Source organism: Lemur catta, chromosome 1 (assembly GCF_020740605.2).
Source record: "Lemur catta isolate mLemCat1 chromosome 1, mLemCat1.pri, whole genome shotgun sequence".
Taxonomy (NCBI): domain Eukaryota; kingdom Metazoa; phylum Chordata; class Mammalia; order Primates; family Lemuridae; genus Lemur; species Lemur catta.
The window spans coordinates 123,419,246-123,490,481 of record NC_059128.1 but is presented as its reverse complement, the minus strand read 5'-3'; the positions used below and the strand labels follow the sequence as shown (position 1 = coordinate 123,490,481).

The following is a 71,236-nucleotide window of genomic DNA, read 5'->3' as shown; positions in this document are numbered from 1 at the left end:
CCTTTCAAAGGAGTTCATTTAAACCAATAGATGTTCTAGAAGAAGGACTAGACCAGACTTGTGTTAGAAATTGGCTAAACAAAATGCTCTGTGAGGTCAAGATCTCACTTTGTCGCCCAGGCTAGAGTGCAGTGTGAGATCATAGCTCACAGCAACCTCAAACTCCTGGGCTCAAGTGATCCTCCTGCCTCAGCCTCCTCAGTAGCTGGGACTACAGACACGCGCCACCTCACTTGGTTAATTTTTCTTTTCTATTTTTAGTAGAGACGGGGTCTCACTCTTACTCAGGCTGGTCCCGAACTCCTGGCCTCAAGCAATCCTTCTGCCTCTACTTCCCAGAGTGGTGGGATTACAGCATGAACCACTGCGCCTGGCTCATCTTTAGTTCTTGAATCCAGTTCTCACTTCTTTGGCTGATAACTCATCTTTCTTCTCACTAGGAAGCCCTTTCTTCTTCCCATCGTATAAGGGTATCTCATCACCTTCAAGTTGTTCAGTTCACGATCACAGGGCTCCTGGCCTCTGTATTCTCAGAGCTTCTGCACAACCCTTGCCAGTATTACAATCCAGCACATCTTCTCTCTAACTTGATGGCAAATTTATTAAAAGCCAGAACCATGTCCTTCATTCATTACAGAATTTTTGAGCTAGAAGTAATCTTAGGATAAGAACTAACATATCATTAGAATAAAATGAATAAAAGATAAATATAGAAATATTATTGAAATGGAAAGACCAACTCAAGGTCACATAAAAATAGTGGCAAATAAAGCAGATGGTTCCATAAAGAATAGGGCCTCAGTATAAGCTCATTTTAAGTGGATTGATTGTCTTATGTAAGCCTTTCTTCTCCCAGTATGACACCAAATGTATAAATCATACCAAAGAGACAATCAAATTATTCCTCTGAAATGGGAAAAATATAAAAACTGAGTTCATAAAGAAACCAAAAGCTTAAAACAAGAAAGGTTATATAACTGGAAGAAAAGAAACTATTGAACAGGATTATACCTACCATTCTAGCATCAGTATTGGGACTTTATTTTCTTGCGGGAGCAGATGAGGGCAAACCAATTTGAAAACTGAAGTACCAATGAGATGAACATGGATTGAGTGACTATGATTCCTCTGCAGTGTGAATAATTGCTGTGTGTATTTGTCGGAGTTCTCCAGAGAAGCAGAACTAACAGGAGGTATGTGGACAGATAGATGGACGGCCAGATGGATACAGATATGATTTATTACAAGGCATTGGCTCATGCCGTTATGGAAGCTGACAAGTCCTAAAATCTGCAGCGTGAGGTGGCAGGCTGGAGACCCAGGACAGCTGATGGTGTGAGTTCTGGTCTGATGGCCCTGCAGGTGTGAGACCCAGAAGAGCCAATGTTTAAGTTTGAAGTTTGAAGGCAGGAAAAACCCAATGCTCCAGTTCAAAGACAGTCAGGGAGGAGGAATTCTCTCTTGCTCAGAGAGGCGTCAATCTTCTTGATCTGTTCTGGTCTTTAACTGAGTGAATGGGGCCCAACCACACCAGGGAGGTCGATCTACTTAATTCATCAACTTAAATGTTAATCTTATTCAGAAACACCCTCGCTCGCAGAAACACCCAGAATAATATTTGACCAAATATCTGGGCACCTTGTAACTCGGTCAAGTTCACATATAAAATTAATGATCACATTATATTTCATACTAAGTTGAATGTATTTACCTGTCCCACCTCATGAATAATAGAAGTTTGCAGAGTCTATAAAATTGCTTTGCCATTTGCATGTTTTCTTTCCTTTAGGTTAAAAGACTGAGTTTCTAATGTATGCCTGACTTGTGCTGGTGCTGATGGACACAAGTGTCATTTCATTCTCACATAAAATCATGGATTGAGTGATTTAAACACAGATTTGATCACTCAGTAAATACGCATTTAAGTTTCTCTATTAAAGTTTTCCTAGCTGTCTCTGTATTCTGGGGTACACAGAGAACTCTGCTGTTTCTATTGAGTAGAGCAGGACACCCACAAATATATTTTCTTACCTTAAAAACTGTAGTCATGTAAAATGTTATTTAAAAATCTTTTATCCAAACACTTGACTTAGTAGATAGATCTGCGTGAACATACGTGTACAGAAACTTTCCTCTGGAAAGTGACTGCTTAGCGTTTGATGGGGGTGGTAGAAAGGGCGTAGGAGAGGGGTGACTTCCAGTTCCTGCTCTGGCTCTAAGCGGTTGTGTGACCTTGCACAAATCATCGCTTCATCTACAATGACTTCTAAAGGTCTCTCCAGTTCCAGAAATTTTTGCTTTTGTAAAACCAGAGATTGTTTCTTCCTCATTCTTATGGCTAACATAAGAGACAAAAAAGACTCCACAAATGGGAACAGGGACACTATGTATACCTGGAAAATCCTGGAAATTTGCACCATTTGGTGCCAAATCAACTGCATGATCTTTTAAACTACACTTTGAATTAGGTTTCATATCATTTGGTTAGAGAATAATATGAATTTTATTTTATTTTTCTGCAGTTTGTGACTTTCATTAATTGTCAATAGTCATAGTTTTCCCATTGCCCAAAATTTTTACGAAGGAATCCTTATTCTAAGGTATTACATTAAGTGAGAGCTTTTCTTAGCGCTACCTGAGAATTAACTCTATTTTTCATCCTACGGGAAGCTGAATTTGACAGCTAATGAGTCTGTTTAGTTCTAAAACTACCATCTGTTCCAAGGCACTTTTTAAGGTTTCTATCATCACCATTATGTGTGAGATATAAATATATATTCATAATGATTCATTTCAAGAAAATAGGTAAAAACACAATTACACTTAGACATAAAATATATAATATTTAAACAAATGTGGTTAATTTAAATTTCTGCAAATTAAGAAATCTGACCTAGCTATGTACCTATTTGATATCTCTAAAAATATTCTTACCTCAACAGAATATAAGCAATGCTGAAGGTTTTAGTACTACACATAGCTTCCAAACAAGTGTCTACTAATTCCAAAAGCTGTTATGCGGCTAGAATGTGTGTAATCTCTTCAAGGGAAGGTCTCAGGGACATGGGTTTCTTTTCTAGTCAGGGGAGTGTCGGTACTGCTGCTGGTACATGTTGGCATTTGAATCTTGGAATGTGATTTAGCTCTACACCTTAACTTACCCAACTTGTTTGTTCAACCCTTTCTCCAATTCTGTGATCCAATTATTAATAAGTCTTCCAAGATGAATTGACCGAGATAGTTCAAACTGGGTTTTGGTCATTTGTAACCAAAAAAATTCCTGATAAAATATCAAAATATAGCTACCCTTGGTTCTACTCCTTTATTCCTTATTCTCTAGCCAATCTGGTAAACTTGTCCATGGTATGAGTTCAGTAGGTGCCAACAATGTCTTATCCCTCCCAGGTGACATAGATGCCTTGTGAGCTCAACCTCAAGAAGTATTTGCCTTCATCTGAGGAAACCCATGGGTGGGCAGCAGTAAGTAGAGATTGGGGTGGAGCAATGGTATGTTCCATTGTTCTCCAGTGAATTTGGTATATGCACACCTGGTGCAACTCTAAAATAGAGCTGCTCTGGTAAGAACAGAGAATTTGTTTTCCTCCTTCCCTAAGCTGAGAACAAGTCTTGGAAGACTCCTGGTGCTCAGGGAGTCAACTGGGCCACAGACATCTCAGACAAGATGACACTGGCTGGGTCATAGGAGGGCAAATAAAGCAAAGTGAGCACTGAGTGCAGGCCTGTGGCTTGATGCTGGGGGATTGCCCCTGTAATTAGATCGAATGGGGCCAAGCAGTGGGGTGAGGCACAGAGCATTCCAGAGCGGGCAGTACATAGCCTGTAGGAAGGCCCCATCCAAGAGGTTGGCTCAGTGGACGGCAGAGCGATGTTATTGCAGCCATCCCACCCAGTGGGGGTGGGTAGATAATACATGAAGCACAAGATTAGGAACTTCAATGTAGGAAGCATGTGATATTTGCATTTGACAGCAGCTTGACCATCGGTTTGTCAACGGAGGAGTGGCATGATCAAAACAAGATGTAAGTCAGATCGTTCCCCATGCTCTGTAAGGAATCTAAGTAAGTAGAGGAAGACCAATGGCAGAGTGCCAAAGGGGAGATTTTTGCTAAAAGTGCAGGAATATATTGGAAGGGATGGATCACACATAGAGGACTCAGCGATGACTTGCTGTTGGAGAAAGAGAAAGTTGACTCAAAGCTATGAGCCTCAGGAACTGAGAAAGTTCTCTCCGTGCAGCTGTTTGAAGGTGGGGAAAAGGGAAGTTGGAGTAGGAGAACCCAACATTGGATCTTTAAGATGAAAGATGCAAGTGATGCTTTGAAACTTGGTAGTTCTTTTAAGATGAGAATTCCAACAAGGGGAAGGAAGTTTCTATTTTTCCCACTCAATGACTGTTTGACCAAACCACTGGGCAGGAAGAGAGTTAATTCTACCTGGCCTTCCTCTTGGAAACTTCTGAACTACTCAACTCAGGTAGCTCATCAAGGAAAGTATTTTGTAGGATTTTCTTCTGCCAAGAGATTTATATAGCTATTCTTTCTCACTCTTGCTCTCTTTGGAGAAGACAGGTTGTTTGAAAAATTAAATAACTGATGAATAATGATGATTGGGAATAATTGTACATGCAAGTGAGACCTGACCTAAGTTCTTTTTATAACTTATCCTCATGATCTGCAGAAGCCATTCTAAGTTTAAGCAAGGGAGATAAATGTGAAGTCCAGCTGTCTGGTTTTCATAAGTACAGAGTTGGGTACGAATGTATCAGATCCATCAGTCATGGGTGTGAGGCACAGTCCCTGACTCCAAGAAATTCTCTTGCCCACTGCCTTCTATTCTTTCAGTAGGAGCAGCCATGTTGTGTGTCATGTGACCCAGCCCCCTCAGCTGATTGGAGCCCAGCCAATGAGCTGACCCAAGGGCAGCCAATCTATGGCCAGTAACCAGGAAGAGGTTTGCAAAGAAATTCTGCCCAAACAGTGATAATGGTGATTAAGTAGACCAATGAGATTCTTTCTCTTGGAAATTTTGCTCCTTAAAACTCAAAGAGTTCATCTGAAACAGTAATATCTCCATCATTTCAGAGTTCAATTCTACCTTTCTTGTCTCTGCTGCCAGTTAGTCAGAAGCTGTTATAATTGCTACTGTTCTTGACCCACTAACAAGGTGCGCCAGCTGGTCTCTAGACCAGCATCTCTGGCAGAGTTACTGCTGTTCACTGGAATAACCCCGCCAGTATTCGAGTGCTGGAGCCTGAGGCCAAGTTTGCGGGACACCCTCCTCCACTCCTCTTGCTCTTTCCTTCTCCGCAACATCAAAGAAAGCTCCCAGCTTCAAGGACACATGAAAGAAGATAACTTTGACATCTGACTGTCCTTTATTAAGAACACCGGTCACCAGCCTTCTCTCCTGAATGTTGCCAACATCAGTCTCAGAATCAGGGCCACCATCTCCCTAAGTGTTGGTAAAGGAGATATGCCTGTCGCAGCTCTGATACATCTATTTATAAAGAGAAACACTCTGTTGTCCTGTGGCCTTTTTGTGAAGTAGTGAAAGGGGGCCTACTGCCATTAGGCAATCACTAGAAGAACAACTTGTTCAAGATCCAGCTCTTTCTAATTATCACAAGTATAATTTAGTGGTCTTGCTATCAGATCAGAGCAGTCATCTTTTTCCTTAAAAGCAGTGAGCCCTGAAATGTCTGCTTTTGTCCAGCCATTCAGCCATTAGTGCAGCTATTTCAACTATCTTCACAGACTTGGTGGGTGAATTGCCTGCTTTGCACTAAATGACAGTTCTCTGATGCTACTACATTTAAAAAAAGAAAAGGAAAAAGCAAGAGAGAGACCCTTTATCCTGCCCCAGAGGGAGTGCAAGGTGCCCTTCTCGATGCAGCTGTTCACCTTCCGGCAGTTCCAGGCAGTCTGTCTGTGCTGTGTGGTCTGATGCTTACCAGGTAAGGTCCCTGCTGAGCAGCTCTGAGACTGCCGGGAAATGGGCTTCACACACACATGGTTTCGTTGACCAGGGGGAGCTACTGAAATTCCTGTCTTTAGTGACTAAATTAGGAAAAGTATGGAATGCAGATCAAAACTACAATGAGGCCGGGTGCGGTGGCTCACACCTGTAATCCTAGCACTCTGGGAGGCCGAGGCGGGCAGATTGTTTGAGCTCAGGAGTTCGAGCCCAGCCTGAGCAAGAGCGAGACCCCCTCTCTACTAAAAATAGAAAAGAAATTATACGGACAGCTAAAAACATATATATATATATATATATATATATATATATATATATATATATATATATAAAAAATTAGCCGGGCATGGTGGTACATGCCTGTAGTCCCAGCTACTCGGGAGGCTGAGGCAGGAGGATTGCTTGAGCCCAGGAGTTTGAGGTTGCTGTGAGCTAGACTGATGCCACGGCACTCACTCTAGCCTGGGCAACAGAGTGAGACTCTGTCTCAAAAAAAAAAAAAAAAAACTACAATGAGATACCACTTCACAGCCATTAGGATGACTGTTTAAAAACAAAACAAAACAAAATAACAAGTGTTGGCAAGCGTATGGAGAGGTTGGAACCTTCATTCTTTGCTGGTAGGAATGTACAGCCCCTATGGAAAACAGTTTGGCAGTTCCCCAAAAAGTTAGACATGGAATGACCGTATGATCCAGCAAATCCACTTTTAGACATGTACCCAAAGGAACTGAGAGTAGTGACTCAAACAGATATTTGTACATCAGTGTTCAGAGCAGAATTATTCACAATAGCCAAAAGGTGGAAAAAATTCAAGTGTCCATGGACAGATGAATGGATCAACAAAACGTGGTATACATGAATGATGGAATATTATTTAGCCTTAAAAAGGAATAAAATTCTGATACGTGCTGCAACCTGAATGAAGTTCAGAAACATTATGCTAAGTGAAATAAACCAGACACAATATGAGAAATATTATTTTACTACTACCTAAAATAGGTACATTTGTAAACAGAAAATAGAATAGATGGTACGAGGGGTTGAAGGGTGGGGGGAATGAGGAGTTATTGTTGAATGTTTACAGAGTTTCTGTTTGGGATGATGAAAAAGTCTGGAAGTGGATAACGGTGCTGGTTGTACAGCAATGTGAGTGTACTTAATGCCATTGAAATGTACACTTAAAAAGATTAAAATGGTAAAAAATAATACCAAGAAAAAGTGTGGAAAGGTAAATTTCATCTGCTCACTTCCTTGGCAAGGGCTTAGGCTCTCATTTCCCCATCTGGCTTCTGGCCCCAGGTCTGTAAACGTGCTATGTGTGCACCAGGAGAGGCTGGCTGCGCTGACTGCAGGAGGCAGGTGTCACTGGGCCATCCAGGCTGACTCACAGCAGAGCTGTTAAAGTACTCTGCTATTCCGAACGTCTTCATATGTTTTTTCCTAAGTTCAATCAAATACGAGGGCTGTCCGGAAAGTATCCAGCCATAGTTAATATAACAGGAACGTATTACATGGCTGGGTACTTTCCGGACAGCCCTCGTATGTGTCCATTTTTTGCCTTTGCTTCTGGGCAAGTGAGTTCTACTGAGGAATGTGCCTTCTCCTCTCCCCTGAGAAACCCTTTTAAAATGAATAAATCCTGGGCTAGAGCAATTCATCCTTCCCAGCTGGTTCTTACCAACGTATAGGGTGCCTTTTGTTTCCTTCTCCCCTTGATGGCTTTGCTCTTACGCTGACTTTCATTCCTGTGAAACTGAGGATAACAGGCCTTCTGTTGGTCCCATCACACCAGAGTTTAATTTAGATCCCCTAATGGCTAGTGACACCATGGTACCCAGCACCATGTGTGTCCTTGCATTGTTGCAGCTGAGCATTGGTGGCCCTTCCCGACTTCGCTGAGCAACTGGGAAAGAGACAGCTGAGCAGCCCTGGGATGCCTCCCCTGCTGGAAAGGGAGCCTGTTTCCATATTGGCTGAGTGTGACCCACAGTCTTGGGGGATTAAGATATTGAAATCCAGCTTCAGCTGTGGCTTCTGCAGTCGGCAAACACCTATACATGGTAACTATTTTGACAAAATAAAAACGTTGATGTTCTACCTCTAGAAACAAATAATTGTCAGATTTCTGTGTAGGTACTAAATGCTCAAAAAGTGCCTGTTTGAACCATCTTTGTAAGTTCGAAGGGAAAACACAAATGCCCCAGGAAGCACTGAGCCAATTCCATTTGTCATCTCGGTCTAGATGATTCAGAACAATGACAATGCTTGGAAACGAGTGTCAGAGTGAGGACAGAGCAGTGGCACGTTGAGAGAACAGCAGGCACAGAGGCATGGAAGCAACTTTGCTTTTTACTCTGATTCTTCTGAGGGACTTCCCGCTTCCTCTCATGGACAGGAGCAAAACAAGAGCAAACCTCCCTAATTTCAAATGTATTTTTTCCTTCTTGCTCCCATCAGATGTTCTAGTGTGCTGCTCCACAGTCTGATGGCGTGATTCTGACAGGTTGGCATCTGCTGCTGTTTGACATTTCTGCTGTGACACTGGCTTCATTTTATGGAAGAATTTTTACCCAGAATGGATGTAGGTTCGTAGGGTGGGTTAAGGGCACAGCTTCAGATTGAAATCTAACAGTCAGGGCAGACCCTGGGTAGCTCTGGCCTACTTAGTAAGTAACAATTACCTAATGTTATCTAATGGTAATCTAAGAATTACCTAATGTCGGTACCTAATGTACTGACATGAATATTAAATCAATTAGGCCATTCCATGGAGCTGGGATAAAGCTGTGTGAAACGGCACCAGACCTATAGGTTGAGTGAGAAGAGCATGTTGTTCCTAAAGAGCCCAACTAAAAACACATTGGAAGCAATGTATAATGGTCTGTCGTGCGCATATATGTGCACATGAGCTTCTTCATGATACAAAGGGGAACTCTAATCCCCTTACTCGCTTCAGAGGTTAGGCCAACCCCAATGCTTTCCATGCTGAAGTCCAAGGCCTTTTTCCTCATGGAAGAATAAGAGAGTTCTTAGAAGTCTATATAGATTTCCAGGTTGTGCAATCAGAATTGAAATAAAATAATTAAGCTCTTTAAAAATGAGTCTGACACAGGGAATGGAAAAGAGGGCTGCTGCTTACATGAGAATGTAGTACTGGGTGGGATGGTGGCTGTGCCATGGGAAACACGTCCTTCATGAGGACTGTAATGTCTTCTACACCCTCTCTGGACTCTCTCTCCATGTGGAGTTTGCGGGAAGCTGCAGATTCTGTGGTCTTTTCTTGGAAATCATTGCCATTAAATGTTTGGGTGTGTGGAGAGCTGTGTACATCAGCGTCACCCCTGCGTGACCCATCAACATGTAAGGGGATGTCATCAGCCTGGGAACACATGGGAGCCAGGCCCAGAGAGCCAGGTGGGCTTTTCTGAGTGCTCAGGCCAGAGAATTTAGCTCAAGGTACACAGAGTGTAGTTGAACTTGAAATCACTGGAACTTCCTGTGAGTTTATAATTTGGTCACATTGCTTTTTTAGCTTGGCCAGTTGCCTGCTTGGCATTGTCCCATTAAACTTAGAAGAAATGGTGAAAGGAAGTGAAGTAATGTCCTAGCCACAGGTACAATGTGTGCCAATATCCAAAGGAAGAGTCACACCAATTTATCATGCTGCTGTATGCCTCAAAGGACACTTGGTTTAGCATCACATGGCTATTTTGTCCATAGCATTTTTATCAAGATTTCCAACACATTTTTTATCCCCTCATCACTGGGCCAAGACTACTCTTCTAAATTCCAAATCTAGCTTGTATGGCCTACTTCACACATAGGTGTCACACATGCATGCACGTCCATGTGCACACACACACACACACACACACACGGAGCCATATGATCAGATTAGCCTCTGTGATGTCACATTTCACATTAAATAAGAATTCTGTCATTAAAGTGTTGTCTCAGTGTTTTGTGCTATCTCGGTTCCCTGGCAGAATGAAGGTAGCTCTAAACATCTGCCTTTCAGGGTAACGGGACTAAACACTCTATGGTATTTCAATCATTTTAAGGGTCTCTAAACCCTTTGTTTTAACCTGAAAATGCACCTGCTATTTGCAATACTCTTCTGGAAGGAATGAAGGAAAGAAAGCAGAAAGGAAGAGACATGCAATCTTGCTGTGCAACTGAAAGACTAAGTGGAATGGTCCTTCCTAAAATTTCTTAATCATCTGTTATCTCTGTAGCATTTTTCCCACAAAAAGAAAATGAATATAGAAAGCCTTTCCTCCCATGGTTCTCACCAAATGAGAGAACCGTGCCCATAAGTTATATTTAGCCCCCAGGAACTGAAGACACCTCCTGTTTGCAGAGCGCCATGCTGTGCCAGGTGCTGTGCTCGCCTCTTATCACTCTCACAGGAACTTTGTGGAGGGCGCGGCAAAGAGCAGCTGGTGTTTGTGGAATGTTGACTCCTAACTGAGTGGCTTCACACAATATCTCATCTAACCCTCATCCCCAGACTGTGGTTTATTATCCTACACAAGGAAACTGAGGCTCAGGGAAAGTAGGTGATTTGCCTAAAGATATTGTAAATGGCAGCACTGAGATCCAGCCCAAATCTGTCTGACTCCAAAGCCTATGTGCTTTTTCCTCCAGGTTATGTTACCTCCTGACAAGCAGGAAAATTGGGGAGCACTTTATTGTGAATATATTCAGCCCCCCAAATGGGGCCACCAATTGCTTTGTAGTTAATGAGATCTCCAGAGCCAGTGAGCAGGTGTTACTAAGAGAACCTGTCCATGCCAGGTTAATGTTAGGACTGGTCACATGCCGTGGTTCTCAAACTTTGGTGCACACTAGAATCAGAGAACTTGTTTTAAAATGCAGATTTCTGGGGCCCCATCTCTGGGTTCTTAGTCAATAACAGCTAGCCACTACTTTTTTTCAAATGATCCATAAATTTACTGATTTGTGCTTTAATAGATTCAGACTATGACACTTCTAGTCTTAACAGCTTATTTTGTGAATGCTGGTTGTCATTGGGTATCTTGCCATTAAGAAACTTACAATCTGGTGTGATGAACGAGATCTTTATGCATATAGATCTTTACGCTGCAGGAAGACATGGACTTACACTGAGATATCAGTAGAAGCAGTGTGTAATAGAGCTTGGAACATAAGGTAGATTGTGTAACCTGGAAGATGGTGATGTTAAATAGATACACATTACTGAATAGCCGTGAGAGTTAGTTATGCACTAAAGATGTTTCATGGACTTTAAATTCTAGGTAAGCACTTCCAATACTAGCCTCTGGTCACCTGACTTTATGAGGAAGAGGAGCATATTTTGTTTTCCTAAAGCAATGATGGTGGCTGTAGAATACCTTTTTCTGTTGTGTTTATATTAGTGTTTCAAATCCACATGTAAGAAATGTACCTGTCTTTTAACTTTTAATATATTCCCTTAAACACAGTTATTAAGACCTTAAAGTTGTATATCACATGGCTGAAAAGTCAGATTTCCCATCCTGCAATTGCTTCAGCATTTGAAGATTTTGTCCTGAGTCTGTCACCATCTCAGGAGGCTCCCCACATTCTAGGGAGCTGTTCATATTACAGTTCATTAGGACAGCCGGGAAAAGTAAACACAACAATAGTAATGATATTAGGATAATCTGTTGGGAGGTAGCAGCAAGGAAATGTACATTTTTAATTACTATTATAATATACAAAATCCATCATGACCCCCTATTTTGATGTGCCTACAGATAAACATGTGGCCCCTGGTAAATAAATAGGTGGGCCCTGACCATGAATAAGGCAACGTTCCTTGGAAAAGATAGTGGTTTTTTTTTTTTTTTTTTTTTATGAATGAAGTCTGTTCCAAGACATATAAAAATGATGGCTCCAGTGGATGTTGTTTAAAGAGGGGGAAAAGAGGGGTGGATTTAATACTACATCTGTGACTAGTTAGTTATGGCAACTTCCAGGTATTTGGTGGTTTCAGCAAAAGTTCTAATACACACATCTAATCAAGAACTATCGGGAAGACTGTAAAAAGATGTAGACAAGCAGTTAATATATGCACTAGTTTGAGAAAACTAAAAAGTGCATGTAGGTCCCTGCTGACTTGAAAATTGCATTCAATTTGTCCTTTCATGAGGAAGTTGCTCTGGGTACCCACGCCAGGCTAGAGGCTCTAGTGCTGCCATGTGCCGACACAGGGCGTCCTGTAGGATCTTACAGCCAACTGGGAAAATCTCACTGAATTATCAGGGCAGGAAGGGAGAAGGCACGTTGCAACATTGCAAAGGCAACATTGCAACAGTTACCCAGGGGCTTAGAGACCCGGACCAGTTTTCCCAGCTAGGTAAGACACTGGGTTTGTACTTTCTTGACTGGTTTTCAACTGTTGCTGATGAAAAGCTGTCACTTGATTTATTTTCTTTTCTCAGACTTACATTTCATGTCTATGAGTGGCCTTCCTACAAAGCACTCTTTGGCCTCTCTTATTTTCATGTTTTGATACGATTTCTTTTAGAAAATTTGATTTTTGTGGGATTAAACAAAACATACAAATAGCATGCTCTCTGCTTGGTACCCACATCATCCAAGTACATGAAAGGCGAACGGACAGGTTTTACGATGGCAGGCTGGGCTTAAGGTAGAACAAGGAAAAAGAAAAAATAAAACCCCAACAGATTTAAAGCAAATTGACAAAGAATTCAAGACAACCTGGATATTTTCTAAAAGTTCTGGCCATTCTGTCTTTTTCCTTTGGTCACCCCGGCCTCAGCTGACCTGCGGGCTCCACCCACACGGCGAGGAATCCCAGCTCAGGATTTCCATGGTGTGAGCCGAAGTGGCTGCTCCTACTTCAGAGATATTTAACAACTCAGTTCCAAAGACGGTTGTGTCGCCTGCCTGTCTGAAGGTGTGGTGCCAGGTTGTGGTAAATAAAGGGACTGGTTTGTGACTGACAATGACACCAGAGAGGCCAATGCTATTGAAAGAAAATACTAAAGTTACTCGCAGTTTCCCCAGAAGCCAGAGTGGCTGCACCCCCCCGTGGGGCCTGGGGCCTGGCATGTCCCTGCACCGGGGGATCCCAGCAAGAGGCAGAAAGCAGAGCGGGGAATGACCTGGCCTCAGCCTCCGTGGGGTTCCACAGGACAGGCAAGGCTGGGCAAGAACAGCTCAGGACCGGCCAGCTGGAGTGACGCCCGTGGGCGCTGGGACAGAGCTGTCCCGAGTTGTCTGGTGCTCTGGGTTGCTGTAGGGCAGGGAAAGTCTTGGCTTGCTGTGTGAGAGCGAGATAAGGAAGTGGTCTGGAGTGTGGGCTCTGGGTCACAGGGAAGGTGTCACCAACTTTGGCCATCTTGTTGTGATTAATGGATGTCAAATAAACAAATACAGAACCTAAGGACACACAGTTAGGACAGGGATGAGCAGTTCCTTTTACCAGGAACTCAGAATCTGGTGGCTGAAGCAAGTGTGCATGCTGATAAAGCCAGCCCAAGGCAAGCCTCGTGCACGTGGTACTGTGCCAGCAGCCTACATGGATGTGATGGGAGCTAGAGGGAGGCAGGCAGGTAACGACACGGAAAGTTTCCTCCTATGAGAGATTTATGTTTTCTTCAACATTCAGTAGAATAGTATAGTCATGTGCTGCAAAAATGATGTTTTGGTCAACCGTGTACCACATATATGATGGTGGCCCCATAAGATTATGATACTGTATTTTAATTTTTTTTTTTTTTTTTGAGACAGAGTCTTGCTCTGTTGCCCAGGCTAAAATGCCGTGGCGTCAGCCTAGCTCACAGCAACCTCAGACTCCTGGGCTCAAGCCATCCTCCTGCCTCAGCCTCCCAAGTAACTGGGACTACAGGCATGCGCCACCATGCCCGGCTAATTTTTTCTATATATTTTTAGTTGTCCAAATCATTTCTTTCTATTTTTTTAGTAGAGACGGGGTCTCACTCTTGCTCAGGCTGGTCTCGAACTCCTGAGCTCAAACGATCCTCCCGCCTTGGCCTCCCAGAGTGCTAGGATTACAGGCGTGAGCCACCGTGCCCAGCCTTATGATACCATTTTTTACTGTACCCTTTCTATGTTTAGAAACACAAGTACTTACCATTGTGTTCCAACTGCCTGCAGCATTCGGTACAGTACCACGCTGTGTAGGTTTGTAGCCTGGGAGCAGTAGGCTGTGCCGTATGGCCTAGGTGTGCACTGAGCCAGACCACTGAGGTTTGTGCCGTAAGCACTCTCTGTGACGTTTTCAGAAGGACGAAATCCCCTCACAATGCATTTCTCAGAGCATATCCCCATGGCTAAGTGACACATGACTGTACTTCAAAATCATACAACCCTGTTAATAAATGCCACTCTTATGTATGTGGAAGGACATAAGTCAGTGCCTGGCACATAGTGAAAATTAAATGAAAGGCTGTTCTCACCTCTCCTTCCCACCTTAATGCCATTTTTGTGTCATTAGCCATCGCTAATTTAATCAAAGCCTGATGCATCATTCTCTCCCCCAAATGGAGGCATTCTTTCGGCAATTAATTTATGTAACCAACTTGGTTCATAGTTGTTCACATCTTTCCCATGTGAAAAATAAAAAGTCACATAGACTTAAAAAAATACTTGGGTGAATTTTGATTGATGATTCTTGAACAGCTGGTGTGTGATGGCGGGAGGGGCAGCCCGGGGGGGCCCCGCTCTGGTGTTGGCCACATCTCTGCTTGAAGCCACATGGCATGTCCCTGCACTGGGGGATCCCAGCAAGCCACTGCCATTCTCTGGAAAGCACTGCCACTCGAGGGCTTTCCTGATGAATCTGGCAAAGGATTTTATGGACTGCAGGCAGGGGAAACTCGGAATGTTCTGTCTACCACTAGTAAACAGCTATAGTGAGGGTGACAGAGAAGCTGTTTTCTATTAATGTGCAGTTTTATGTGGGGAAAAAGCTGACACAAACATAGCAATTAAAAACGATTTTTCTCATGCAATGACCATGCAGATTTAATCTCTTTAGAGTGAAGATTTATGATTTTTTAAAAAGTTTGTTATCCTTTTCTTAGTCCCCAGGGTTGTCAGTCAACAGTTAGCAAACACCTAATGCACCTGCTTCATGGAGGACGCTGCTGAGTGACTCTTCCCTGCCATGCACTGATGCGTTTGCAGTGGGAACTACATGCCATCCATTCTGTTCTACTCTGGATAATGATTCCTATTTCTGTTCTCCATCTCTGCTTCTCAAACGTTACTATGCGCAAGAATCATTTGGGAATTTACGTAAAGTACAAATTACAGGATCTCACCTGCAAAACTTAGAAATTCCGATTGTGTCCATGGGTGACGAGGTCCAGGCGTCCGGCCTTTAGTCAACCCCACCCCAGTTGATGCTGAAGTAGGTGGTCCATGGAGCAGACACTGAGAAACAGACTTCTAGTTCATGGTTAAAAATAATTGTGTAGTATAGCCTGAGAATTCATACAGAGCATGTCAATCTCTAAAGATAAGTTTTATTAGTACTTGTTGACATAAAACTCTTTTAGTGTTTTTTTCCCAATTTGACATTTATTTATTTTTTATTGATACATATTATATATACATATTTTGGGGGTACATGTGATAATTTGATATATTCATATAATCAAATCAGGGTAACAGAGATATCCACTACCTTAAATATTTATCTTTTCTTTAAACTAGGAACCTTTGAATTATTCTCTTCTAGCTATTTTTAAATATACAATTGATTAATGTTAACTATAGTCGCCCTACTAATCTATCAAACACCAGGTCCCGTTTTTTCCAAATATACTTCTGTGCCCATTAAATCAACCTCTCTCTAGCCTCCCTCACCCCCTTTCCTGGTCTCTGGTGACCACATCTGCTCTCTGTCTTCATGAGATCCTTCCTAGTTTCTTCTTCTTCTTTTTTTTAAAAATTGAGATAGGATCTCACTCAGTCACCCTGGGTAGAGTGTAGAGGCATCATCGGAGCTCACCACAACCTCAGAGTCATGGGCTCCTGCCTCAGCCTCCCCAGCAACTGGAAATACAGGCATGTGCCACCACACCTGGCTAATTTTTCTATTTTTTGTGGAGACAGGGGTCTCACTCTTGCTTGGCTGGTCTTGGACTCCTGATCTCAATCGATCCTCCTGCCTCAGCCTCCCAAAGTGCTAGGATTGCAGGTGTGAGCCACAAAGCCCGGCCCCTTTCTAGCTTTTGTAAAACCATCACTGTCTGACTTTCTAAAACAAGCCAACAAGAGAGACTTCAAGGTTGTATCAAGAACATTAATTTTATTTTTTGACAATGGGTTCCAAGTTGCAGTTAGGAGGAATAAATTCTTGTGTTCTATTGCACAGTAGGTGACTATGGTTAACAATATGGAATCGTATACTTCAAAATTGCTAGAAGAGAGGATTTTAAAGATTCTTACAAAGAAATGATAAACGTTTGAGGTGATGGGTGCATTCGTCCATTTTCTGTAGCTTTTTACAGAGTACCTGAAACTGGGTAATTTATAAAGAGAATAAATTTATTTCTTACGGTTATGGAGTCTGAGGAGTTCAAGGTCAAGGGGCTGCATCTGGTGAGAGCTTTCTCACTGGCTGCTACACTGCAGTCAGTCCCGAAGTGGCTCAGGGTGTCACGTGGCCTGGGGGCTGAGCATGCTAGCTTGTCTCTCTTCCCCTCCTCATAAAGCCAGGGTTCCCCTCCCAGGATAACCCATTAATCCATTAACCCATTAATCCATTAATCCACCAATTAATCCATTAATCCGGGAATGGATTAATCTGTTCCTGAGAGCAGAGCTTTCATGATCTAATCACTTCTTTTAAAGGCACTGTTTCTCAAAACTGCCACATTGGGGACTAAGTTTCAACATGAGTTTTGGAGGGGACCAATATTCGAACTGTAGCAGATGGATATGCCAACTATGGTGACTTGATTATTGCACCATGTATACGTGTAGCAAGCATCACACTGCACCCCATGAATTTGTACAATTATGTGTCAATTTAAAAACATTAATTTCTTTTTTAAAAAAAGAGCATTAATCTTTTTAAAAAATGAGAACTGGTAGTGCTTTTACAGACTAAGAAAAAAAATCAAAGATCTAAATCAGCTAAAGAAAACCTTATAGTTATTAGAGAAGGGCCCTAATGCAGGGAGGGAAGAGGGTCATTCTAGGTCCCTGAAAAGGTAGGAAGTTAAAGAAACAAGGTCTTTGCATTTTTTTTTCCTTAAGCAGGCCATTAAGCATTCTTTCTCTGGTCATCGCACATCTGCCCGATGACTCAATAATCCAAGTTCCTTCCTGTGCCTGTGAAATCCCTTTTCCAGGACTCAGAGGAAGGCGAGGACATCGGGCATCCGGGGCTGGATCCCCGCACATGTTCCCAGGGCTGTGCTGGACTTTCAGCAGCATCGAGCTAAAAGTTGTTTTCAATCATATTTTATATTTTCCATCATATAAACGACAGGTACTTTTTCCTGTGTTTACGTCTCCCAGGATCAGGCAGGTGGGATAAAGGGACACAGTTGCCGGAGAGTGGGAGGGGGTGCGGCTAGGGGAGAGGAGGTTGGCTTCTGTCGCCTCTCGCCCAGGTGGAAGGCGGCCCACTGGATTCGCCTTTTATCTTCATGTGTCTTCTTACGGTTGTAACCAGACGTTCACCTGCTCATACTCACCCATCGTTTCTACCTTCCCCACCTTCCTCTTCGTGCTTCCCTTCCTGGATCTTCAGGAAAACCTCCCCCTACCTCCTTGCCCTCCTCTCTGCCCGCCTCCCCACCCCCTTCTGGCATTTTTGCCTTCTGCTGTTTCATTTGAAACAGCTTCAGTCATGGCTGGGAAGCGTCAGAGCAAGACTAGTATTGACCAGCTCTGAGGGAAGACAGAAACCAAACATTTGGAAATGAGGTGGACGTGATCGAGACAAAACCATCAAGAACCATATAAGTCTTTAAAATTGTGAAGTTACCATCTTTAGAATCTTCCGTGTTTCAATCTCATTACTTACCCTGGTTGAATCTGCCTTCGCCAACCTTCCTACTAAAATACAATTTCTTATTAAATTTTATTTGGTTTTGTTTAGCTTAGTTCCTAGCATTGCATCAATGTCATCTTCTATTGCAACTCTACAGAATTTTAGGTACATTATAGAACTTCTCTGGGGTAGACCCAGAAACCCAATAAGGTGAGATCGATCTATGGGAAAACAGGACCTAATCTCAATGCACTGGCTGATAAATGACCTCGGGAACATGTGGCTCCACTGTCTGCACAGTGCGTGGGGCACTATATGTGCCCCACAACAACAGAAAGTTATTTCTTTGAGTTGGCAAATTGAGGAGAAACAGGAATTTTATATGTCATTGAAGCAATCCATCTTTGAAAGATGCTTTTATGACAAGAAGTAATATCACCACTGTTAGTAACTGTGACTCCCCAGAAAAGCCTTCTGCATTTCATTTTCCTTTTTAGTCTTTTTTTGTCACCCTATTTCCCCAGCCTAAGATGATGTCCTTTGTGTCTCTGCCTAGCCACAACCCATCTGTCCTTTGCAGGGTGCTCTCTATAACGTCTTCCCTGGTGGCTCCAGCCCCAACACCACCAGTAGCACAAGTATTAGTGGCAGTCACTACTGTTTCCTGCATTCACACTCTGCACCTGAACCACGCCGAGTGCTGAATGGGCATTATCTCATTTAATTCTCATGACTTTCCTATGAAGTGAGCACCACATTATCCCCATTTTCTTAGAGGGCAAATTGAGGCTAACAGAAGTAAAACAACACATCTAGAAAATGGCAGAAGCAGCCAAGATGGGGACCCAAGCTATAGGGCTCTTTGAGCCCCTGATGATGCTGTCTGCTCCCATCTCCCCAGCCAGCTTCCTTGGATACACTGTTGCTAACGCACAGTGCAACACTTGATTATATTATTATTTCTTTTATGCAGTCGTGTGTTTGGCTGTATTGCTCTATTAGATTACATGTTCCTACTGACCATGAGAAGCATATAGTCCAATAGAGTGAAAATACCACCTTGCTGTGGTGGTTCAGAACAAGGGTTTTGGGCCAGATTCTGCCACTTGCTGTGTTGCTCCCTCAGACCCAGTTTCCTCATCTGTAAACTGGTGCCCACCTCATTGGATTGTGGTGAGGATGAAAAGAAATAATGTAGCCAGGTGTGGTGGCTCATGCCTGTAATCCTAGCACTTTGGAAGGCTGAGTGGGGGACTGCTTGAGCTCAGGAGTTCGAGACCAGCCTGAGCAAGAGTGAGACACCATCTCTACAAAAAACCAGCATGGTGGTATGCGCCTGTAGTCCCAGCTACTTGGGAGGCTGAGGCAGAAGGATCGCTGGAGCCTAGGAGTTCAAGGTTGTTGTGAGCCATGATGAGGACACTGCCCTGTAGCCCGGGCAACAAAGCAAGACCCTGACCTCCCTCCCCCCCCAAAAAAAAACCCCAAGAAAAACAAACAAACAAACAAACAAAAAGAAATAATCTGTATGTAGGGCTCAGATATGGTGAAAGTACAAAAAACTTTAGTTAGTATTGGTGTTTTGACAGCAAGCATAGTCCTAAAATCATGGTGCTACTAAATGGTTTTCTGAGACTCATTTTGCAAGGACACCAGTCTGCTATGCCATCCATTTTTGCCTTGCTGGACTTGATGTAGCTAACAATCCCTGCCTTTCTCCAGCTTGTCAGCAAAGTTTAACATTCTGTGTTTTCTGTCTGCTTTCCAAAATACAAAACCTTTTGCCCCTGAGCAGACCTGGGCAGTAGCATAATCTTTCTGCCCGCGCAGCTGCAAGAGAAATGTGCAGTAAGTGTGAGGTGAGCAAGTGCTCCTCCCGGTCTGCACTCCCCGCTGCCCTTCTCCACCCCACCCTGCAGGCAAATCCTGCCTGACTTCTGTCTCCTGCTCTGCCACAAGAGAGGACAGACCAGCTGATTTGAGGGACGCTTCCAAAACTCTTGCTAAGACTCTAAGACTTTTTTCTTTTGTTAAGAGAAAGAGTCTCACTCTGTCACCAAGGCGGGAGTGCAGTGGTGTCATCCTAGCTCACTGCTGTCTCGGACCCTTGGGCTCAAGCAAACCTCTCGCCTAAGCCTCACCCCTACCCCCTTAGCCTAAAAAGACATCTAAAACTTTTTCTTAAAAGACGTAAATTCCAAACACTAAGCTGTTGTCACCATGAACTGTTCTATGCTCTTCATGCCGTCAGTGTGTGGTTGTTTGTGCCTGTGTGTAGAAGTATGTTGTGTTCATATGTGTCTACGTTTTACCTGTGCCTTTGTGCGCATGTATCTATGGGTGTTTGTGTGGGTCTGTGTGTGACTGTGCATGGGTGTTTCTGTGGATCTATGTTTGACTGTGCATGAGTGTTTGTGTGCATCTGTGTGTGACTGTGCATGGGTGTTTGTGTGGGTCTGTGTGTGACTGTGCATGGGTGTTTGTGTGGGTCTGTGTGTGACTGTGCATGGGTGTTTGTGTGGGTCTGTGTGTGACTGTCAATGGGTGTTTGTATGGGTCTCTGTGACTGTTCATGTGTGTTTGTGTGGGTCTGTGTGGCTGTGCATGGGTGTTTGTGTGGGTCTCTGTGTAGCTGTACATGGGTGTTTGTGTGGGTCTGTGTGACTGAACATGGGTGTTTGTGTGGGTTTGTGTGTGACCGTACATCGGTGTTTGTGTGGGTCTGTGTGTGACTGTGCATGGGTGTTTGTGTGGGTCTGTGTGTGACTGTGCATGAATGTTTGTGTGGGTCTGTGTGTGACTGTGCATGAGTGTTTGTGTGGGTCTGTGTGACTGTGCATGGGTGTTTGTGTGGGTCTGTGTGTGACTGTGAATGGGTGTTTGTATGGGTCTGTGTGACTGAACATGGGTGTTTGTGTGGGTCTGTGTGTGACTGTGCATGGGTGTTTGTGTGGGTCTGTGTGTGACTGTGCATGGGTGTTTGTGTGGGTCTGTGTGTGACTGTGAATGGGTGTTTGTGTGGGTCTGTGTGACTGTTCACGAGTGTTTGTGTGGGTCTGTGTGTGACTGTGCATGGGTGTCTGTGTGGGTCTGTGTGTGGCTGTGCATGGGTGTTTGTGTGGGTCTCTGTGTAGCTGTACATGGGTGTTTGTATGGGTCTGTGTGACTGAACATGGGTGTTTGTGTGGGTCTGTGTGTGACTGTGCATGGGTGTTTGTGTGGGTCTGTGTGAGACTGTGAATGGGTGTTTGTGTGGGTCTCTGTGACTGTTCATGTGTGTTTGTGTGGGTCTGTGTGTGGCTGTGCATGGGTGTTTGTGTGGGTCTCTGTGTAGCTGTACATGGGTGTTTGTGTGGGTCTGTGTGACTGAACATGGGTGTTTGTGTGGGTCTGTGTGTGACTGTGCATGGGTGTTTGTGTGGGTCTGTGTGTGACTGTGCATGGGTGTTTGTGTGGGTCTGTGTGTGACTGTGCATGGGTGTTTGTGTGGGTCTGTGTGTGACTGTGAATGGGTGTTTGTGTGGGTCACTGTGACTGTTCATGTGTGTTTGTGTGGGTCTGTGTGTGGCTGTGCATGGGTGTTTGTGTGGGTCTCTGTGTAGCTGTGCATGGGTGTTTGTGTGGGTCTGTATGTGACTGTGCATGGGTGTTTGTGTGGGTCTGTGTGTGGCTGTGCATGGGTGTTTGTGTGGGTCAGTGTGTGACTGTGCATGGGTGTTTGTGTGGGTCTGTGTGACTGTACATGGGTGTTTGTGTGGGTCTGTGTGACTGTACATGGGTGTTTGTGTGGGTCTGTGTGTGACTGTGCATGGGTGTTTGTGTGGGTCTGTGTGACTTTGCATGGGTGTTTGTGTGGGTCTGTGTGTGGCTGTGCATGGGTGTTTGTGTGGGTCTGTGTGTGGCTGTGCATGGGTGTTTGTGTGGGTCTGTGAGTGACAGTGCATGGGTGTTTGTGTGGGTCTGTGTGTGATTGTGCATGGGTGTTTGTGTGGGTCTGTGTGACTGTACATGGGTGTTTGTGTGGGTCTGTATGTGACTGTGCATGGGTGTTTGTGTGGGTGTGTGTGTGGCTGTGCATGGGTGTTTGTGTGGGTCTGTGTGTGACAGTGCATGGGTGTTTGTGTGGGTCTGTGTGTGACTGTGCATGGGTGTTTGTGTGGGTCTGTGTGCCTGTACATGGGTGTTTGTGTGGGTCTGTGTGTGACTGTGCATGGGTGTCTGTGTGGGTCTGTGTGTGGCTGTGCATGGGTGTTTGTGTGGGTCTCTGTGTAGCTGTACATGGGTGTTTGTATGGGTCTGTGTGACTGAACATGGGTGTTTGTGTGGGTCTGTGTGTGACTGTGCATGGGTGTTTGTGTGGGTCTGTGTGACTGTGAATGGGTGTTTCTGTGGGTCTCTGTGACTGTTCATGTGTGTTTGTGTGGGTCTGTGTGTGGCAGTGAATGGGTGTTTGTGTGGGTCTCTGTGTAGCTGTACATGGGTGTTTGTGTGGGTCTTTGTGACTGAACATGGGTGTTTGTGTGGGTCTGTGTGTGACTGTGCATGGGTGTTTGTGTGGGTCTGTGTGTGACTGTGAATGGGTGTTTGTGTGGGTCTGTGTGTGGCTGTGCATGGGTGTTTGTGTGGGTCTGTGTGTGACTGTGAATGGGTTGTGTGGGTCTCTGTGACTGTTCATGTGTGTTTGTGTGGGTCTGTGTGTGGCTGTGCATGGGTGTTTGTGTGGGTCTCTGTGTAGCTGTACATGGGTGTTTGTGTGGGTCTGTATGTGACTGTGCATGGGTGTTTGTGTGGGTCTGTGTGTGGCTGTGCATGGGTGTTTGTGTGGGTCTGTGTGTGGCTGTACATGGGTGTTTGTGTGGGTCTGTGTGTGGCTGTGTATGGGTGTTTGTGTGGGTCTGTGTGTGGCTGTGCATGGGTGTTTGTGTGGGTCTGTGTGTGGCTGTGCATGGGTGTTTGTGTTGGTCTGTGTGTGGCTGTACATGGGTGTTTGTGTGGGTCTGTGTGTGACTGTATACAAATATGTTTGTGTTTTGTGTATGTCTGTGCATGTGTGTGTGTGCACAGTAGCATAGGGTTGATGGCTGGCCCAAACTCAAGTGGCAGGAAATCAGAGGGAGGTGTAGCCAGTGCACCTGTGCCTTCTGCGCGACACACCAGGGGGACCCCAGGGACTCTTGCATGGGACTCCGCCTGGGCGCCGCACTGCCCTGCGTTTAGGAGCTTGGAGCTCGGAGGCATCCTGGGCGGGGCGAGGGCGGGTGCGAGGCCGGGCCGTGGGTGGGGAGGGCCTTGGCAGGGCGAGGCTAGGCGAGGCCAGGGCGGAGCGAGCCCGGCGGTGGGCGGAGCGAGGCCGGGCAGGGCGGGGCGGGCCCAGTAGCGGGCGGGGCGATGCTGGGGGAGGGGCGGGGCGAGGCCGGGCTGTGGGCCGGGAGAGCCCGGGCAGGGCGAGGCTAGGCGAGGCCGGGGCGGAGCGAGCCCGGCGGTGGGCGGAGCGAAGCCGGGCGGGGGCGGGGCGGGACCGGCGTGGGGCGGGGCGGGCGGCGGCACTCCGGGCATGCTCGGCCGCGGCGGCTGCCGGTCGGGCGCGTCGCGCTGGTGCCTGGCCGGCCGAAGCGGCGGCTGCGGCGGCGCGGGCAGCACGAGGGAGCCGCTCGGTGAGTCCCGGCGTGTCGCGTTCCTGACTCCCACCGTCCATCGGGCCCGCTCCCACGGCGCTTCGCGGGGCTTGGCCGTCGCCTCCGGCGTTCGTCCCCAACTTCCCCGGCCGGGACGGGGCTCCGGTCGGAGACCTCCTGGCGTCAGGGGGCGTCCGCCGCTCGCCCGGGACCCCGCGTCGTGCCAGCCCGGCAGCCGGCCGTGGCGGGCGGGGGGCGCGCCTGCGGGGCTGGGTGGGGCGTCCCCACCTCCTAGGTACCCGGAGCGCGGGGCTCCCGGGGCGGGCTCCGCGGGCCGCGGCTGGCGTTGGCACTCGGCGCGGGGAGGGCTCGGAGGGCGGGGGTCGTCCGCTCCCCTCTCCGCATCGCGCGCCACGGCCGGGGTCCGCCGACCCCTCCCTCGCCCGCGCGCCCGACTTCGGGGCCCGCTGCACCCGGGAGCGGACAGCCGCCGCTCGGGTCACCGCGGTCCCGGTTTCCGCAGCGGCCCCGGCGGTCGGGACCTGCCTGGCGCGCGCTCGGGTGTCCGCCTGCCCTCGCACGCCACCCGCGCGGCCAGGCTGGGATTAGGGCGCTAATCGCGGTGGGGGGCGGGAGCCCGCGGGTGCCGTAAATCCCGCTACTCAGCTCGTCTGGGGATCTGGAGCCCGCCGGGGTCTCCGCGGCCCCCCAGTCGCAGTCCCTGCGCCCCAGTGCCAGGGTTTGCCCGGCGCCCTGGCCGGGGCGGGAGCAGCACCGGCGGCGGAAAGTGCCCTCCCGCTCCCTGCACTGGCGGAGCCGAGCGCCGGGGATCCTCGGGGGCTTGAAAAGAAGCGGTGATTTCGCTACTGAAGGAAAAAATAAAAACGGGAACTTGAGGCCGGCACAGCCTGGGCATGCCCTGGTGTTGGTCATCCGCGCTGTCTAGGAGCAAGGAGGACTTAACGGGATTCGTTTAGGCATATCACCCCCTCCCCCCAAAACACGCACCCCTCCCGCACCCCTACAGCCCCGCAGCTCGGCCCGCGTCCCTCCCAAGTCTGGCTGCCTGGCCTCGTCTCGGAGAGAGGGGTGGGGCGGTGTGGACCACACAACTCCCGGGGTTTCCTGTCGGTGACAGTTTAATGTGATGTTTCTCCCACAGCGTCATGTTTTCCTACTCTGGCTTTTTGTCTTTTCAGATTTTCGAAAAATACACATCCCGGGGATTGGGGGTGAGGGTCAGAAGATGGGCGGATTCTTGGGAGGGGCGTGGGAGGTGGCACGGGCAGCCAGAAGCACCGTGACACAAAGGCAGCCTGGGCAGTGTACCCTGCGCGCTCACACTCTGTGCAGGTAAAACTGGAGTGCTGTGAGTAGCGTTAGAATTTTCAAATGACTGGATTGAGACCATACAGGGAGGCAAGAACGCATACAGGATTTTTTTTGAAATCATACAGATACTCAATTTCATGGGACTTGTGTTGGTTTTCATGTGAAATTGGGAGTTTGGTAAATTCTTTTGGTTTTCCATAACTTTCTTAATTATTTCCATGACGTGATTATTTACCTTGATATTAGGTGTCTAATTCTTAGTCACCAGTTGAACAAGCTTCCTGAAGGTCTCTAAGTGTCACCATGGCAGGCAGCATGTAGCAAACTGTTTTACTCTGGCCCGAGTGGGCGAGCAAATATTTGGCAAACAGAGGCCTTTAATCTGCCGGGCTCTCCTGCAAAACCGTAGCCTTTGCTGCAGAGACTGGAAGGTCAGGCCCTTGGCAGGCCCCAGAGATTTAGGGGGATTGGGTTGGTGGAGGAAGCGTGTTTCAGGAAAAAAGAAGTTTGTCTTTCCACCCCCTAGGACATAACTTAATAGCTGAGTGTCCAGATGCTCTGGAGAGTTTGACAAGCTCATCGGAGTTATCTGTAATCATATCTCATGTGAGTGGTCACGGATTCCAGAAGTCTATGATGTATTATTTAGTAACTATAAAATATAACTGGGGATCGGAAGTACACAGGGAAAATAAATAAGGACCAATTTTTCAGTTAAGAAAAAAAAAGGAAATTTGAAAAGATTTTTGAAGCCTAATTTTTAAAATACAATTTAGAGAAAAAATCCTAGAAATACTAAGAGTAGAGAAAGCCCAGGAGTCTGCTCCCCCCCACTCCAGTTTCTCATTTTCCTTCCTGGGAGAGCCATCTAGTTTAGGAGGACAGTAAATACCAGTCATCCATCCTTAGAGTCGAGAGTTTCTTTTTTAATGAGCTTGGCGAAATTCCACGCTAATTAATCTAGAGAGAGAGTTTAGAACACAGAATGTTGGAATGAAACAATTGTTCTATTGTGGTTTTTATTTTGATAAGCAAAGATTATATCCCTGAAATCCTCTGGGCCTATTGCTGAGCCCATTACTGCAGTTTGTTTGGGTTTTCAACAGATGTTGTTTTCACCTTTTGGATGAGAAGGGTTATCTCCCTCGTTAAAGCCTTGCTCTTGTGCTGTGTTTGAAGAGCCTGCTGACTGCAGGAATGCGAGGTCCAGTCACTTGCTAAGGCCAGCAGCCCAGGGAGCAGGAGGCCAGTCTTCCAGCACTTTGATATATCCTTTAAACCCTAAATGGTGATTAGGAAAATACAGGAACCCCTCTGCCAGATACTAAAACTTCAGTTATCTTGATTTGAATTTACCTTTACTTTCTAGAGCTAAATGTATTTTTCCACAACTTTCTTTGGATAGGATTGGGGACAGCCTGTCCAAACTGGCAACTGTATTATCAGACCACTAACTATCCTTATGGCTTGCTGCTTGTTGGTTATCTCTTTATAGTTCACTTAGAAAGCTCGTTTCTTCTATATGTAAATGAAACAATTTAGATACTGTTTTAAAGATGAAAAGACAAAAAAAATGAAAAAGAAAGAAAGCAACTGTATATATAGGACAAATAGTTGGAGAAACAGAAACCAAAGTGTTTCTTCTGGTTATCTCTTGGCACAGTGGGGTTACTGGAAACTTTTCGTTTTCACTTAAGCACTGAATTTTGCAATGTTTACTCTTGAGATAACTTTATGTGACTTTTGTGATTAGAAAATAAATTAAAATGTAAAGATTATGTGAAATAATTTAAATTTGAATGTTTTATAAAGCCTTGGATCTTTTATTCTAAAGATATTTAAAAACAAAAGCAAAACTGTTATGTTATAAGCTTAATAGAATATTTTAGGAATCTTTACATGTAAATTGATAATGGAATAAAATTCTTACCTAGGACGATTATAAGTTTTACAGTTATTTTTGCGTATAGCCAAAAATTTCAGAATATTAACAAAAACCAACTCATTCAATTTCAGGCCTTCCTTAGTGGCTTCTGATCTTTCAGAAATGTGGGTGAGGTACTTAGGGTTTCATAATGCAGTGAAGTAGCGAAAGTGATGATTGTGTAACACAGAATTTAGAGGTAAAGAAGACAGGAGAAAGAGTATGCATGTGTGTGTGTTCACACTAGCAGTGGGGAGAAAGACAAAGAGGATTTAAAAGAGATAATAATTATGAAAAAAATTAAATGCATAATACCGGGCACTTTTTTCCCCTTCTCTTTGTTTCTCTCTTTCCATCAATGCCTTAACACCAACCCAGCCCCGCGAGATTAATGTTCCAAGATCCTTTTGATCTTAGACTCAAGTTTTCCATCTCATTTTTTTTTTTTTGTCACCTTAAGGAAACCTAAGGTTGTCCTCCTAAAGTGATTACTTAACAGCTTAAATATGCTTTTTATGTCTTACAAGATTTTAACAACTTGGGGGCGCTGGCAGAGTTGGCCATCACACTATGTGGTATGGTAGCAACAGGCTGTGAGAACTTGCTGTCCCAGGACTTCAACTGGAACTGTTGACTTATTTAATCATTAAGGCTGGAAAGGGAAACGGCAGTCCTATTGTTCATAATGAAATACACAATTCTACCGTTAAAAAAAAAGCTGTAGAAAGCATTACAAGTCCACGTATCATTAGCAACATGCTCGGTTCTGCTTTGCTTTCTGTCTTGGCTGTTTCCCTCTCATTTAAAGAAAGCGCTTTGTTGTATATTATTCGTAACATTAGACATGAAAGTTGTCAGTTGAAGAAATATTTACACTGAACTGCCAACAATTTGAGGCACCAATTACATCCTAAGTGTGGAATGTCAGTGAATACAACTGAGAAGTTTGAGGGTTTTTAGAGGAGTGGCAATGTCTAGTGAAGACCTTGAGAATGCTACTTGTTATCTAGTATCTGGTTTCCTCAGCAGAACCTGCGATTACACGTACCACACACTAGAGCTTTGTGTAATTTAATATTCATTTGTTCTTTTCTTCAATGCTGCTTTTATTGTCACTGAATCTTACAAGTGTGTAACATATTTTCAAAGATACATTTTCCTAATCCTATCTAAGCAACTCTGTTTTTGAAAGTTTTTTTTCTGATGACAAAAAACGTTGCTATATATAACTTAAGTTATAATTTAATATATTGATATATTAAGTTATGAATGATGATGACTGATGATGAAATATTGTTATATTAACAACTTCATATAATAATGTATATATTATATGTGTTAAGTTATATATATTTAATATTAAATATAGTTAAGTATTAATATATGAAATTGGCAATATTTGACTGTATTTTACCTGCAAAATAACTTCATATGGTTGGACCTAATGCATTTCATGATAGAATATCATAAAATACAGTAAAGTATAAATGAGGAAATTTTTTTAAAAATCCAGAGCCCAGTACCATTCTTGATGTTTCAATACGTTTCCTTTCTGTGTTTTCCATGTGCATATATATATAAATGAAACTGGTATCGCACTGAAGCTAGGGTTCTGTGTCCTGCCTTTATTGTTTAGCATGGTATCATGAGCATTTCCCTGTGCCATTGTATACCTGAAAACATAATTTCATATATGGGTATACATATTATAGTCCACCATGTGGATGACCAGAAATTTTTAAATCATCCCTTAAATGGACATTTAGTCTAACTTTTTATTATCATAATTAAAAATTAGAAAAGTATCCTTATATGGAACTTTGTGTGTATCTCTGATTATTTCATTAGGATGGATCCTAAGAAGAGAGATTATAAATCCATAGAGTTTCAGACATTTACACATTTTATTGCATATTAATCACTCTTAAGAAAGGAAGTATCTATTTATACACAGCCCCCTCCCATTCATACACCCAGAGATAGGAAGGTCCTTATAGCTCATCACACTCTCACCAGCAACAAACATTGCTTGAAGAAACTTCAATAATCTAATAAATGAATAGTGGCATTTGGGGTTAATTTGCATTTCTTTGATTACAGGTGAGGATGACCTTTTTTCCCCCATATTTTTAATCAAGTATTTACCTCTTTCCTTTATTTTCAGTTTGTGTTCCAGGCAAACTTTAAAAAGGAAAAAAGTTCTGGTTGATTTAATGAGTTTGTTAATATTTCATTTCCTTTTGCTGTCTTGGGAAACCTTATAACTACAAATATGAGACTAAGAAATGTTTTTATTTTTATAAATGGAAAGAGAGGAGAAAAATAGTGCCTGAGAAATAACATTCGTTTGCTAGTCTCCATCCCTAGTGATGAGAATATCCAGAATTGAAATAATAGCACCTAAACCTATACTTAATACCTAATACCACCTGAACTGTAACATCCGCAAGCACGGTGTCATGGGGTCTCATCTGTCTCCATGTGCTTCAGCGCAGAGCCCAGTATTGCCTGGCACGTCCAGTGTGGAACAAGTGCCTTGATGAGCTTAAGTTGGAATAAGTGCGCAACACCTGCGCTCTGGGATGGAGAGTTGCTAGACGTTTCCCTCCAGGCTTCATTCCTCTCTGCTCTTTCCTCTTCTCAGTGTGTGGCCATTTATCTCTGCTCGGGTGGGTGGCCTCTGTGTGGGTGCCAATGAGGCCAAGGTCAGAGGTTTTATCTTCATATGACCTATTTAGCTTTGTTCTGTGTCATGGCCACAAGCTATACTCTTTTTCCCATGGCCAGATGACTCAAATGCGTGCTGCCCATCCCAGGGAAGAATAGGCAGAAGGCATGAGGCCGATTTCTAGAGCTAGAAGGACCCTAGCCTCATTTACTGTAGCCGAAGAAGACCCAGACCCAGAGGGCTCCTCCTCTTCTCCTGCACAGTGTCCCAGGCTCCACTGAACATGCCGATATGTACAAGCAACGTGGAGAAACAGGCACTCATCCCAACAGTGAGGGGGAGCTCCATGCTTTGATGCTGATGGATTGTTCACAGCGTTCTAATTTCATGATCCCTGCTACTTGACTATAAATGATACAGCCAGTATTTAAAGAACTTAAAAATTTGCCCCACAATAAGGTTGCTCTCAGTGGTCTCATTCAGATTCTTTAGAAGGGACAAATAATTAATCTTTGGGGAAAATCCATTTGATGATGATTTTGGGGAAAGAAAATTCTGTGGGAATAGGTTGGTTAAATAAAATCAAATTGGCTGTCATCTTCTCGAACTTAGAATTATTTCCAATTTCTGTACTTCTGTTAGTGGAGTGATCGCTGTCCTAGTCACCAAGGCTAAAATCCATTGTACTTTTCCCATGAAAATTACTCTTATTACTCCTTTTCCCCTCTGCCAGCACCCTGCATGTTACAATGGGAGGGACTTGTCACTGCTTGTCCCCATCTGTTCTTGCTCTAACCACTGCAGTCTTCCGCTTTCCTGCCAGATCTCCCTTGCCCAGACCCATTTGTGGTTTGCCATGGTCTACTCCAATAAAGTCCAAATTATATTAATGTTGCAGATAAGAGTGGCTATTTCTGTATAGATCATTTTCTTCTTTTAGAACTGATTTTTTTTTATGAAGTTGCTCTTCTCCCATTTATCATAGATGTCGTTTGTCTGCTGTTTAGTTTCATACAGCAGGTTTAATGATAGCTCCGTGTTCCTTAAGAAGAGCCTGAAATCCAACGTGATGGAGGAAGTCTGTGAGGGTCACAAAGCAATTGAATGGGGTTTTCACAAACGAATCATGTTACTGAGTATTTAACAATTAAAACTAGTGTTGCCCACCAGACATTGCAGTTAAGTAAGGCATCAACCTGTGTGTGTGTGTGTGTGTGTGTGTGTGTGTGTGTGTGTATGTGTAAAGAGTCATCTGGAAGAGCCATCCCAATCCTAGAGAATATAGGAAATTTTTTTCCTTTTAAATATATACTTTTAAGGCCACCATGTCTTCTATCTTTTCTTATTTATGCGTTATTTGGTACATCAGGAAACTTTTGTTGATATCAAGGAAGGGAATATAGACGTGTGAACCTAAAATAGTAGCATGGACCTTGGAGCCAGACAGACCTGGTTCAGACCTTGGGTCTCTGCTTGCAAGCTGTGTAACCCTGGACTCTCAGTCTCAGTTTTCTTGTCTGTAAAATAGAGGTATTCCCCTGTGCATCAGGGAGTTTACTGGCAGTATAAAATGAAATGTACAGTGTGCCAGACACCAACTGCAATACAGTATGTGGCACATTGTGAATGTTCGTGGATGGTTGACGATCTTCCACGTATGCCATGATTCTGAGCTGACAGTGCAGGTTTTCCTTTGTGATTTCCATACAAACTCATAGCTGTATTGGACAAATCCACCTCACGCCAGCAAGAAAGTGACCCACATATATGTTTTGCAAGGATTATTTCTGGTCTGCCACTCTGACAAATGGATTGCGGCACGGCCCGCTGTGTATTGGAGGCTGGCCTGTGCCTCAGTGCATTGGATGGCCGGTGGGAGTGCATGTGCAGTTTGCTTTTCTTTTAAAGAGACTGACAAAGTAGGAGAGAGAAACTGAGTGTCACAAGACCCAAACCCTAACTTTAACTGTAGTTCTGAGTTAATGTGTGACATTGAACCAATGAGCCTTGGTCGAGGCTACTGTGATTCAGTTGCTAAGTCATTTCTTTACGCCTGGGACTGTCAGTAGACAGTCTATTTTAAATGCCAACTCCCCCTCATACACACACATGTGGTTTATCTAGTGAAGTCCCAATCATTCTTTAAAATCTAGCTCACGTGCCCATTTCTCTCATTTCTGCATTCATTCAGCAAGAATTTATTGAGCACATACTATGTGTTAGATGGTGGGGATGTAGCATTGAGCAAAACAAAGACCCTGCCCTCGCGTTGACTCTGTGTTCCTGTAGCCCTGTGTTTGTAGCAGGATCGCTTTCCTCTGCAGTCACTGGGCCGGTGACTTGCTCAGTTGAATCAGAGAGCAAACGCTAGCTTCTCCGGCCCTTCCTTTTCAGCTTAAGTGAATGACCCAAGTCGTACAGCTCCCTGAAAGACATATGGTGGGAATGTCAGGAGTGGTGGAGTTGCTGTGGAGATTTTTCTATTAGTATAGGAGCTGCCAGAACTTGTCGGCCTTCCAGAAAATGTAGGGACATCATGGAAGGCTACAGAGCTCCCAAGTTTGAGACTCTCCGTGCTGACACTGAGACGTTCCTGCTACTGTAGTCCAGCAGGTGATGAAGAGAGAGGCCGCACATGGCAGACGCACGTGTGGTGCCCCGAGTGAGAATTCCCAGTGACAGGAAGTACACACACCTTCCTGTCACCTGCGCACGGGCCAGCAGGCGTTCCTGGGCCATTGTTCGTGGAGGCTGCAGCAGCTGAGCGGAGCTGGAGCTGGCCAGTCTTGCAGGGCTGGGTTTGCGTGCGGCTCACACAGGCCACCGTCAGAACCAGCCCCGCGGGGGCAGTGGCGGGTCCACGTAACCACGGCTGTCTTATGCCCGGTCAATAGTAGGAAGACTCAGGGAGAAGATTCTCTTGTGGGGAAACCAACATGGCAGCTCTACTTGATCTTCTCCTGCGTGGGTTTCTGTCCGTTTGATTCTGCTTTGTTGGCACTCTCACCTTTGGGTGGTTTACGCTGAGGAAGTTGCTGGTGTGGGTGACAGTCCCCAGGCAGGATTAGGGCGTGGCCACCCTCAGCTGAGAAATGCAAAACTTTTGTCCAAGATTCACTGGGAAGAAATTGCACTGATAAAAGTTCCGTGAAGAAAGGACTCTCGGGCTGTGTGGTGGGCTGGACGTGTGTAAGCCTAAAGAACCTCAGATCTATTTCTGGCTACTAGTCCACTGCTGCGGGGTGGCTGGCCTTGCAGTGGCATCTAGATCGTTGCCGCCGCGGTGTGTCCCGGCTGCGTGCTGATTAAAGGGCTGGCTCTGCTTTGCCAGAGCAGAGGTATGTCTGCGAGATGAAAGCAAGGAGTATAATAAGATTAAGTTGCATATTGGTGGTTTCTCTTTTTAGAAACACAAAGCAGCAGTTGCAGCTTGCACGTCTGTGTTTATTTGGTCCTCACTCCTTCTGCCTGCTGTTTTTAGGTGAGTGGGACAGTGTTAATCACTTTGCTGTGTAAACACTGTTCCAGACCTTTCTGCGAGAGGCAGTCGTCAGAGGGTGCAGTCTTCAGAGCTGCCTCCACGTCCTGCAGGGCCAGGGCTGCGTCCGCCCTCAGTGGGAATGAAACGGAGAACTGCAGGCAGAGCCCTGAGCAGGGAGGTGCAGCCTCCACTGCCCTGGTCTGCCTGGGTCGGGGGATGGGGAGGGGAGGTGTCAGGCTGCGCTCCGGGGGAACTAGGCACAAACAGACCTCTCTGTTGTCCCCGCAGTGCTGGGTGCCGCCACCACGATGGTTCCAGCGGTTGAACTTTGACGAAGCCAGGGCACCATGTACAGTGTAGAAGACCTCCTGATCTCTCATGGATACAAACCGTCAAGAGACCCCCCGACACCGCGTGAGGATGACCCTGAGGGACGCCAGCCAGCGAGGACAAGGACGTGTGCTGGCCACGGCCTGTTGAATGGGCATGAGGATGGCCCTGCAGCCTCCGCACACTGTCAGACGTCTGCGGGGAAAGGACGCGTGAGTGACGTGGAAAGCCGCCGCAGCGTGCCGCGAGGCCACGGGGAGCCCCCGGGAGCTTCTGCTTCTAGAAACTCTGAGGCCAGGTAAGCTTCACTGGTGACCTACCCATTTCTTTTGCCGTGGGAGTTTGGCAGTGGGTTACGTGTAAGTAAACTTTTCAGCTCTTCTGTGTGACTGGGGCAGGGAGGGAGAAGGGGAGTCATAGACAAGAACATTCCTTCCTACTGAGCGTCTGGGTGCTCCAGCAGCTAGCGTGGGGCCAGCCGCGGTGGCCCTCAGCACGTGGCGGTGCATGCACAGATCTGCGTGCTCAGTGCTGCGTGTCCACTCTGCTTCTTGTTCCTGTCTAACCTCCTCGTCTGGCCTCAGACAGGAATCGTTGAGGACTTTGCAAAAGCTCGTTCACATCCTGGCTCATCTGGCTTTCTTATTAATACATTTCAGTATTTTGTCAGTTACAGAGAGTTGAGGAGGGGTCTGTGTCCCCCTCCCTTTGTGAGGACAGAAACCTTTCTCCTCGTGTGTTCGTGTCATCCCACTGGCGTCTGACCCCTCTTTCCCTTGCACACACCGGACCTAACGCGGGTGTCCCTTCTGAACACAGCTGCGTCTGCGGGGTACCTCATGGCAGAACGAGGGTGGTTGGCCGGGGGAACAGGCTGGTGGACAAGGGGACTTCTGGCAGCTTGACGCAGAGCCAGCCTGGGAGAGGAGCCCTGGGACCCTCCTCCAAGCACCTTCAACCTGGAGTGAACCTTGGTCATCACTTCGTGACACTGTGTGTGTCTCTGATGCTTTGCTGGGGCCGGGCACAGACCGGGGAAGGAGAGCGCGGAGGAGGCAGAGCGTGACACGCAACTGCACGTCACCAGCCAGAAAGGGACAGCGCGCCCGGGGAGCAAGGGCCTCTCTCTAGGAGAAACAAGCAAAGGAAAAGGTGGCGACTGGGTCTGATGGGGACGAACTGGGCTTCCGTGGTGAGAGGTCGACTTTCACGGAAAGGATCCTCCCTGTCTGATGACAGCTTTCAGGCAGAGATGGCAGGGGCTTTGTTTTTATCGTTGGTGTATCTAACCCCTTGCTGGCTGGGCAAAAAGCAAAGGTGCGGCAAGAACAGGCTTCTGCTGCCAGGTGAGAGCCCGTCTCTGGGGGCTGCGGAAGGGTACCCAGGGAGCCAGGCAGGAGAGACGCCAGAGTGGAAGAGGACTGGACACTGTTCTTTAACCTTGCGCTTCAGCTCACGCCTGTGTCCCAACTGTCCTGGCTTAACTCTCTTGTCAGCCACATTCCGTGGAAAACGTGGCCGCCATGGCTCATGCGGGAGGCCGCTTGCAGGCGAGCTGGCTGAGGGTGAGGACGGCTGCCATGGTGATGCTCAGCCTCAGGCTCCATGTTGTCTCCCGGCTGTTTCCAGCTTTGTGCTGAGCGTGTCTGTACCTTCCAGCATGGTTTCTAGGGTTCTGAGCTTGTGCCTTGTCTCCTGTTTCCTAAAGGGCTTGTGGCAGTACTGGGCACACAGTGGTTATTTAAAGTACGCAGATGAGCTGGATTGTCACCCCGGCCCCCCGTCGTAACAGCTGTTGAAAGGCAGAGGCTCAGTTCCTAACAAGACAGAGACAGGGCCAGGGAGCCCTGCGAATGTGCAGTGTGGGTTACGTGGGGTCTCTCCGACTGGAGGGGCCAGGCCAGGGTTGAGTGCCACAGTGGGAGGCACAGGGACCCTCTGTAGAGTTCTGTGTGGGCAGCGCGGCTCTCAACCTCATCCACGACCTGTGCAGGACTCTCTGGCCCGTCCTATGGTAACAGGTTCCTGAGAAGCCTGAGGGCCCAGGGCCCTGCCTCTGGGTGGGTGGGCACAGTCAGCTCTGCAGGCAGCCACCTTTCTGTCACCAGTGCAGTGCTCAAGTAAGTGGCTTTGTGTAGCTCTAGGATGTTTTCATACACGGCAGAGTTCTCAACACATCTGGCCTCTTCTCCATGTTTCTGAGATTGGCGATGAACTTAGGAGGTGCACAGTTGGATTGGATGTTGGCTCGCAGGGAAGAAGGAACAAACGCATGCACCTCTGAAAACTCCGTGCCAGGGCCTCAGGCCCCAGAGACCAGCTGCAAGGCCTCCTGGGTTGAAATGAAAAGATATTTCATTCTTTAGCGGCCACGAGAGAACTGAAGATAGGAGGCGAACAGAGGTAGGCACGGAGCATTATTTTTACCCCTTAGAAAAACAGGTGCTTTGGGAGGAAATAAATAGGCACCAATAGTTAACAGCTTAAAAGGTTTTTGTAGGAAGAGAAACCAGTGATACTGTGGCTAGTGTGGGCTGATTCCAGATGAACGAATGGTGCTCTGCCAGACCCTAGCCCTTGGTCACTGGAAGGTGCAGCTATGGCCTTGCAGCCTGTCCCGTCTCTCAGCATGACCTCTGCCAGGCTGGCTGCGGGTCCAGGGCACACCGGGCCACCCAGCTGCAGGTTGGGGTGACTTGGGAGAGTCCCGAAGGCTCCTCTCCTGCAGCCCCTCGGGCGGGTTGAGTGGTGCCCTGGGGCGAGTCTCCACATGCTGGCTATCCTCTGTGTCTGCCCTCTGTGTCCCGCCCACTTTCTGGGCAAGGCAGGGATCAGGGTGGCTGGGAAGGCCAGCGGGCTTTGTTTTATCTGGCAGGATGGTGGAGACGCGGGCGTGTCGGCAGTGTTGTCATTTATAGCCGAGGAACCAACGTCGTCGTAGTTCATTTCGCGCTGCCGTGACAGGACGGCACAGCCTGAGTGACTCACGGGGAGCAGAGATGTGCTGGCTTGCAGTCTGGAGGCTGAGACAGTGTCAAGGGGGTGGCGTCTCGCGAGGCCTCCTGGCTGCGTCGTCCCTCGGTGCAAGGCGAGAGGGCGAGAGAGCAAAGAGGCCTGAGCTCGCCTTATCTGGGGCGCCCACCCCACCTTGCGGGGCCCCCGTGGCCTGATCTCCTCGGAAAGGTCCCACCTCTCAAAACTATTGCGACGGCATTTCCATTTCCACGTGAGTTTTGGAGGCGGCAAACATTCAAACCATAGCAAAGACGAAGGCTGGAGAACGTCAGTCAGTGTGGCAGTGGAGGGAACCCAGCCCGGTCACAGGTCCCATCAGGCCGCCGTGCCTGGTGGCTGCCGCCCCACAGCAGTGCTGGGCCTACCTGGCCCCGCCGCGTGTGGAGGCCTGTTCGGGGCTGAAAGGGGGGCTCACGTCCGTGTGCCGCTTTCACGGTGCCCTGCGCTGGTGGTCTCCTCCCACTCCCTTGGCCTCCACCCTGCCCCGGCACACGTGGCCGTGTGACAGCTCTCGCAGCACGGCTCCGCCCCTTCCTGTCTGGGGAGCGATGTAAGGAGCGCCCCTGGCCTACCCGCTGAGCTCACGCACACAGAACCGCTTTTCTGTGCCACTGCTGAGATTTGCACAGACGGGAGGTGGTGTGAGCCGTGACCTGGGGTTTGGCCGGAACATCAAGACTCTCCAGTGAGAATGTCGGGACTGATTTTTTCCTGCTTAACAAGCAGCATCAATTGAAAACAGAGTTTCTTATTTAAAGAGTGGTTATATCTAATACAACTTTTCCTTAAAAAAGGAACCCAGATATGGAGCTTTGACTAGATCTCCAAACATGCTGGACTCTTGCTTCCTCACTTGCTGAGGAGGCTGTGCTTCAAGCTCCCAGGACGGTTAGAGCGAGCAGCCCTGAGCCTGTGGGACGGGAAGAGAGTGGCCATTCTGCTGTGAAGAGAGGGAGGAACGTGGAACCTGCTAACAGTCGAGTGGTGGAGAAGAACCGAGTCAATTCTTGTTTGTACACAGTTCATCCAAACTCATACGTAGAGAGGAGTTATTTTGGAAAGCTCCGTGTTAATGTGTCCGACCATCCTCCTTATGACCGGGAAGCTGCGAGCGTTGAACATACAGAGGATGACTCTGGACCCAGGTCCTGGACTCACCGCCCAGGGCCTTCCCTGGCCCTGTTGCCTGCGTCGTCAACCCCAGCTCTTCAGTGGGCACCCCACCTCCTGTGTGCCGGCCACATAGGCCACCGTGTGCTCCCCGCTCTCTAAGCCGTGCCTGGAGATGCCCACCACTCTCCTCACCCCATGTCAAACTGCAGAGCCCTCCCTGTCGGTTCAACTTTTTCGGGTTCCTTCTATGGAAATTACTCTCTGCTATGCATTCTTCCAGCACTTTCTCCTAGCCTCCAGGATTGTCAGCTACGATAATTTCACTTGTCTCTGACATGGCTAAATACTATTAAAGAATTTTGTATTTAGTAAACACTCCTATTTTTTTTTAAACCAGTTTACTGGATGAACCTAGCACTTACCAAGGCAGGTGGGTGTTTCTGGACATCGGGCCAAAGTGGGATGGGAGGGAGAAGGTGGTGCCAGTGACCGGGTGAGGCTGGTTTGGGAAGGCTCCTCGCTGGGCAGGCGACAGACTGGTGTCGGTGGCTTCCACCCTGGCATGCGAACTTGTGGGGAATGACCAGGGAGCAGGGAGGAGAGAGTAACAGTCGTAGACTCGGAAAACTTCCCGCGGCTGAACAGTTCCTAGGGTATAATTCCTCTCCTTTGGGTTCCAGAAAGTGGAACATGCCTGATGGAAGCGCGGGGGTCGCTGTAAGGGGGGACCAGGCGCATGGGCCAGCCGCAGGCATCAAGTGCAGAAAGACACGCTGGCCTCGTCAGGTGTGGCAATGACAAGGCTGGCGGGTGGCGTCTCCCTGGGTGGCGGGAGAGAATGACCAGGCATGGAAGCCTGAGTGTCACCCGGGGCAGGGGCTGTGCTGAGGACAGTCTCCAGGCCAGGGGGCTGACCACGCACCCCAAAGCATGATCTCTTCTCTCTTCACAGACCTTTCACTAAGTAACTCCCAAAACTTGACATTTCCCCCCTTTTAAGTCATTTGCTCCGCAGAGAGGTCATCTAGATGCACAACTACTCTGTGGTCTCAGTGGACAGACTGTGACTATGGAACTGGCTGCAGGCTTTGTGTGACGGCTACTCTCAGGGAGCAGAGGAACCCCACAGGCACGTCCAGAGCTTGCTAAACACACACACATGTACGCACACACACACATGCAAACACACACACGCACGCACACACTCAGAGGAAGCAGGCAAAGGGGAAATGCTGTGTGTTATCTGCCCGTGGAGGAAACTGCATGCTTAAAATGCAAGTAACCAAATAACACTTAGCTACCATTAAAATATGTAAAAGGCTGTTATCGGGCACTCAGGGCTTCCTTAATGTGTTTCCTTGGCAATGTTACAATCAGAGGAAGCTGTGAAATAACTGAATGTAGCAGAGGCTTGACTCTGAAAGTCGCACTGTCGTCAGCCCTTCTCCACTCAGCCCCGGGAATTCTGGTAGGGTTTTTCGTGAGTGAGCCACTAGGATAACTTGTCCTTGCCTCTTGTCATCGCTGGCAGTCATAACTAATGAGAGACTTAGCAACCTAGAGAGTCTCTGATGTGGTGGTCTGGGGCCCTCGTCTTGGGAGGTTTGTGTTTGGTCAGTAAACATCCATTCTGGAGAGTGCTACCGGCTAGGGTAAACAGTCGGTCTTCAGGGGCTTTTTAAGCTTCTCTCAAATCATGTCCTACTTATTATAAATGGTTTTCCAAAAAAGGAGTGCTTCAAGCTTAACATCTGTTTCTATGTATCTCTTTCTCTTTACAAAATTAAAAATCCACAAACATGATTTCTCTTTTAACTGCTTGTTTCATATCCCAAGCACTAGGCATTGTTGTTTGGACCTCTGCACAGGGACAGGTTTCTTGAGCAGGCTCTCGGGCACATGAGGGCCAGACCTGCTTCCCCCGCTGTCTAGCACAGACACTTCCAAGGCACTTTGTCCTTGTTTGTGAGCAGGGTGCCCTTCCAGAAGGGCCCCGATGCTGGGCCTCTCTCCTGCACGTGCTCCGCCTGGCTTTCCCATCACCAGTTTTCCCAGCAAGAAGCAGGTTGGATCCTTGGAATGTGAGATTTCCGGAGTGTGGTGATGAGGAAGTGCTTCTGGAGCTCTGGGAAGATGTCAGCAGCGGCACAGACTAGGACGTCATTGGTTTGGCAGCCACGTCGTCACTGAGAGGAGGGTTGTTGGCGTGGAGTTTCTCCTTCAGCCCGAGGATGGATGCGTTAGGGAGCTAGGAGGCGCCCAAGGGAGGGTGGATGGCAAGAACATGAAACTGAGTTGCAGAAAGACCCACGTGGGTCCTCCTGTCCAGTCGCTTTGCCTCAAAGACGACCGTCCCTCTGAGTTCTTGACGAAGAGCTAAGAGTCTGGGCGAGGGTCCCGCTGATGGGCTGCCACGCTCCAGCTGTGGGACCTCAGGGCCTTCGGGCGGCTTCCCTAGGGTGTGGTCGTGAGGGACGGGGCTGCGGGCCCTGGGCGCACTCGTCCCTCGGCCGCTGTCCCCTGCTCACGACCCTGAGCATGGTGTCCAAAGAGCCCCGCGTGCGAGGCATGGACAGCGCGCCATGAATGCTGGATGAATGAATGAATGAACGAATGAAAGTGAGTGTGGTGACGGGGAGTGGAAGGGACAAGAGCAGCCGGGGGGCTGTTTTCTCGTGTCTGCGGTGGGGCTCTGGGGGCTGCACGAGTGGAGATGGTTTAACTTGATGAACGTCTGATTCATCCTTATTAGAGAGAAAATGTGAAAATACCGAAACAATCTCCTTTCCTACTGTGCGTAAGTGACAGAAGACAGACGAGAGCTCACTGCTCCTGCTCTGTTTTAAGAAACTGAATACTGCTTTGCTCTACATTGTTGTGAAAACGGGTATAGCTTCCTCCTCGGAGACCAGCCGTCCCGGAGGGGCAGAGTCTTGTCCTGACGGAGCCGTCGCGCGTTTCCTGCTATTGTCAGGGCCTATTGATTACGACTTAGAAAAAGACAACACAGATCTAACGTTAGCACCACGTTAAGACAGAGACGCAGCTCCTGTCCTCTCTTCCCCTTGTGCGACCCGAGCCCCTCCCGGGGGTGCAAGGAGATAGGGTTTCGAGGTTCCCCAGTGCTCCCTGGCCCTGCCTGAGAAGACACCCTGCTGGCAGGCTTCCCGCAGGCTCGGGGAGGTCCCTGCGTCCTGATGGGATGTGGGCTGATTGCTGTGTGCAGGGCCAGGGGTCTGTCCGCGGGGTCCTGGTGTGGATAGGAGTGTCAGCACGTGTCTGGGGGCTTCTGCTGTGTAAGGGGACTCCAGGGTGTCTTCTTGCCTTTCGATTCCAAGTCGTTGGTGTGTCCTTGCCATTTTAATCTGTAAAATAGTGGGCTCATTGAAACAGCTGACCTGAGCAGAAGTGGGGGTTTGTGGCACAGCTTTCTTCTCTCAGAAGTGCAGTTGTAGAGAGGATGTTGTTCAGAGGTGCGTGGCTCACCATGAGGGGTTCCAGCACTCTGCATGGAGGACAGCTCAGAGCTCAGGCCAGCGCCCACCTGGGTGGCCCCCGCCACGCCCGCCTGCCTGTTCTCTGTGGCATCATTTTCCCTCTCCCTCCACGGGGACCTTTTACCCCCTGCCTGCGTTTGTGTTCCCTCCCCATGGCCTACTTCTCTCTCCTTTTCCTTCTCTGAGCGCAGGTTTGTCAGTGGTCCGCATGAACGAGACTTAACTTCGGAAGTACCCCTTCCATGAGTGGCTTTCTCAGTCCCTGATTTGGTTACATACATTAAAAAGATATACTGCTAGAATTGTCACCACAGTCTCTGGGATGGCTCCATCTTCATATCAGCACCAGCTGCAAACTCATTCATGAAAAGGAAGCAAGAACCCCAAACCCCAGTCCTTGAGGCAGGGCCTCTGGAGCCCTCGTGAGTCTCTCCCTCACCTTGCACATGCAAAAGGTCTTTACTAAACCTGCAAAATCATAAGTCTGAGTTAAAGTCCTCGCCCAAAGGTGATTCCAGAAAACTACTGGCAACCACAGAAGAGCGATTTGGGTCCATTTTTAGCCATCAGCATTTTAGAAGTACTGTGGGCCTGTGGCATAGCCAGTTGGCACCGCAGCAGGGATGGCTTCCAAAATGATTTCTTTTTTCTCATTCTGAGCTCATCTTTGTGGAAGCCAGACCTAAGCCCAAGAAGTCAGAGCCTGTGTGGCCGAGGAAGTGTGACCTCCAGGGCTTTCAGCCAGGTTTGTCAGAAGGCCCTTTTCCAAGGTGTGTCCGACTTAGTCACCACTGGATGGGCTGATGACTCGGGTGCCTCTGAGTTGTTTCCCTGTACCCCTCATTCGTATGTCTAAATGTAGCACCATTTGTGAGTCCAAAAATTTATTATGCTTCCTCTCGCAGACCCATTATTATTTTTGTGTATTTTTAAAGAAGTAACAAAAAGGAACCTCCTGGAATAGTCTGCCAGGTACTTTATTTCAGCTGCATCTGTGCTGTTTCTCCTCTACAGTCATTCTCAGGGACGTGGCAGCAGGCAGGCCTAACAGGACATGAGCAGTCTGACCAGGCGTTGGTGGATTTTCTAGCTAGAGTTCTGCCAGTGCAACCTGCAGTTCGTGTTCCAACTGGACTTTGCTGAATAGTGAGATTCCTCCATTATGTTTTCAGAGCAGCGTTATCTTTTCTGACTGATCTTTAATTTATGCTAACCTCTACACTGCAGTCTTAATCTTCTCCTGACCCCTTAGTTCCTCTTTCCAAAATTAGCCAATTTGTTGCCCTGTGTCAGAGGGTAATTTGCAGTACACCAAGGCATGCTGAAAAGTGAAATTGCAGACTTCTAGGCCAGATGAGCATTAAGAGCAAATTCTGTAGGGGAGGATGTCTGACCTTGTCACAGCATATCAGGCACCTAACACTGGGGCAGGTGAGTGTGAACTAGAGAGATGCCTTCTGCCAACCTAGAGAGAAAGTTTCTCCTCGTTCTTTTTTTTTCATATGGACAACACACAATCATAGCTCACTGCAGCTTCAAACTCTTGGGCTCAAGCGATCCTCCTGCCTCAGTCTCCCAAGTAGCTGGGACTACAGGCTATAGCCACCACGACTGGCTAATTTTTAAATTTTTGGTAGAGCTGGAGGCTTGTTATGTTGCCTAGGCTGGTCTCAAACTCCTGACCTCAAGCGATCCTCCTGCCTTAGCCTCCCAAAGTGCCAGGATCACAGGTGTGAGGTTCTCCTGGTTCTTTAAGTGATCGCTGCAACCTTCATGCTCAGCTTGTCCATCTGGCTGCCAAGGCCTGACCCCTCTGGAAGAGGTATGGCTTTTGAGGGAATGGGCTGGGCAAAGTGCCACAACATCCAGAACATGACACCAGAGTTGAAGGTGACCCACAGCAGTGGGCACCTGCCAGACTGCAGACCTGGGAACCCGGGAGGAATCACATAACCGGGACATGGCTTTGGGGGGTTTCCATGCCCCCTACCCTGACTGTCACAGTCAAGTGCAACTGACTGGACTTTTAGGCCTGCCCACGGAGGTCCAGGTTCAGGATTTTGTTCATGGAGGAGGGAAGGGGTAACTGCAGCGTCTGCTTCACTTCCCGTGGAACCCTGGCTCAGCCAGGCACACAAGAAGCCTCTACTCATTTTTGTTTTGATTAAACCACACGTCTATGCTGCATCCCTGGGCCTTGGGCCAGCGCTGGGCTGCAGCTGCCCAGATGGTAGCAAGTCAGCACAGCTCGTGAGGACCTCAGAGTCCACTGAGAAGATAATTAGAGCATGTGGGACACTGGTTAAAGTCACCTCAAATATTGCCATTCTAAGTACACTTCTACTTAGTTTTAAAAGAAGGGCATCATTTTTCTACTGTGCTTGAGAATGAGTGATGTGAGCTAACAGGAAGTTCTCCTAACTTTTCTTGTATGTGCAGTGAATAGGTTTGCTAATTTTCCATTAGACATGTTCATATTTTGAATATTTTCCAAGTGGTTTTTATCAATAATTTCATTGGCCTCATCTGTCCTTTCTGTGATGAGACATGGGGTTGTTAGCAGGTGTCACTTCCGTCCCGTCTCTGTCCTGTTAGTTCAGGAATCCTGCGTGGAGACCCCGCTCATGCTGGGAACTTGCTGATGCGGTTTGTGTGGCTGTCTCGTGCCATGTGGGTTCCTTGTCCTTTTTCCCAGCCTGTGTTAATGTGTTCAGCATGTTCTCGTAAGAAGTCCCATTGTTAACTTTTTAAAAAATGTAAATTATTAGTTTGATTTTTCTAAAAAGAAAAATTTGATCTTGTCTTATTTCCTTGAAGGTATTAAAAACATGCTGTTGGCGTTGGAGCGGTGCGAGGTTCCGCTCATTTCAGCTAGGAGCGGGCATCCCACGGCGCAACCAGGAGAGAATCTGCACTCGGCGACGTGTCTGAAGGACAAAGTTGCCAGAACTATCCCATGTGTCCTACTGGTGCCTGCCAGAGCCCGGCTTCGCTGGGTACAAAATAGATGTTTATTAATTAAACATTTTTATAGTTTTCTATGTCACGTGGACTATTATCTTAAAATAGATTATTCAGAATTTCCCAGATGACTTGTTATTTTCATTACATTGGAATTTTGATGGATTGTGCAAATAGAAGAAAGTTTAACCAAGAACACTTAGCCATTTCGGCCAGTGATGTATGTCGGTCGTGACCAAGCTAAAGTGGTAACGTAACATTTTGGGTGGAGAAGAAAACTGACCACGTTCCTGCTGTAGAAGGTGGCAGCCTGTTTGTGTTCTTGTCCTATTTGTGTCATTTTTTATCTGTCTGATTCTGCTGACACCATGTTCGTGCACAAGTAGTACTTTAGGGTTACAGCCACCTCTCTGCACTCTGGAAACCGAGCATCAGCCAAGAAAATGGACCAGAGCCACAAAGTGCAGTCTTGTCCTTGCAGTTGGGTATTTCAGAGGGATGCTCACAGGACTGTAAGGAATGAGGATGATGGTGTAGCAAGCCCACGTCCGCAGGGGCTCTGTGACAATCGGGGCATCTTATCAAGTTGTGGTTTTTAAGTCTCACCCTTGGACCTTCTAGGGTCTGAGAGCCTGCAGCCAGTGGGTGCTGAAGACTTTCAGTGGTGTATCTTCTACAGTGCTTCTCAGGGTGCTGAAAGGCAGTCACACAGGTGCCCCCAACGGAAGGGACAGTGGCTTCTGGAGCTGCTAGGCCGGCTCACCTAAGGGGGCACTTGCTGGTGGGGGGAGGCAGCCTGCAAGGAGGCCTGCGGCAGCTTCCAAAATGACTTAACCATGTAGAAACTGACCCAGGAAGTGCCCTGCTCAGCATTCAAAACATAAATGTTCACAAGGTGATTGTAGTGACAACAAAAGCAACAAAGAAACGGTGACCTCCTACCACACCCAGTGCTAAGGCAGCTTGCGCCACGCCACGTGTGAGTAGCAAACTCAGAAGCATTTAGGCCGCTCAGTGGCAAATGCTTTGCCTCAAATTGATTTTGAGTATTTTCTGCCTTTTCAGCCTATAACAAGCTTTTCTGTAAGTGGCTGCTTGATAAATTATCAAGGGATGGGCATGGACACGGGATTGGAGGAGCTGTCCTCACCTTTTAAGGCAAAGAAGTAATTCCAAAATAAGAATAAGAATATAGATTTTTGCCAGGGCTCCTACAGAACGGCAGCGTCTGCCTGTGTGCTGGGACTGGTTCTCCGGCGCCTTTGCACACGGTTGCTGCGCAGCACTGGTGGCCTTGGGGCACCTCTCTGTTTCTGACGTTCCACTCTGCTGTGCCCCAGCTGAAAAGCAGGCTGCGCTGGAGGAGTCATCTGAAACCACCAAATATGGTTTGGTGACATCGAAGTGCATGAGAAAGAAAAACTGACCTCCCTAGCAATCAAGGAAATGAAAATTAAAATAATGACAAGTTATGGAAAGAAAATAAGCAAGACCAGCTCTCCCCTGCACTGCGGGGGACTGTGTATTGGGATGGTTTAGCTTGGGTCAGGGTGACCATACCTATGACACGACACCCCACAGTGTGCCCGCCTCATTTCTGAGGATGTGTTCTAAATAATCTGAGACCTGCATTAGGTGTTTGAGAACAGAATCCACACTGGTGTCCAACATCTGGATGATGCTTAAGTTAATCATATACGTATAGAATACTATTCATCCCTTAAAATCAAGCACTTGAGGAATTTTTCTAAAGAAGTAAAATGCAGGGTTAACTGAGTGGGCTTTATGTTCACACTTCTTGGAATGGAATTCTTTCCCAACTCCTTACAGACTATATGACTTGGGAAAATTGTTTAACCTGTCCATGCCTCAGTTTCCTTACCTGTAAAAGGGGGAAATAATGGTGGTTGTAAAGATTAAATGAAGTGATTTATTTGGCGTGCTTAGCACAATGCACGACATAGCTTACGTGCCCAATAAATGTTAGTGTTAAGCAAGTTACTTAACTTCTATGCCTCAGTTTCCCCCACTGAAAATGGGGATGATGGCAGTTCCGACCTCAGAAGGATGTGGCAGAGCTTAAATGAGTTAATGTGCAGAAAGCAATTACGGACCTCGTACCCTGGAATCACTGTGTAAGTGTGAGCTGTTTGTGGTCTAAGTGTCGGGACGCCTAGCAGACCACTGAGACTGCTGCGGCTATTTGAAAATCCACGTCCTCCCACACGCATAGACTAGAAGATGTATGTCAGAGGCACCAGCTGTGAGTAGAAAGGCTACAGCGACTTTGGTTTTGTACTTTCCTGTATTCTTCCAACACTCATTGTCAACAATGAATACGTATTCCTTTAATAATTTAAAACACAGACAGCAATTTTAGACTTGAAACAAACTTCTGCTTGGCCCATGGTTAATCACAACAGTTGAGTCCTCTGAGCTTCTTTTCAGTAATGGTTGTTCTCTGTTCTAGTGCTAGTCTCTGGTCATTTGTAGGGAGTAGCTTAATATTTCTGCGCAGTGTAACAGCGTTATTCAGATACCTTCCCTGGTTCCATCAGAATCGCGATTCTAAACTCTAGGCTTGTGCTGGCATCATTTGGGGAGGTTTTGAATATACCGGTGTCGTCTCCTCTCTAGACCTGTTAAGTGCACATATGCGGGCTGGGCCCTGGGTGTCTGGGGAAGTTCTGACATGCAGCCAGGTGGCGCACAGCTGCCAGTGTTGGACGCCACCCTCTCCTGCCTCACAGAGAGTTTCGCTCCAGTAACAGAACCCCCCCCCCTTCCTCCTGTCAGTCTCACAGCCCTAGCGGTGTTCCCAAATCTCCCAAGGACAAGGGTCCTTGGAGATGCTTGTTAAAAATGCAGATGCCTGGGGTCTTGCCCACACCCACAAGATCTGAACTTCTAGGGGCAGAGGCTCGGTTGTGTGTATATTTCACAAGCCCACTGGGTGATTCTCACCAGCAGAGAAGGGTGGGGACCCTGCCAGGACTGTGGTTCTCAGCCTTGGCTGCACATTGGGACTATCTGGGGAGACCTGGAGAAATCTGATGCGTAGTTGCTGCCACCCATTATGTCCCCCACTTCCAAAATTCTGATGTAGTGCATCTAGGATACCACCTGGGCTCTGGAATGTTTAGCGTCCTTCTGGTTTCTAGTGTGCAGTCACGGTTGACAGCAGCCAACAGTGATGGTTCTCAAAGTGAGGTCCCAGGACCAGCAGCATCAGGGGTCACCTGCGAACTTGTTAGACACACAGGTTATGAGCCCTATCCAGACCTACCTGGTGAGAACCCGGGGATGGACCCCAGAAATCCGCATCTCAGCAACCGTCTCAGTGATCCCGATGCTCGTTTAAACGTTAAGAACCACTGCTCTCGGGCAGGTGCCCAGACACCCCCAGAGACTGCTCGGTAGGTTTGGGTGGAGCAGGAAGGTGCTCCCCGTGGTCCGGCCCACACTGCTGCGTGTTTGCCCCTGATTGCTTGGGCATTCTGAAGTTGTGAGGGCCTTGCCGTCTCTGCAGCACACCCAGCATCCCCGTGTTCTTGTGGGAAGCCCGCCGAGGGCAAAGCACACAGCTATCCTCCAGCCACAGCGAATAGGACGTGTTTTCTTTAAGGTTGGCAAGTCCTGGGGTTGGGAACCAGTTCTTCAAAGGTGCTGACCCGAGTTTGATTTCGAACACCAGAGAGAAGAACATGTTTCTTCTGTGCCTGACGTCCATGCTTCTTTGTTTTGTAGGTTTTATAATCAACCCACCTCGGCGTGGTGCTCCCAGCCCCAGGCTGGCAGCAGCCAGGCCTGCCGGAGAAGAGGAGGACGCGAAGTCAGTAGCGTGCTGGGCCCGCGGGACCGAGAGGACCTGGAGCTCAGAGGGATGGCCCAAGCCCACAGCCTGCCTGGCCACATGAGGGAGGGACCCTGGGAAGTCGGAGGAAGGACAGAGAATGTGATGAAGAAGGCAGTTTGGGAAGAAGAGCTGAGAGTGCCAGCTCCTGCCAAGTGGCAGGACATCAGCCAGGGGATCGGGGAGCAGCCCAGGAAGGTGGGGAGGCAGATGTCTGACGGCAGTGCGGAGAGATTATTCCATGACCTGTACCCGCTGGTTCAAGGGGAGCATGTGCTGAGCTCCCAGAACAAGAGGAAATCCCAGTCATTGCCTAGAGTCCTTTCCCCCGAGAGCCTGAGCTGCACGGACATTCCCCTTCCGCTAAGCGACGGACGTTTACCTAAAATGCCACTGTATCCTCCAAATGGTGTGCCGACTCTGGAACCCGCAAAGCACCCGGAGAAGGGCGGTGCCTCAGTGCCTTTGCCCCGGCCTAAGTTTGGGAGACCCCTCAAGCCCCCGTCTTATGGCTCACACCAGCCGCGCTGGGGAGGCGTGGAAAGCAGCGACCCACAGGACGGCCGGCGGACCGACCCGCACGTGTCCAGGCACGAGCTCTGTGCATGCGACCCCGGCTTGGAGCCGCCAGTGTACGTGCCTCCGCCATCGTACAGGTCGCCCCCGCTGAACATCCCAAACCCCTACTTGGAAGACACAGCGCCCGGACCTCCGGCTGAGAAGGCCGGGGCTGGCGGGCAGCTTCCTCCCGGCCCCCGGGGCCCTGGGAGCGAGTACGGCGCGAGCCCCCGCTCTCCGCGAGGGCCCCCTGCACACCCGCGACCTGCCACTGCCTACGGCAGCTCCGTTCAGTACATCCCCTTCGACGACCCGCGGATACGACACATCAGACTGGCGCAACCGCAGGGTTTCTGCGAAGGAGCGAAGCTTGATGGTAAGTCACGTGACTCCAGTCCTGTCACTCCCCAAGAGCCACCTCGTGGGAAGATGCAGCCCCATGGTGCCATGCTGGACCCACAGAGCCTGACACCCCTGTCAGGGGATGAGAGCAGCCCTGGTGCCAGGCCCTGGTGGCTGTGGGGCCAGCTCCCCAGGGACGGAGAGCACAGCGGCTTCCCCGACCGAAGAGACACCTGTGTCGTGAGAGGACAGCGGCCGGACGTGGGGGGTAGCCAGCGCAGACACACGGAGGGCCAGGTTTCCTCCCCAAACTCGCAGGGCGACGGTGCCTGCGAAGCGCAAGCCAAGCTCAAAAAATTCGAAACGGGGATTCAGACCAAGAAAAGTTCGAAGAGGAAAACAAGCGAGACTATATTTTGTTTGGTTTCCATCCCGGTCAAGTCCGAGGCCCACCTGCCTGAGACGGACACGAACAACAATGACCTGAAAGCGGGCGCGGGCGCAGAGCGCGGGCCCCACCGCCGCGCGGCACTGCGGGAGCAGAGCGTGCTGAGCGCGTCCGCCACCGACCTGGAGCTGCAGGCTCTCACGCGCAGCATGGGCGGGAGGACGGAGTTCCAGAAGCAGGATCTGGGGGGGCCAGAAGACGACAAAGACACAATTGACCTCAGAGTCCTTCACCTCGCACCACACAGAGCACTCAAGTGCGCTGGCTCTTGGCCAGGGCACCAGTACCGGGACCAGCAAACGCAGACCAGTTTCCCCGAAGACCCGGAGAGCACTCGGCTCCCCCCGGGCGCACAGCTGGGAGGGTGGAGCGACACTGTGGCCACTGCAGAACGCTCAGGCCCTGCGGCCTCCCGAGCGTGGACGCACGCGGCGCTGGCTTCTGGTGACCACAGACAGAGGCCAGATGCTAAAAACCTGAAAGGTCAAAGGTCCCTCAGCCCCTCCGGCAGCGTTTCAGGGACGTCCTCGTCTACACATCAGGCGCCTGGGCCAAGGGCGGGCTGGAGTCAGCCCCGCGTGGATGGCCGCGGACCCCGGGCCAGCCCCGAGCCGCCGCGGGAGGTGGTGAAAGGGGAGCCCACGGGCCCGTGCAACAGCAAACAGCTGTTTGGGCAGTTTCTCCTGAAACCGGTTAGTCGTCGCCCCTGGGATTTGATAAGTCAGTTGGAAAGTTTTAACAAGGAGCTTCAGGAGGGGGCAGAAAGCAGCGGCAGCAGCGCCGGTGAGGACAGCGAGGCAGAACCGCGGTGGGAGGACGGCGCCGACGCCAGACCCGGGGATCCGGGCTTCCCTGAACACAGCCCGGGGAGGAGCGCTGAGCAGCAGCAGGACGTGCAGGTGCTGGAGGGCCCTGTGTGCAGGGCGGGAAAAGGCGAGCATAAGCCTGAGAGCTGGAGCGAGGAGTCTGGGCCTGGCCGCCCGCCACCCCTGGGCCCCTTGCAGGTGGAGGGTGGCAGAGCGGACTCTCCCTGGTCGGCAGACAGCAGCTGGAGCACAGAGGAGACACGCCAGAAGGTTGGCAGTGCAGTGAGTGAGCCAGTGGTCAGCCCAGCACCTGTGCAGGGCATGATGTCTTCCAGACCAAGTGGCACAAAGCCAGTGTCCACATCCTATCCGGCTGAGCTGAGGGAGCCCCAGGAAAGTCAGGGACTCCCTGGCGCTTCCATTTCTGTGACACCCAGCTCAGCAGGCCCTCCCGGGGTCCATGGTGGGAGAGACAGGGGCACGGGGCTCCCTCTCTCCCTGACCAGCAAGAACCGCGGGCTCTCGGCACCCGACCTGCGGTCCGTGGGGCTCTCCGTGGGACCAGGGCAGAGCACCAGCGAGGTAGAGGGGTCTTTGGGGAAAGCCGTAGAAATCTCCCCGGGCGAGTCCCTGCAAGCAAGGGCTGCGAGGATCCTGGGCATCGAGGTGGCTGTGGAGTCCCTCCTGCGGGGCACCAGGCGAGCGGGGCAGAGCCAGCCTCCTGAGCCTGACGCAAGTGCCTGCGGCTCAGAGTCCCCCAGGGATGAGCCATCCTCCAGCTCAGCCACGTCCGATGGCCCCACGGTGCCTGCCGATGCCTTTTATGGCAGGAGGAAGTGCGGCTGGACCAAGAGCCCCCTCTTTGTGGGGGAAAGGGACAGTGCCAGGCAGGCTCCCCTGGTGTCCGAGCACTCAGGTGTGGACGGGGGCATCGCCAGCGACGCCTCCAGCCCTGAGCCTCACCTCAGCCCCTTGGAGTCCAGCTCCTTCGACCAACAGGATGTGGGGGCAAAACCCCCCTTCAGGTCCACTTTGTTCCATTTTGTAGAAAGGACCCCAAGTGTGGCGGGCTCAGAAAAGAGGCTCCGAAGCCCCTCCAAAGTGATTGAGAGTTTACAAGAGAAACTGGCTTCCCCGCCTAGGAGAGCAGCCCCCGACCGTCTGATGAGAATGAAGGAGGTGAGCTCAGTGTCTCGGATGAGATTCCTGAGCTTCCGGAGCGCCGACTCCATGGAGGAGCCCGAGGAACTGAAGTCTGCCAGGGGCCAGCCCGGGCCACCCGGAGGCTTTGTGTCCCTCAGCGGTGGGGACCGGGCGTGGAGAGTGGGCCCCTCACTCTCCGTCTGTAAGGAGGGCATCTCTTCGGGAGCAAGTGAGCATCTGGCAGCACCAGAGGACGAGTGCGCTGATCAAGACTTCTGGTGCCCAGGTGAGGAGTGCGGCCAGAGGGCAGGGGCTCCCTGGGCGTTTGGAGTCCTTAGGTCATAAAACATACCAGGGTGGTGGAAAATGTAAATCTGCATGTTCAGAAAAGATCAAGTTTGACCCTGTGAATTATTTTATCAAAAGATTATTCCTTTTCAGAGAGTTACCTCAGAAGCTCTCCTTAAGAATCAAGATCTTGTAGTATATTTTAAATGATTATATTTCTATAGAAATTGTCCATGCAATTATGTAAAATTATCTACATAAACAACATTTTGGGCCTCTTCATGTAAAGAAGTAAGTCAATGAAGTATTCCAGCGTTGGTGCAGGCTCCTGGGTAAATCTCGCTGGAGACCGTAGAATTTCCACCCTGTCCTCTCCTCCTAGAATGACAGGCGTTCACTCGAGTAGCCCGCACTGCTCTTTATTAACCTAATAAAAATGACATCCCGGGTTGATTCTACGAACTGTCCCATTATGCTCTGTCTTGCATTTGCACCTTCCAAAATTCTTTGCCTTCCCATTTTTTTTTGTTTTCACCACCACACCATTCACGAGACTTTAAAAGCTTTACTAGATAAAATTAACAATTTGGACTTTCTCAACACCCCACCCCCAGATAATCCACCCACCAGCTATGTTTCTTAAAGTCTGCTAAGTTTTGACTTAATCCGAGACAAGGCCTTCTGCAGGTCTTTGGGCCCCTCCGCCTCCGCCTTACGCTGGTGTGTTTTTGGAGGCTTCTCTGATTCATGAAACCACAGGGCCGTTTCCCATCATGGTAGCAGTGGTTTTCCCCAAACAAGGTTTCACCATCTCAGCTCTGACATGGAGACCCAGAGAATTCTTGGGATCTCTGTTTCAGACACTCCTCAGAGACTGGGAATCAATCCTGTATCCTAGAAATGATGAGAAGAAGAGTTGAGATAAATATCGAAAGGTCTACTTTGTGAAGCCCAGCTGGAGGGGCCTCTGTCACTCAGTCCGGAGTCCTTTCCACAGTTAGGGGAAAACTGCGCCCCACCAGTGTTGGGGGCCACCCCCTCCCTCCTCCCATGCTGCCTCCAACAGGCGGCTCCTCTCCTCCCACTCCTTTTCATGTTCTGTCTTGAAATCCAAGACTTTAGAAATACATGGAAACAAACAGTTGTTTCCACTGGAAGAATCCAGAAATTTTTATTAAAAAATTCTACTTGTGTACTCCTCAGATTTTTCCAGAGACGCAGTGTGATTCTTAGGGCCGTTGGCCAGTGTTGCCGTGTTCCTCACGCAGAACCCGTGATGGCAGCACTGCACTCGCCGGGCTCTGGGGGATCCTCTGATCAGCAGGGGCCATCTTGGCTGAGGAAGTGAGCACCCCACACACGGAGCCTTTGCCCTTATGGTAGGAAGTGTCGCCTGGCCCATTGTTTGAGCTATTGGGGTTTTTTTTTTGTTTTTTTTTTTATAGGCTCTAGCCTCCTCCCACCCCCCAAAAATATGCCCACTCCGTTTTAAGGACTAGCCGAAACTTGGCATAGGCTTCTAAAGTGAGTTTCCTCATCTGTAAAATCAAGATGACTTTATCAATCCTACCTCTTTCTAAGAATTGTAAAGATTTTAAAATAAGACAAATCCTGTTATAATAAAAACACCAGTTTGTAAACAGTAAATATTTCTGTGTCTCAGTTCATGGGCACCTATTTTCGAGAGTGTTTGGTGCCATGACGTTTCTAGCTCAGTGATGCCCTCAATTTTTAGCCTGCCCATTTGGCATGTGAGTGAAGTCCGGGCGGTATCTGAAAACCCCCAATGATGCACATTCTAACTTTACCCAGCCATTAGACACATCTCCCTTGTGACCTTTTTATTTATTTTTAAATGTAGTTACCAACAACTAAAAATTTTGATTATTTTTCCCCCTTTCCATCTGATGCATTTGTTAATATACAATAAAATGGCCCCAAATCTGCAGGCAGAGAGCTGCAGGTGCCGACAGCCACCCCGGGTGTTCTCAAGCACAGCCACGCATGGCTTGATGGCGGGATGTGCTCTGGTGACCGTGTCGCTATGTGATTCGCTACTGTCTGAGCATCGCAGAGGGTGTTTACACACGCATAGACGGTGGAACCTGCTGCACACATGGCTGCATGCAGCCCGTGCACCCGTACGGCACGTCACGTGCTGGTGCGGCAGGCAGTGTTTGGGTACCTCAGCACATCCAAACGTGGAAAAGGCACAGTAAAAATACGGTACAAAAGATAAAAAGTGGTACATCTGTGTAGGACACTGGCCACGGAAGGGGCTGACAGGACTGGAAGTTGCTCTGGGCAAGTCAGTGGTGCATGGACGTGAGGGTCTAGGACATCCCTTTATACCGCCGTAGACTTTCTGAATGCTGCACACTGAGGCCATGCTAAGTTCACACCGTCGTTGTGCCAGTGTCACGGCGGCTGCGATGTCACTGGGTGATGGGAGTTTTCAGCTCCGTTGGAAGCTCACGGGCCCAGCATAGTGGTGTGGTCTGTCACTGACTGAAACGTTGTCATGCGGCCTGTGACTCACTGAAGAGCAGGGCACCACTGGGGACAGCGTCTTACCTTGGCTTTGCTCAGGTGGCCCCGTGAGCCTTTCATGGGATGGTCATGGGGCCTTGTATGAACAGAGGTCGTGGGATTGAGGTAGCGGAACTTCTGACATGTGTCCACTTTTCCACACACCCTTACTTCGCAAGCTAGAGTAAAGCCTGTGGCCGTGTCACCAGTGAGCTCTGGGGCTTTGTTTTCCTTCTGATGAACTTTACCGCTTTACATACAAGACTCCTCACCCCCTACTCCTGTCCCCGAGGCCCCAGGGTGCTGCAGCCACTTCGTCGCTCCTGAAGTCACAGCCCACTTCAACCACACTCTGTTCTGGAACTGTAAAACCATGACCATCTCTGGTCCCCTGCACCCCACACCCTTCTAGAACCTTGTTCTCTGTGTTGTGTTGTACCAATGATATCACGAAGTACCTTTGTTTCAGATTAAAGGCAGTCACTTCAGCTGACAACTTTTCTGTGGTCTTTTGTGGCTGTAACTAAGGAATCAGCTCAAAACGAGTTCAGGTCACAGAATCCCATCTCTGCTGGATGGCTCACATCCCAATTCGACAGGCAGTCACGGGCCCTGGTGGACACGGAGCCTCCTGGTTCCACCAGCCTCTGCTGCAAAGCCTTAATGTGCAATGGCAAAGAACAAGGAGGGAGGTCAGCCGAGGCCCCAGGGGGATCTGGGAAGGCGTAATCATCCCCCACGGGCCAGACACTAGCTCCTCTCCAGGGACAGCGGCTTTCCAGGGTGTTAGTACATGGAATGTCCCCAGGGCCAGGCCTTCGAGGGCTGTCACCCGCTGAAACGGAGCCCACGGGACGCAGGCCTGTAAGTGCTCTGGGGAAGCACTGTGCCACCCCGTGTGGCAGTCCCATGTCACATCTGGCCACTGAGCACCTGCAGTGCAGCTCACTGAGTTGCGCCGCACATGTAAAATACACACCGATTCCAAAGCCTTAGTACGAAAAAGGAATCCAAAACATCTGAATAGTTTTCATATTGATTACATGTTGATAATATTTTGGATATATTCGGTGAAGTAAACATTAAAGTGAATTTCACCTGTTTCCTTTTATTTGTTTTAACGTGGCTACTGGAAAATTTAAAATAATGTCATGGGGCTCACATTGTATTTTTATTGGACCTAGATGTCCAGGAGCTGAAGAAAGAGCTGGTTCTGCAGAATTCTGCCCGGGGCTTGCTGGGCCTGGGCCTGGGCCCTGCTTCAACCGTGGGGTTGCAGGTGGCGAGTTCGTTCTGCGGAGGTGTCTCTGGGGCACCTGACACCGAGGGGAACTGCTCAGTCCCCCGTGTCTGTGTCACTTCAGGCTCAGTAGATGCTCAGTCTCTCCCAGGCCTCCCACGAGCCGAAGTGTGACCTTTACACATTCTCGTCCATTAGTGACCTCGAGTCTCATTCTCAGTGGAGAAAAAGACATCACTGCTCACAGGAGGGTCCTCTGGGAACGGGCACATGGGGAGGCTGATTGGGCACCCCCATGCGGGGCTCAGTGGGCACTGCCTGGTGTCGTTCCCGGTGGGTGGTCCCTGCGAGGTGTTAGAAGGCGCTAACGTGCGTGGACTCTGCTGCCTTCTGGCCAGACCAACCGTGGGGGCAGCTAACGGAGTTTGCGCAGGAGCTGACTCGCTTCCTGAACGCAGACACCCCCAACCCGGGCTGCGTGTCCCACTCAGAGTGCCCTACATGCTGTCCCGGTCGCTGCAGCTGTGGTGCCCATTGTATCCCAAAGACATCCGAGCATGTTGAAAAGGAACGAGGAGGACATGGTGAGAGATTCTGCTGCTGGAAAAGTTGGAGTCTCTGTGGCCTTAAAGCACAACTGTCTGATGGATTTCAGAAAAGATGGTTTTGCAATTGTTTGTCTATCAAATTGTATCGTCCTTCCAGATTTTTTGGTAACGAATCACTTTTTTGCACTGTGCTGAGACTTTTTTTTTTCTCTTTTCCCCTAACTTTATAGTGGTATGTTTGACAAATAAAAGTTATATCTAAGGCCAGGCGCGGTGGCTCACACCTGTAATCCTAGCACTCTGGCAGGCCGAAGTGGGTGGATTGCTCGAGGTCAGGAGTTCGAGACCAGCCTGAGCAAGAGCGAGACCCCGTCTCTACTAAAAATGGAAAGAAATTATCTGGCCAACTAAAATATATATATAGAAAAAATTAGCCAGGCATGGTGGTGCATGCCTGTAGTCCCAGCTACTCGGGAGGCTGAGGCAGGAGGATCACTTAAGCCCAGGAGTCTGAGGTTGCTGTGAGCTAGGCTGACGCCACGGCACTCACTCTAGCCAGGGCAACAAAGTGAGACTCTGTCTCAAAAAAAAAAAAAAAAAAAAGTTATATCTATTTCAGAACACGATGTTTTGAGATATGTACACATTGTGACGTGAGTACCACAATCGAGCTAGTTAATACATGACCATTATTCTGAGTGTCTGGTGAGTGCTCTTGAGCCCTAGTCTCCTGGCACGTTCCAGGTATAGGGCACAGCATTGTGAATGGTGGTCCCCACCCTGCGCGTCGAGTCCCCAGTACTGTTTCATCTTACAGCTCCAGGTTTCTACCGGAATCTCCCCTTTCCCCCCCCTCAGCCCCTGTAGACCACCTTCCTACTCTCTGTTACTACAAATTCAACTTTGTTCTTTTTTTAGATTCCACTTATTAGTGACATCACGCAGTGTTTGTCTTTCTATGTCTGGCTCATGTCACTTACTGAAACGTCCTCAAGGTGCATCCATGTTGTTGTCAATGGCAGAGTTTTCTCTTGTTAAAGGCTGGATGATACTTCATTGTGTGTGTGTGTATGTGTCTCTGTCCACACGTGCATTCAGGAACACGAGGGCCAGGCTGTTCCCGTGTCTGGGTTGTTGTGAGTGATGCTGCGGTGAACACAGGGTGCAGCTCTCTCTTCCATACCGAGTTCCTTTCCTTTAGACACACACTCTGTCGTGGGATTGCTGGATCACAATGTAGTTCTATTTTTAATTTTTTGAGAAAATGGCAATTTAGGGTTACTGCTGCTTTGTATGGTGTCCCGTTTTGGAAACCCAGGTCATCTGGGCACAGATTGGAGTTTCTCCAGTGTAGGCAGTAGAATGTATCAGTGTGGTGGCCCAGACTCATACATGCCTGTGTGTGAAGGTTCTAGAAGCCTTGTGCTGACAGGTGAGCACCAGTGGCTATGGGAGACAGGAAGTGTCTCTCTGCCAGCCAGGCAGTTGGGATGTCAGCATCCCACACCTTCAGAGGACAGTGTTTGATCACAGAGATGCACATTCTAAAACAAGCTTTCATTAGCGTTGTCATTTGCCAAAAAAAAAAAAAGAAAAGAAAGAAAAGAAAATTAAAAAAAAGAAAGACAAGAATTCCTCCTTAGCACCAGCCAAGCATAGCTGCCAGTTTGGAAACATCGTGCTCAGAGAGAGTTGCCTTCCATGGTGACCTGCCAGGGGCCACGAAGATATCAGGCCGCCTGCGCTGCCCATCCGTGTTTGGGTTCTGACCACACGTGTGCTTGAGAACAGCCTTTGACAACAGTTTCTTACCCCTCAGTGAAAACAAGGTTGTGGAAATATCTAAAAATTAATATACTTTTCTATACTTATGGATTTTATTTCCTAAACAAATTTATGGTCTGAGGATTAAACAGAAAACAGACCAGTTGAAAAAACCACTAATTTCTCTTCTGTTTTTTCTTTTTTTTTTTTTTTTTTCACAGATTCGTATGACCCCAGCAGAGTGGAGAGGGTATGATGAGATGCGGTGACACGTGGGCCACTCTGGCTGTTAGCTGAGCATTCTCGGTTTGGTCTGCCAGCCCAGCCTGCCCAAGTGGCAGCCGAAAGCTGCCGGTGTCTGGCAGCCCCACACCCTTCCCCACTGCCACCAGGACACTCGCCGTCCACACGGAAGTGCTCTGCGGAGATGGAGCAAGAGCGCGTTGAAACCATCTGCTCTGACAGCATGAAGACTCAACGCCTGTAGTTAGAAAAGAGTTTCTAACTAGAAAAGAGTTTCACAGAGACTCTCCTTAAGGATGGATCTGGCCACGCTGGCAAGTGGTTTGGTGTCACCTGGTTCTGTGTGGGAACCCAAACGTGGAAGATGGAGCGAATGAGTCTGAAAGGACCGTGAATGTCACAAGTCCCTCCCGTGCGTCTCCATGGCCTGCGGCCTGTGCTCACGTTAAGGGGCGTGGGACATGGGCTGCTGCCCGTTGTTCCACACTGTCAGTTCGGGGGACATGTGAAGAAATGCATGTGACCCATTTCTAATCAGTTTGGCCTTCTGCTGCTGGAAGTAACTTTACTTCTAAGTAACCTGCCATCAGAGAATGAAAGCAATATCTTTTAAGTTCCTAAAAAGATTTAAAGCTATACTGTAATATCCTAAGAGTATTATTTATCTGGTGGTGAAATACTTCGATCACTGCGAACATGCCATGGCCTGCTTTGCACTCAGTAGTGTCTATTTTATTTTCTGTATGGGTATTTAGAAATCCTTTGTATGAAAAAAAATGCTGGTTTAAAATAGACCATTTTAACAAAGTAACTATATTTCTTTTTACAAAAATGCTATTTTTCTATGATGTAAACAATTGTTAGGTGGCAGATTTTTAAGGAAGTATTATTTTATTTAAGAGTCTGTGTCCCTTCGTGGAGAGGAGCCCGGAGAGGGTTCGCTTTTGCTGTGGAGCGGAGGCCCCTTGCCCGAACACGAGGCTGTTGCTTCTGTCTTCGCAAATGTCAACACAGACATATCACAGGGTTAATAAAATACACTTTTCACAAAGATTTTTGTAAAAATGTAGCTATAAGATTATATTTGAAAATAACCCTCTCAAAACCAGCCAACATCTTTACGACAATTTTTGCTGCCATATCAACTAGAATGACCAAAAAGCATAGTTTTATCTTTGTGTGCATAGTTTTATCTGCCCCAAGACCAGACTTTGCTCCCCTCCCCCACTGCCCCTTTAAAGAAATATGTATTTTTATCTAGAATGATCCTGAATTAGTCTCTGCATATTTTTTAAAAGTGCTTGGGGACTATATATACATATACATATATATGTATATGCCATTACAGAAGTATTCCGAGGCCTATGTATTCTGTTTATATTACATTAACCTGCACAAAGTGTGTGCATTTTTTATGCATTTGTTGCTTCTTTCTAAGTAAGGTTTTTGTGTTAGTTCACATTCCCTAAATGGTTTCCCGCCTTCTCCCTCCCTCCCCTTCTCTCTTCCTGCTTTCCCTCTTTCCTTCCTTCTCCCACCGCCCTTTTTCCTTCTCTCTCTTTATTTATTTTCTTTTTGAGAAACCACCTTATCTATTTTCAAACATTTCAGATTCCTAACATGTGAGCTCTTGGTGATTTGTCCTTGGCCTTCACGGGCTGTTCTCATCTGTACTATGTGATTTTATTTCCTAAGAGCTTTGCGTGTTTGGACCGTAACAAAAAAAGCAGACTCTAAGTAGCCCCAAAAAACCTTTTCAACCCCACTTATCAGCAGTCTTGGTTTTTACCTATGGCTCACAGTCACCTGCCTCCAGAACTCGGCTCTATGAAGTCGCAGCAGCCATGAGCAGGGCCGGTCTCTTCCCAGGCAGTGCAGAGTAGGGAGGAGGTCGATCACCCCATTCTAGCTGGTGACCCACCCAGTCTCCTGGTCATACTGAGGGAGGGCTGAGCCACCGGGAGACCTTCGTGGGGTCCTATTTCTCTCTTCAAATGCAAATGCACGCAGGTACATGTATATACACATACATACATGTACACATATACACATACATGTGTGTATACACATACGTATACATTGACACTGTCCTGATTTCCTCTCAGATTGTGTTGATACCATCTAGAGACTTTCTTGTAAACAAAAGGATTAAATTTTAGCTTATTCCCCAAGAGAAGGAAAAGGATCCTCAAGAAAAAAAATGTTTATACCCTTATATATCTCAAACCAACCAACATAGGATGCTCTTCCATTTTGTTTTGTTCTAAATTGTTATATCATATCTTTTTGAAACTATTCTAAATTTAGTCAAAATTATCAATGTTTATATTTCAACCTTAATTTTTCTGCATTCAAGCCTGTGTGTAAATCTTTTTTTGGTGAAAAAGGTCACTTTAAAAATTTAAATAACTTAAAAACTTGAATTTTAAACTTATATTCTGAGACAAATAATGGCCTCTAATCAAAAATAGCTTTCCCAGAGGTTTTGAACATAGTACTAACTATTCTTTTATTATTTCTATTTCTCATGCATATATAGCTCCATTATTATTTGTGGCTGGAAAAAAAAAGGTTTTTATATTTTGTATTTGTTCCTGTTTTTTTCTCAAACACATGATTTACTATTGGTGTTTAATAATTTGGAGGTTATAAAATTAAAGGTTCTAATTGTGACCATTTGGACTAAAAATTATATGAAGAATTATATACGAAATGTATTGGTATTTCTCGATTTGCAAAACAGGGGGAAATGATGATAAATTGCCTTTCTTTGAAGAAAATTTCTGAATGACTGAAAACCAATACCCGTGTTACGATTTTCAGCCTCTCACGGCTCTGCAAACCGAGGCAAACTCCTCGCTAAGATGCAGCCAGCCCCTGCTTGGGCCTTTAGATTATTTCCATGTTCATAACCACGTGGATTTCTTTTGCAAAAGCCCCTAAAACATGAATCTGCTCTTCAGGGTCCTGGTTTCCTTATTAGAACTGTAGGTTGAGGTTTTGATTCATGTGGAAATTCTAAGAACTTTTTTGGTTCCATTTTGCTGCTGGTGAAGGGGTGTCATTAATGGAAGCTCAGATGACTCTGAGACCAGCCCCCGGCCACTTTTGTGTCACCAGAACGACCTGCTCTGGCTGCCTCTGGGCTCAGGGCTTCTGAAAGAAAAACGATGACACTGCTGTGTTGAAACAACCACTTCCCAGCCCTGGGCGGAAGGGACTGGCGCAGGACAACATCAGCCCGTCATTCCATCCTGTCAGCCCCCCACAGAGTATGTTTGTGTGTTTGGCTGTTTTTCATTGTTGTTTGTTTAAAATGATTAAATAATACACAATCAAGTGTCAGGGTAGCATCTCTTGCAAAGTGACCGGTGCACAGAGCTCCGTCTCTCTGCGAGTGTTTGAGCTTAGAGAGGCACTTCCCATCTCCCGAGTTCTCGCAAGCAGGTAACGTTTGTGTTGGGGGGCGTCGTGCAGCCAAGATGCGTCTGTGCCGGGGAGACGAATCTTGAGAGACGGGGTGTGGGCTGGAATGTGTTTCTGAAGCCGAAGCTGTTGTAGGCCTGCGGGACTTTTGTATTTTCTTTTTGTTTTGTTATCTTTACTGCAGATTGTCTACATCTGTTTGTGGGAGGAGAGTTGCTACCCAAAACAGGATTTAAGAGCCACGTTCCAGTGGCCTTTAGGAGTCTGCATGGTGGGAGGTCCTTTTCTAGGAGCGTGCATTGGTCACTTTGGGACCCACTAAGCTAAGAAGGGGGGGATGATAATATAACATTAAAGGAAGATTGGCCTCCAGCCTGCATATTTTGTTGGCAAGAAACAAAAAGGGAGCGGTTACGTCTATAAATTCAGCTTGAGGCCTCTTAAAAAGGTCGGTGCGGTCTAGCAATCTGCCTGTTCAAACCGTCCCTGTGTTCCTCAGGGGTGTCGGGAGGCGGCCGAGTGCCTGCAGATTCCTGGCTTTGACCTTCAAGAGCCCCTGTCACGTTCATGTTCACTAACGCAGCAGAGGACAGGGAGGGGCTTGTTCTGTGGCCTTGGCTCACGGACTGAAACTCAGACCCAAAGGCAGCCTGGTGACCAGCCGCTCGTCCCCATGACAGTGGCTGGGGAGGAACCTCGCCCCCCCCCCCGGGCCCCAGACACAAGCCAGCCCCAGCCAGGCTTGCAGCGGCACCCCCTCCTCCTCCTCCCTGCACCCCTGCCCCACAGCAGGGCGAGGTCTGTGACGTTCACTGTCACAGAGCAGGAAGGAGACAAAGGCAAGTTCAAGTTGGGAGGCACGAGGCAGAACACAGAAATGAAAACCCTCTGTCCTAGCCGGGGAGAAAAGCAGTACCCTCTGGATTGTAAAAATCAATGAAGTTCTCTCCACCCAGGTCAGCTGAAGTCCGAGCCCTCACAGTCGGGCCTATCAGAGAAGCTATGCGGAAACATCTCCAAAATATATATATATATATATATTTCTAAAATTTGGTGAAGACAAAGCCCTGAAACCCCACAGAAACTCGTATCTGCTCACCCTTTCTTGGGTCACCACTGAGTCCCCAAGGCAGGTAGAAGGAGTCCTAGAAAGTCACAGTTGGTGGTGGCCGCTTGCCAGCTGCAGTCACTGCCCCCAGATCGGGCAGCAGAGGGGACCTTGAGGTGATGAGCAGAGTGGCAGCTGGAATACGAGCGAGGCACAGAAGAATGTCTTCCAGGATCGCCTGTCTTTGCGCGATGTAAATACCCTGGCTTTTTCAGGGTGGCCGCTGGCCTGCTCAGCAACACGCGTGTTCCAAATAAAGATTTTGCATGAATGTACCTATGTCCGTTGTCTTAGGCTGTGGGTGCAAGAGCTGCCCGTAATCCCTAAAGGCTGGTTCCCAGAGGACAGCAGGCTGCACAGGGAGGGGCTCGCATGGCCTAGGCCATGCAGGGACCCGTGGCCCGTGGAGTTCCAGGATCACTGGTATCCTCTGAATATTACCTGGGAGTTCAACCTCCCGTTTGCGTCTCCCGAAGCCTTGCTGACATGCTGGAAAGAGACCTAGAGTCAGTGCAGGGACTGGGTGTGACTTTTAGCTCCATGACTACCCATGTTGCCTTGCACATGTCACATCCCTGGCCTCTGTGTCCTCCCCTGCCTCTCCCATTGCTCGAAAATGAGAATTGAATATATAGAAAACCCTGGCACGATGTGGGTGTTCAGTGCACGGAGAACGAAGCTATCCATAGGCATGTGCCTTACGGGGAGAATGCTGGTCTGGAGGTGTGTGGGTTTCAACATACAGACCTTGGTCTTCTTGTGGGCATCACCTCTTGCTTCCAACTTGGCGCTTCTGGAAGCAGACGGAGATTCCATACACCATCATGCTCTCAATTTGTTGTTTCCAGTAGTCAGACCAATAAACTTCTAAGCTTTTGTTTCTGAGTTTTTAAAAAATGCCTTTCGTCCCAGCTTAGGCTTTCTCTGTCTCCTATTAGCTTGTGTAGGCTGTTTTCCTCTTTCTTTCTTTTTTTATTAAGAGATGGGGTCTCACTATATTGCCCAGGTTGATCTTGAACTGCCGGACTCAAGTGATACTCCTGCCTCAGCCTCCCAAGTAGCTGGAACTACAGGCTGTTTTCCTCTTTTCTTCTTGGCTCCGTGTGTGTGGCCCAAAGCATGAGTGTCCCAAGGCCCCCCAGGTAGTCTGACATTTCAGAGCACACTGAGATGCAGGGTTTGAGGGAAGTCTTATCCCCCCGCTGGTTGATAATTGAATCCACATATTAAAATGTAGCTGAGGAAGAAACCCCTTTGCCACATTGATGCTGGAAGATGAAACAGGCACCTTGGGACTGGGGGACCCCGTCCTGGGCCCGGCTCTGCCATTAGCTGCTGTGACCTGGGCCACCCTCTCTGGAGCACTTCACTCTGTGAGTGGAGAAGGGGATTGAATTAATCAGCTGGTTTCTTCCAACTCTAAGATTATATAACCAATTTTTTGGCAAACCTGGAAGTCCATAGGGTCTTTCATCTTGCCAGAAGGGTCCAAGAGAAAAACGATTTGGAAACGATGGCTGTACATGACTGTAGGCTGGGTCTCGGCCAGGGTGGGAGTCCTGCCATGCTTTCTCCCTCCAGGGTGGTCCACTCCCACCCCCAGTAACTTATCACGCATCTCCCCCTCGCATCGCTGAGGCCCAGCCACGGGACTGATGATACTGCATTCTCCCGACACGTTTTTCTCACTCCGGGGCAGGGCACTGGGGTGTTTATGAACTGGGCACTCAGCCCAAGGCATTAATCTACAGCGGCCCACGTAGACGGCCTGTCTCAGAGTTTGGCTGCTGGGGTCCTTTTAAATGCACGTAGGTTCTGAGATGTTTGTGTCTCACCAGCTAAACCAGCTTTATGCTTCCAGCCTCACCAGCCCCTACCCCCAGATTTCCCCCTAGGTGGTCACCTTGTCATTCACAGGCTGGCAATGCTGTCAGTACCCGCAGTGCTCAGGGTTGGGGACAACTCCATGGAATCTGAGTGCCAGCCCCCGGCCAGTGGCCTCTGGTCTGGTTTCTGCTGGGGAGCTCAGCTGTTCTGAGTTGGAGGATGTTTGTTCCGGGGACTCTGTTTGCTGTTTCTTCTCCTGACTACCTCACTCTGTCCTGAGCTTCCTACTGCATTAGCTGTGGCATTTTTATCTAGCCCACCCACACCAGTATCTGCTAAGGTTATGATGGCAGTGTCAGCTCACATAGAAATAAACCCAAATGTACATTTATAAGTTGAACATCTCTAATCCCAAATACTCTAAAATCTAAAACTTTCTGAACACCCATATGATGCCACAAGTGGAAAATTTCACGTGACCACATATATGGGTACACAAAATTATTAAAAATATGTAAAATTATCTTCAAGCTATGTATGCAGGTATATATGAAACATAAATGAATTTTGTGTTTACACTTGGGTCTCAGCCCCAAGATGTCTCATTAGATACCTTCAAATATTCCAAAATAAAAAGTAAATAAATAAAAATCCAAACACTTCTGGTCCCAAGCATTTCAGATAAGGAATGCTCACCTTGGACCTAGAATTTCTTTTGAGTATATAAAATAAAATGTTCAACATGAGCATGAGGAGAAGGACAAGGAAACTAACATTGTTGAGTCCTTACTGTGTTCTCGGTATGTTATATGCATTCATTAATTTAATGCACCCCATTTTACAGGAGACAAAACAAGCATAGAGAGGCTGAATCACTGCTTGTGGCACGTGGCTAGCAGCTGAGCAGGGAGTCAGACCTTTATGTCTCCTAACCTCAGAGTCCACGCTGTTCATCTTAGTTTGCTGCATCACACTGCAGGAGGAGAAGAGCACGATCTCCATTTAGTCAGGAACTTCTAAGGTAACATCCTTACAATACTAAATGCATTTGTTAGGGTCAGGTTCAGCTGCCTATGCCAGAAAATTGGAAACAACAGTGACTTAAAGAAGATGGAAACTTATTTCTCTCATACTTCAAAGGAGTCTAGAGGCAGGTTGTCCAGGGCTGGTGTGTCAGCTCCATGACATTCAGGAGCTAGGCTCTTTGTATCTTTCTGTTCCAGCACCCTCTCACAGTCACTTCCATCCTAGGGAACCTCATGGCCCAAGATGGCTGCTAGAGTGCCAGCCATCTTGGATACTTTCCAGGTAGCCGACAGGAGGAAGAATTCTCCTCCCAGATGAGTTAGCTTCCTATAAAGAGATTTCCAGGAAGTTCTACAGTCTTCCACATATACAATCAGTCCTCTGAATCCACAGATTCAACCAAGCACAGATCAAAAATATTTGGGAAAAAAAATACAAAATAACAATACAACAGTAAAACATTACAAATAATACAGTATAACAACTACATAGCATTGACATTGTATTACATATTACAAGCAATATAGAGATAACTGAAAGTATATGTGAGGATGTGTGTAGGTTATATGCAAATACTATGTCATTTTATATAAAGGAAGTATCTGTGGATTTTGGTGTCCAACGGGGTCCAGGAACCAATCCCCTGATTACCCAGGGAGGACTGTATTCCATTTGCAAGAACTTAGTCACATGGTCAAACTAGCTGCAAGGGAGTCTGGGAAATGTAGTCTGTTTAACTGGGTACCATTGTGGTTCTGAAATAAAAACAAAGTTCTGTTATTAATAAAGAGAGTGACAATAGGTTGGCAGAGGCAACTAACAGCCTCTGCCACGCTGAAACTACCAACGGGCATTAGCCCCAGGTTGGCGGATGCTCACCAGCCAGCAGTACCGAGTAGCCCGTGGGCCTCCCAGGTCTCTGCTGAAGCTGGTATGACGGGAACCTTGCGAGCAGCACTGAAGATTTTGTCTTACCAAGGACGAAATATGTTGCCCCTAAGAAAAAGGAGGGTTTTAATAGTGCCCTCAATCCAACTAGGGAGAACCACAAGGCCACGAGGGCCAGTTGTAAGCAGCTGCCTCTGTAGTCCAGTCTCAGGATCTGACAATGCAAACCCTGGCATTCCAGGGGGATGCCCCTGCCAGCAGAGGAAATGACTGTGTCCCGCAGTGGCACTTGCTGTCCACAACAGGGATATGTGAGGAGAGGCAGGTGGCAGACATGGGGGTGCAGGTGCCAAGTTTCTGGGTTCTGGGGCAGCAGACCTTGTCTATCCTGTGCACTCTGCCGTAGAGACTCTTCTGCCTTCTGCAGGCAGAGGCTGGGGACAGCCAAGGGTCCTCACTGTCTCCAGGGTGGCTGGGGAAGGGCGACTTGTGGGTGAGACCAGAACCCTGGGGGACCCAGAGAAGGATGCAGCCACACGGCCTCCTGCATCTTTGATGGAAAGTCCCCAAGAAGGGCCTATGTCACTGCCTTCCTGCCTGAGATAGACCCTGTGTGCTGCCTTGGAAACCCTGCTGCTACCCTTGTGTTAACGAGGGAACCCAAGCAGACCTCTCTGCTCAGAGATCAGTTTGGCCTCGGAACATGCTGCCTTTCTGTTTTGTTATTCCAGCAGGTCTCAGCTGCTGGGGAAGAGTTCTGAACCTGCTTTCCTGGTTATCGAGGTTCTTAGGTTATCTCACTAATGAAGAAGGTGCACCCCAGGACCACTTTTTAACTTTTTTGATCAGACTTCATGAGTAAAGGCAAAACTGAAATGGGAGCCACAAGGAAATGATCAAAGACGTCAGGGGAAAAAGTTGCAGCAGGTGACAAAGGTCATGCCATATAAATTGACATGGCAGCAAATATTCCAAAGGGTGTAGATAAGGTTGTGTCCCTGTGGGTCCTTCAGATGACGGAGAAGAGGATGGGGACATGAGGGGAGCCACCCCTGCATTCAACGCATCTAGAAGACTCACCATTGCATTCTCTTCATCCTAAAGAAGAAAGTGCTGTCAATGAAATTGCGACCTGTCTTTGAGTGTAAGTGCATCCCAGTTTCAGAGATGTTCAAATGTGAGAAAGAAATGTGCCTGTGTAGTTGATGAAATACAGTCAGTAACCTCCATCCGCTTGCTTTCCCAGGATTCCACAAACACACCATCCCCCGTGTCTCCCCGGGGGTCCCCACAGGGCTGGTTCTGGAAGCCTCTGTAGAACCTGCACTCCAGGAGCTCCCAGCCGTCCAGCACCAGTAGTGGAGACTCCAGGGCTGTGGCTCTCAAACCTCGGTGTGTGTGCCAACGCCCGGAATGTGGCAGAAGAGAAAATGAGGCTGTTTGGTGCCCTGGCCTGGGGGCAGGGACACTTCAGCTTAACCAGTGCATGTGTGACTCCGATGGGAGCCATCCCATGGACACTTGAGGTCAAGAGCCCAGCCCCAGCTCTCCCCTCGGTCCTCTGTGGGTACTGGGTCACTTGTGGCTTTGCTTTCTCTCCCCCAGACAATGTCCATTTGTCCTTTGGGTCTCAGTTGAGCGTCAGGTTCCACGGTAGCTTCCCTGACTGGCCAGATGAGTTGGGTAGCTCTGGGTCAGGCGCCTCCTTCCTGGCACTATAGAAATTGTAATGGAGCGCACTTAAAGTGTCAAATGTCACTGTCCCCTCCTCCTAGGCAACACTGTCAAGGAGGGCTTGGGTTGTGCCTGTGTCGCGTGAATCCACAGGACCTAACAAAGTTCCAGGCACATATAATAACATAGGCTACCAAGAGATACTTGTCTTGTAGCAAGAACACGGACGTTCAAATGTTAGACAAAGGGGGGGCGAGTACATCAGGTGCTCTATTTTATTTGGGGAGAGCAGGAAGTCAACACCATAGTAACAAAAGTTTAGAACAAACCTGGAAGTGTTTTCACCAAAATATTAACAATAGTTATCTTTGGAATGGGGATGATGGGCATGTCGGTAAGGATGGATTGCTTATTTGTATTTACTGCAAGAAACAAATATTGCATGAAAACAAGATAAAAGAGTTAAAAAAGAACGAGAAAGGGGGGAAAGGGCAGTAAATGGTGCCGAATCCTGCCGTGGTGGGTGGGGCTGGAGTTGCGGGGATCAAGTTGCAGGGAGCTGGGATTCCTAACGGGTGAGGGAGCCCTGCAGAGGGAAGTGCCCCATCGAGGCAGCAGAGTCCCTCGTCTCATCGCCAGGGCAGGCGAGGGTGGGACGTGAGCAGGTGCCCCTCCAGCATCCTTTGTCCTCCCACACGCACAGCCTGGGCTGGACCCTTCCCCTCCTGCCGTGTCCACGGACTGCGTGGCTGGATCAGGGCACGGCCCCAGACTGGAGAAAGCCATAGAGCACAAGCCTCCTCCCATGCACTCGGTCTTACAGGGTCCAGTCTCGTTTCACCCTCAAACCTGACTTCCATGTAAGTCAGCAGAAGGTGACTTCGAGGGTCCCCGTTCCTCTTTGTCACACCTACAATTTTTCCAGTATGGGACAGCACTCTTTACTACAAGTAGAGGGAAAACCCAGCGCTAGTTGACATAACTCATGACGGAAACTCATCCTGGAATTTAACCACTAATAAGCCTGTGTAAGGCATTGATATCAGATTATTTTCCCTTTTAATAGGAGAGAAGAGCTTGGTTTTTATTCTTAAAAGGCATCTGAACATGAGCTAGAGGTATGGCAGCTGGAGTAGACCCACGGATCCTGCCGTAAGGCATTCAGACCCTCGCACATTCTCCTCCCACGTTAAATAAGGCCGGACTTTCCAACCTGCTAGCACATTGCAAAGATTACAGCATGTGAATTTTGGACCTAGGTCATAAGATACACTGTGGCTTCTAATTTTCTCTCTTAGATATCTCAGTCTGGGGGAAGCCAGCCAGCTTGTCGTGAGGGCTCTCAAGCAGCCTTGTGGTGACATCCACAGGGTGGGGAACTGAGGCCTCCAGCCAACAGCCAAGTCCAGCTTGCCAGCCCCCAAACGAGATGACCTGGAAGTGGATCCTCCAGGCTCAGGGGAGCCTTTAAATGACTCCTGCTGCCATCTTGAATGCAGCCTCATGAGAGACCACCATGCTCAGCCGCATTCAGCCACAGAAACAATGTGAAATAATAAATGTTTATTGTTCTTTTTAACCTGCTAAGTGTGGGGGCAATTTGTTTTGCAGAAAGAGAAAACTTATTTAGGAAGTTTAAACCTGAGCCAGAAAAGTTAGAAAGCAAAAAAGGAAACCTTACGATTGCTTTGGGGAAAAGAAACGTTAAAAACAGGCCCTGGGAGGATCCGTTCTGACGGCCTCATAATTTTGCCACAGAATTTGGCTTTTTTCTCTTCGACTACAGAAGAACAAACAGAAGCTGTCAGAAGCGTTTTTACTGTCTTTGGGAAGAAACTGCATGCACGGACTTAGACAGAACACCGTGTTCGAGTCACGCCAATGTTGTGCTGCACAATTTATACCAAAATTTTTAAATGATGGTCTTTATTATAAAGATCTGTTACTCTCAGAGGATTCTGTCAGAGCTATGACTGTGCCCATATGATATCTGGTTCATACCCATCCCACATATATAAGGTTGTACCATAAAGAAGAATAAGCTAAACTTGGCAACATTTTTTATTTTAATTACAATAGATTGTCTTTGTTATGTTTGGGTACTTCCAATGTATGGTGCCTATAATGGGTTTCATTTTTCTCTTAGTCCCGTGAAGTTCGGAGTCACGGAGCCATCGCGGAGACCGTGATGTTACATACGGTGGAGAGAAAGGATCGTATGAAAATAACAGGTGGGTGCCCGGGGCAGGTTTCTCTGCCTCACCCTGCACATGGCTTATCTAACAAGCCACTGGCTCAAGGACTGAGCTCTAGAGGCAGGTGAATTTCTTTTGAAATACATATTTGGTTTCTAAAGGAATGATGACACAGGAGAGAATAGGCAGTATTGGAGGTCGGTGGGGTCCGAGTTGAAGATCCAGTCGCATTTCAACACTGATCACCAGCCACTGGGTGACAGACTGTAAATAAATGGAGTGTAAAAACCACCTGCAGAGGAAAAAGTCTCTCTTTTTGGAGTGGAGCCAGCAGAAGCACAACGCCTGCAACATTTGCAGGCGGAGGCCCTTGTCGTCGGTGTGGACGAGGCCGCTGGGAAGTGACCCACCCATTCTTCAGGGTGGAAGAACGCTGGGCTCTCCTCTGCCACTCACTGACAAGGAGGGGCGGCCACCTGCCCCCTTGCGTCCTGAGCAGAGGTGGCGGCCTGTGGCATTCGAACACTAGGGGGCAGCGTGTGCTCACGCCAAGGAGGTTTGCTCGGGAGTTCCCAGTGCAGGCGGCTGCTGCAGTTGCTTGTTTTTCTTAGAGACAGAACCCACAGACCTGCTTACCTGTGGAGCTAGGCACTTCGCTGCAAAAGGCTGGCACAAAAGAAAAGCTTTCGGGGGCTCTGCTCCTGGACCCCTGCTTTATCTGTGAAAAGTGCAGATGACTCACAGGCCCTTTGTTGGAAGCGCATCTGGGCCTTAGAGCTGGGCAGGGCCTGCAGTGAGTCGGAGCTTTGTCATTTGCTGTGCGATGCAGGTGTGTCACCTGCAGGAAGCGTTGCTGTGAGGATTAAGTGAGAGGATGCATGGGAAGGACTCGGCACGTGGCCGCGCCAGGCGCGTGCGGTGTTCAGTCGGTGCTGAGCGGTGCTTGTGCTGGTGCGCAGGGAAGGGCCACACCACCCCGACCCATGGGGACACAGGGAGGAAGTGGTGTTCCTACACACGCCCACTCCCCACGGGAGCACAGCAAGAGTCCCTCCAGGACAAGGGGCCCCTGAAGACACTTGTGGAACCACAGAGAAACCTCAGTCCCCGGGCCACATGCCCTTTGAGCCCGGCTGCCTTTGGCACACAGGAAGAGCCCCCTCCCCTTGGCAACTCACAGAGTCCCCCTTGCTTGTGGGTGCCGTGACTGCCTTGTTACCCCCGACACCCAGGCTGGCAAGTTGGAGCTCGCCATAGTGTCAGAGCCGGTTCCCCTCGGCCCCGGGAACAGAAAGACAGAGTCACTGAGGCTGCAAAGGCAAAGGAGTTTTATTTTGACTAGCTCGAGCTAGGGTCCAGGTCCCAGAGCACCAACGCAGTGGTCTCTTTACGA

The 71,236-nt window shown here is 48.3% G+C and overlaps 1 protein-coding gene across 1 annotated transcript; it reads left to right on the top strand.

The window, feature by feature from the left end:
• Positions 1–23,581: 23,581 nt before the first annotated feature.
• JCAD (junctional cadherin 5 associated) lies at positions 23,582–62,508 on the top strand. The gene is made up of 4 exons (XM_045532930.1): positions 23,582–23,655; positions 33,310–33,649; positions 47,685–51,373; positions 57,678–62,508. The coding sequence occupies exons 2-4, from the start codon at positions 33,369–33,371 to the stop codon at positions 57,710–57,712; spliced, it is 4,005 nt and encodes a 1,334-aa protein (XP_045388886.1). The 5' UTR covers positions 23,582–23,655; positions 33,310–33,368; the 3' UTR covers positions 57,713–62,508.
• The last annotated feature ends 8,728 nt before the right edge of the window (positions 62,509–71,236 follow it).

Excerpts from the sequence above, each read along its gene's own strand:
- JCAD (XM_045532930.1), top strand. The coding sequence starts at position 33,369 with ATGTACAGTGTAGAAGACCTCCTGATCTCTCATGGATACAAACCGTCA. Across the intron at positions 33,650-47,684 it reads TCTAGAAACTCTGAGGCCAG|GTTTTATAATCAACCCACCT; the intron begins GTAAGCTTCACT and ends TTTGTTTTGTAG. Across the intron at positions 51,374-57,677 it reads TCAAGACTTCTGGTGCCCAG|ATTCGTATGACCCCAGCAGA; the intron begins GTGAGGAGTGCG and ends TTTTTTTCACAG.